This window comes from Dipodomys merriami, unplaced genomic scaffold, assembly GCF_024711535.1.
Source record: "Dipodomys merriami isolate MVZ:Mamm:240054 unplaced genomic scaffold, mDipMer1.0.p SCAF_703, whole genome shotgun sequence".
In the NCBI taxonomy this organism is placed as follows: domain Eukaryota; kingdom Metazoa; phylum Chordata; class Mammalia; order Rodentia; family Heteromyidae; genus Dipodomys; species Dipodomys merriami.
Window position 1 is genome coordinate 460,478 of NW_027206295.1, and position 69,065 is coordinate 529,542.

The window sequence follows — 69,065 nt, forward strand, 5'->3', positions numbered from 1 at the left end:
CTGCCCAGGCTGGCTTTGAACTGTGATCTTCAGATCTCAGCCTCTTGAATAGCTAGGATTAGAGGTGTGAGCTACCAGCACCTGACCTCTTTTTTTCTTTTTCTTTATCTTTTCTTTTTCCCCCCTTCTGTTCTTGTTATTGTCTTTGGACCTGGGAACTCAGACTGGTTTGATGAGGTCCACAGCAGAGGAAGATGGGAAGATTGGCTTTTACACAGGAAGCATGCGTCCTACTTCTTTTCTCCTTCCTTCCTTTCTCTTTCTTTCTTCCTTCCTTCCTTCCTCCCTCTCTTCCTCCCTCCTCCCTCCCTCACTCCCTCCCTCTCTCTTTTTCCTTTCTTTCTTTCTTTCTTTCCTTCCTCCCTCCCTCCCTCCCTTCCTTCCTTCCTTCTTTTCTTTCTTTCTTTCTTTTCTTTCTTTCTTTCTTTCTTTCTTTCTTTCTTTCTTTCTTTCTTTCTTTCTTTCTTTCTTTCTTTCTTTCTTTCTTTCTCTCTTTCTTACCTTCCCTCCCTCCCTCCCTCCCTCCCTCCCTCCCTCCCTCCCTTCCTTCTTTCCTTCCTTCCTTCCTTCCTTCCTTTCATCTGAGTCCAGGACCCCAACTCAGAACTTTACACTTTTGGTCAATGGTTATTGCTCTACCAATTGAGCCATGCCTCTAACCCCGAAGTCCTAGCTCTTATTTCCAGTGTTCCCAACTTCAGGAGGCTCTGGAATGGTAACGCTTTCTTTTCATCTCTCCTTCTATTTTGTTAGTCTGCATCTCAGAAGGTGGAGAACTTGAGATCCACAGTCTCTTTAGACCCATTTTTCTTTTAGGTTACAACAGCCACTCTTCTCTGAGAGGACCACCACCAATGGTTATCTCTTCCTTGAGGCTGGGAAGAGATAACTGAATGGGTCTAACTTTCCTATGGTCGGATAGACCAAGGACTGGGTAAGATGGGGTCAGCTGGCAGAGGCACCTCAGCAGGGCTTCTGAAGTGAAGTTGGCAGACCTTGCTCATCCTCAGAGTCTGAGTTTCTGGGCTGCGAGAGTCACTGGAATTAGCTAGGGGCATTTTGCTTTTCTAGAGCATTCTCGGGAAAGTCTTCCAAGTGTTCAGCTTTGTCCTGTATAGACCAAGACAGTAGAGTGGAAAGTTGAGCCTGAGCTTAAGGAGAAATGACCAGAACTGTCCCCAGGACTCCGGAGAGGTCTTGGTAACAGTGTGAGGCAGAGAGCCAGCGCTCTGGGGAAAGGCAGGCGGAGGATAGGATTTGAATTACCTTTTAGGGAAGCAGCCTCACCAGCAATTCCAGCCTAAAACATGACTTTGCCAGCACAGATCAGGTCTGAACTCAGTCTGTCTGGTGCACCACACAGAGCACATCTTTGGAGTCCAGCCGGGCCTGAGTCTCCAGTCACTCCTTAACCTACCACTTACAGCTCTTCTGCTGAAGGAGGTCCCAAGGCCTCCCAAGCAGAGGCCTCGGAGTTGGTATAATAAGTAATTATGAGTCACAAAACAGATGGTTCACACAATTACAGGGATGATTTCAGTGTGACTTTTGTGGTTATCTTTCTGCCAGTCTTTCCCAATTAGCAGTTTCGTATACATGGCAATGCTAGAAGGGAGCCAGTTAAGGTGAAAGGAAATCTCTACAGAAGCCTATTGAAGGTTTCTTCAGTGGAAACTGAAGATGGACCAACTCCCTGCTTCTTCCTCTAGAGCTAAACCTCCATCTACTTTTCCTTGGATCAACTCCTTTACAAGAATCCCTAAGTACGTACCTCCCTCCTTCCCTCCCTCCCTCCCTCCCTCCCTTCCCTCCCTCCCTTCCCTCTCTCCCTCCCTCCCTCCCTCCCTCCCGACCTCCCTCTCCTTCCTTCCTTCTTTCCTTCCTTCCTTCCTTCCTTCCTTCCTTCCTTCCTTCCTTCCTTCCTTCCTTCCTTCCTTCCTCCCTTCCTCCCTTCCCTCCCTCCTTCCTTCCTTCCTCTGATTCCACTATATAGCTCAGGCTGGCCTCAAACTCATGATCCTCCTGCTTCAATCTCCTGGGCCTGGGCCTCCATGTTTATTTATTTCTAGTACAGGAATTTGAACCCAGGCCTTGTCCTTGCTAAGCTGAGCCACTTGCTACCACTTGAAACACTACACCAGCACGTTTGTGTCTGCTATTTTTGGCCTAGTGTCTGGGTGGAGAAATGCCTGCATTTTTCCTGTTCGTGCTTCCCCTAGGTGTGGGATGACAGACACTGGTTAAGATAGAATCTGGTGAGCTTTTATGCCTGGGCTGGCCTTGAACTATGATCCCCTGATCTCTGCTCTCCAAGTAGACAGGGTTACAGGTTTGAGCCACTGTGTCTAGCTAAATTCACTTATTTTAAGGGTGGGGGTCTAGGGACTGCATTTAGAGCCTCACATTCACTAGGAAGGCATTCTTGATCCATGCCTCCAACTCTGAAGTGAGCTTTTAAAAGCAGACTCTGGTAGGCAGCATTCCCCCAACAGAGTCTACCATGCTTCCGAGTCCGGATCCCTTTTTGTGACCCCCTTTGTGGCTCTATGTAAACTTCCTTGGAGCCTTTGCAAGGTACGCTTTTGACCCCCTGTGTACTGTCCTGCTGGCCTCCTCTTTATCTCCTGCACATGACCCAGCGGCTCTACATGACAGTCCTTCTTCTTGAATACTCTTTCCCAATGCCCTGCCTCCCTCTACTGGCTTTCCTTCCTATAAAACTCTTGTCTTGTTCCTTCTGGCCTTTCATCATAACTGCTCAGACAGGTCTGCCCTAACCTCATGAGCTAAAGGATTTCCTGAGTAACTATCTCCATTTGACATTCTGGTAGCACTTATCAGAGCATGCAGAGGTGAAGGAATTATTATTGTTGTTTTTATTTTATATGGCACAGATTAGGGCCTTCTGCTTGCTCAGCAAGTGCTCCACCACTTGAGTCATGCCTCTAGCCCTGTTTCTTTACTTCTTTTCTGGGTAGGGTCCCCTGTTTATGACTAGGCTGGCCTAGACCGACTCACACATCCACCTAGTGGTTGATCGACGTGGTATCTTGCAAATTTTTTTTTTTTTTTGCCTGGGACTGGTCTTGAACTGCAGACCTTCTAATCTCCGACCTCTGCTTCCTAAGTAGTTAGTAGGGATTATGGGCACGAGCCACTGCAGCTGACTTCACGTAGTCATTATTTCCAGGTCCCACCCTCCCAGCTAGGACTGGGAGCGCCTTGAGACAGGCACTTGGTCCTCGGCAGGCAGCAGGGATGGAGTGTTTGTGGACATCTCCAGTGCTCCGTGGACTGCTATGCTGTAGATGCAGTGAGTGCCCTGGGGAGAAGATGGAAATGAAGCAAAAGTATTTCCCTTCCCTTAGGCTTTCGTCCAGTCCATGGCCATCTTCCCTTTCCTGTTTTTGTCCCCATTTAGCAGTGTGGGTTAGCACCAGCCCGGTAGGTGCCAGGGCAGGGGTGGGCAGGCAGGATGGGGCCAGTATGTGCCTGGAAACGCTGGCTACAGTCCCGATTGATGGCTGCAAGTCTTAATGACTTCCACTGGCTTTCATTCAACACAAGTGGCCTCATTGGAACCTTGTGGGCTGAAGTCTAATCTCTGCTCTCATTTCGGCTCTTTGCCAAGCTTCAATTAAGGGAGCAACAAAAGATCCCTGTCGAGATCTATGTGTGCTGATCTCATCCGCTAAGACAAATATTGTTGGTTTTTTTTCTGGTAATATTTATAGAGCGTTTTTGCTCGCATGGACTGCCCTGGCTGGTATGGTCTCGTTTAACTTCTTGTCATCTGCAGGTGCATGCTTGGGGACAGCCTTATTCCCCTTAGCTGCACTGGATTTTCAAGTCCTCTGTTTTTCCTCTCATAGCTTTCATCTGTGAGACACTGTTCAAGCCAAACGGTTTGTAATCTCCAGTTTCCAAGGCAATAACGCATACTGTTATAAAAAAAAAAACAATTGGCTGGAGCATTCTGTGATGATATTCCGTAGCTGTGCTTTGTGGCCTCTCACAAGGTTGGAACTTGGTATTCCTTTTCCCTTTCTTTTTGCCAGTCAAATGCTTATTTTTTCGGGGTGAGGGAGGCAGCGGTGCTGGTACTAGGACTTGAATTTGGGGCCTCAAATTCACTGAGCTTACTTGCTCATGTCTGGCACTTTACTACTTGGGCCATGCCTCCAACCCAGCCTGGCTCTTTTTGCTGGTTAATTGGAGATAGATACTCTCTGACAATTTTGCCTAGGCTCTCAGCCTCTTCAGGGTTATAGGTTATAGGTTATAGGGTTACAGGTGTCGCCAACAGCATCTGGCCAGCCACAGGCTGCTTGATTCTAGGCCTTCTCTTGACCACCATGGGGTGGGAAGTGCAGATCACCCCACAGACTTGGGTATGAAGAGGGTCTGGGCCCTGCCTAGGGTCCTACGTCAGCACCAGTGAGACCAAAGTGGGGCACCTGGTTCGGGGTCTTCTCAGGGTCCATCCTCCCAGGTGCTGTCAGGGAATGCTTCCTGTGCATTGACAGAGGGCCGAGTACAGGCCAAGTTCCTGTTCAGAAAGAGGAACACCATGGCCAACCAGAAAGAGGCATGGCCTCATGCTGTGCAAGGAGTCAGTTGTGAGCCTCTCGGCCTCTTAGATACCATATGTGTTTCAGTAGCTTCTCCACTGTACATTTTCAGGACTGATTCTTAGGAGACTGGGAAACATTATACCTTCTTTATAGACAAAGCACCGCTGTACACAGAACACACAAACCGAATTGTAGCACCGTGAAACTTTACGGGTCGAGTGATGATAGGAAGGGGTTTGAAAGTTATCTTTTTTTTTTTTTTTTGGGTCCGGTCATGGGGCCTGAACTCTGGGCCTGGGCACTGTCCCTCAGCTCTTCAGCTCAAAGCTAGCGCTCTACCACTTGAGCCACAGCGCCACTTCCGGCTTTTTTCTTTTTTGCTTATGTGGTGCTGAGGAATCGAACCCAGGGCCTCAGGCATGCAAGGCAAGCGCTTTAACCACTGAGCCACCTTCCCAGCCCTGAAAGTTATCTTTGAGAGAATGAAACAGACAGGAAGGTAACCCCTCCTTGTCCTTCCCTAGGGCAGCTGTATTCCGACTGCCACGGGGTAGGCCTTCCCTAGCATAGCCACGTGCTGTATTACGCTCTTTCCCTTGTCTCTCCTGACTGTGATTTTGCTTTCAGCCAAGAACCTGAAATACCTTCTCAGTAAGGGATAAAGTTCAAGGGATATTTTCCCACAGACAGCAACTCATGAGAGGAGGAGTGGCGCTCTCGCTGTGGCTTTGTAAGTAAAAGAAAACAAAAGGGACAGTTCTTGTTGACAAAATTGGATCCACTGATTGGTACCTTTAAGATAAAAACGTGGACACATTGTCTGCTAAAAGATCTTTTGTTACTGATGGTAGACTTGAGAGGCTACCTTTGAGCTGTGGTTTGGAAACAAATGTTTGGAAACTCAGAACAGTATTTAAAGTCCAAACAGAGCTAGGACATTCAGACTGTGATTACATAGACATGGGGCCTTTCCATGTGTGAATTCAGACAGTCAGGCTGTGATTGCATAGATACAGGGCCTTTCCATGTGTGAATTCAGTCAGTCAGGCTGTGATTGCATAGACACGGGGCCTTTCCGTGTGTGAATTCAGACAGTCAGGCTGTGATTGCATAGACACGGGGCCTTTCCGTGTGTGAATTCGGAGCTTTGGGTTTGTCCTTTGCAGAAGGCCCTTTTCAGTGATTGCTCATGTGGATGGAGATGGGCGGAGTGGGAGTAGACGGATGGCGCCTTAGAAGGTGCTTTCTATTATGGGGTGGCTCAGCCTCCCCTCGCGGTACCCCAACTCTAAGAACATGTCCTGTGCACGGGGGTGTGTCTAGGACCCGTCCTCAGCAAGCCCCAAGTGCATGAAGTCATCCTGCTTTTTTTAGCTTGAACCATAAGCTCACCAGTGACCCATATCCCGCTTTGGCTTGGTGACTAGGAACAACTGGATGTAGTCCTTATACAAAGAAATAAGAACTGCGACTGAATGCTTGGGATCTTATGCTTATAGATCTTATGCAAAGTACATTTTGGCTGCCTACCTTGGATGAGAGATGATTTATATGGGGAAGAGCGATAAACTCTTCTCCTTTTTCCCTTGTAGATGTACATGGGATATAAGTAATGCATGTGCTCGATTCATATCTCTCTGAGAAACAAAAAAAGAAACTGGACTTAATTTGCAACTGCAGAGATGTGGGGTGAGGAAGATGATAACCCCCAAATTGCTGACCCTTTGGTACCAGGTTTCGTTTACTTCTTTATCTGGAACATGTGAAAGAGCAAGGCAAAATAAAGGACAGTTTTTTCTAAAGGAGCTAGTTACATTTGTTACACAAGCCTGGCACCTGAGGTTCACACCTATACATCCTAGCCACTTGGGAGGTTGAGGTTGGAAGGGCTGTAGAGTGAAGTCAGCACTGTCTTAGAAGTTTATGAGTCTCCACTTGGTCCCTAGCTGGGTACAGTGGCATCTGCCTAACTATTAGGAGTCTGAGAGAAGGAGGAGGGTTGCAGGCCATCCTGGGAGGGAAAGCTGGTAAGACTTCATCTCAACGGAAGAACTTAGGTTACAGAGTTGTATGTCATGTTGGAAAGTGGAAAAATAAGAGGATTGTGGTTCAGGATTACCCTGGCCAGCAGCAGTGGGATCTTTTCTCAAAAATAAATAAGACAGTGGGGCTGTGGCTCAAGTGGCAAAGCACCAGCCTTGAGTAGAAAGAACTAAGGAACAGTGCCTGGGGCCTCTGTTTAAACCCTTCACACTTTTTAAAGCTTAATACTTACTACATCTTTTTTTTAGCATAATGTCACCAAGGTTCATTTTGTTGTAGCAAGTATCAGAATTTCCTTACTGTTTAAGGTTAAATGATTATTCATTGTATGTACTCCTGTCCCTCTTTAAACTTTTCTTTATGGCTCACCTCTCTCTCTCTCTCTCTCTCTCTCTCTCTCTCTCTCTCTCTCTCTCTCTCTCTCTCTCTCTCTCTCACACACACACACACACACACACACACACACACACACACACACACAAAACTGAAATGATGTGTTTTTGTTGTTGTGGTTGTTGGTTGTGGGGCTTGAACCCAGGGCCTGGGTGCTGTCCCTCAGCTCTTCAGCTCAAGGCAAGTGCTCTACCACTTGAGACACAGCACCACTTCCAGTTTTCTGAGGGTACATTGGAGATCAGAGTCTCACGGACTTTCCTGCCTGGGCTGGCTTTGAACTGTGATCCTCAGATCTCAGCGTCCTGAGTAGCTAGGATGACAGGTGCGAGTCACCAGTGCCCAGCTAAAATGATGTTTTTAAGCATATATTTCATGTAAAATATATGATTGAGATAAATGTGTCAACCCCAAATGACTCTTCCTATAGGCGAGAGACCCTCTGCACCGGGAAGCCTTCCTCCCATCCCTGCTCCCTGACACCACCTCTTGTTCTCATTTGAAAGTCGGCTCCCTTTATCCAGCACAGATGGCACCCAACCACAGCGTGAAAACAACAGCTTTCTGTTACAATCACAGTGAAAGTCCTTCCATCGTTCGAGGCCGGGGCTTTTCTCTGCTGTCTGTGGCTTGTCCTGTCCTCCCCTCTCACTGGGCCGGCCCTCAGCTCTCAGACACTCGCAGCTCATCTCTGCGTCTGACTCCCCAAGAGGTAGGTTGGCTCGCTCCCTTGCCTGGAACACTCTTTCTCTGCGCATCAGGGACGACCATTAAGTCACATTTTTGTTTGTTTGTTTTCATATTCACGGTCGTGTTCCAAGTGGCTCAGTCAATAAACAGTTAATGAGACAGTCTTCCCCCAGGCTCTCTTGGTAAGGCTCCTGAGGCAGAGCTCTGACTTGTGACTTGTGTCTGACTTGGGTTGTGTCTCCTCTCATGGCCTGGCTCGTGGCCTCCAGTATGGAGTGGTGCTGTAATAAATGAAAATGGGATTGGTAGGCGTAGTTGGTGTGTGTCTTTCCCACCGAGAGGCTCAGCGGCCTCCCAGGCAGGGCAAGAGCAGCTCTTCTCCCAGAGGGGCAGGCATTGGGCCCAGTGGGCCTGCGGCCAGCCTGGCCACCTGAAAACTCCCGGTCAACAGGCCGCACTTGACTCTGCAACGGAATGCTTCTGACCTCCTAGAACAGCAGCTGACCTGGCACCACTCACCTAATCGCAGTAGAACACTGTTCTGTGGAACTAACTCTCGATTTAGGTAATCACTTCAGATTTATTAAGAGGCGAAGACATTTCAAAGACCAGGCAGATGTTCAGGTGATAAGATTTAAACATTCCAGACTTGCCTCTCTCTTTCTCCCCTCTCTTCCTCCATCTTCTCTTTTTCCTCTCTCCCCTTTCCCCTCTCTGTTTTCTCTCCTCTCCTCTCTTCTCCCTCCCTTCCTCATGGGTAAGTATTCTCTGTCTTGTCCAAAGCCTAGTTGATCTCCATATTTGGACATCTGGAATGGGCGCTGGGGCATGGTCTCTTCTCCTGGTGTCTGTGGGGAGCTGTAGTTCCCAATTAGCCACGGCTGCCTGTATCCAGCAAGGGGCTGTATCTTCCCAGGAGGACCTTGAAAACAGGACACATGTACAGAGTGTGCACACTGGGGTGGAAGGGGTTAACAGCAGGCATGCTTTGTGTTTCCAGTTCTGGTTTTAAGCAAGGCAGAAGGCTCGGTCTTCTACCCTGTAAATTGGGAATAATTACCTCTCTTCCTAGCTGCCAGATTGTTTTTTGTTTGGGTGGGGTAATGAGCCAGTATCCATTTGGTGCTTTGAGTTTATTCCAGCAAGGAGTGCTTTATAAATACAAATTATTATCTCTAAAGAGGAAATATTAATTTTGATTGCCTAATCTCTTTCATAAACCAACTTTTTGCCTATTGCATCAAGATGTTAACTCCTCATGACTGCCACCCACCCTGCGTTTAAGTGGTTTTCCTGCCTCTCATTCTATCCTCTGTCATCATCTCTAGTGGACTAGGTTGTGGCTCCAACACTGTCCCTTCCTTCTCCACGACCTCTGTGGAAGGGGCCAGGGCCACTGCAGCAGGAGAGGGGCGTGAAGATCTCAGTGAGAATCCCCTGTCGGAGGCACAGAAATGGAGGGACAGAGGGTGCACAAATGCAGCAGTGGTCCTCACTGGACGCTATGTTGAAAATGAACTACACAGGGCTGGGAAGGTGGCTCAGTGGTAGAGTGCTCGCCTCGCATGCATGAGGCCCTGGGTTTGATTCCTCAGCACTACATGAGCAGAAAAAGCTGGAAGTGGCGCTGTGGTTCAAGTGGTAGAGTGCTAGCCTTGAGCTGAAGAGCTGAGGGACAGTGTCCAGGCCCAGAGTTCAGGCCCCATGAGAAAGAAAGAAAGAAAGAAAGAAAGAAAGAAAGAAAGAAAGAAAGAAAGAAAGAAAGAAAGAAAGAAAGAAAGAAAGAAAGAAAGAAAGAAAGAAAGAAAGAGAGAAAAGAGAGAGAGAGAAAGAAAGAAAGAGAGAAAGAGAGAAAGAGAGAAAAGAGAGAGAGAAAGAAAGAAAGAGAGAGGGAAGGAGGGAGGGAAGGAGGGAGGGAGAAAGGAAGGAAGGAAGGAGGGAGGGAAGGAGGGAGGGAGAAAGGAAGGAAGGAAGGAAGGAAGGAAGGAAGGAAGGAAGGAAGGAAGGAAGGAAGGAAGGAAGGAAATGAACTCTACAACTCATGGGTGGGGATCAGAGAGAAAAACTGGGAGAGAGCCAGGGAAAGGGTGACATCGTCCAAAAAGAAATTTGAGATCACAATCTACTGTAGGATGTGTTACAAAGTACTGCACCAAGATTAGCTGTCCTAAGAGGCAATATCATGTAGTAGTTAATAACAGGGACTTTAATAGTCAGACGCCTTAGATTGGAATTCCAACCAGATTAGCTATGAAATTTGCTCAACTTACTTAGCCTGTGTATGCTTTAGTGATATTATTCTTAAGCTGGGGTAATAAGGATCGAATGAGACAATGTAGTGATTGGACCCAGCACAGAGCCTAGTACACTCTCACTGCTCAATAAATGCAGTTATAGGTATGGCTGTCATTGCAATGTTGATTGTGTGTGTGTGTGTGTGTGTGTGTTGTGTGTGTGTGTTGTGTGTCTGTGTGTGTGTCTGTGTGTACGCGCGCGCCAGTCCTGGGGCTTGATCTCAGGGCCACTGTCCCTGAGCCTTTTTTTTTTTTTTTTTCTGAAGGCTAGCACTCTACCACTTAAGCCATAGTTCTACCTCTGTCTTTTGTAGTTAATTGGAGACAAGAGACCCTGGACTGCTAGGCACTGCTGGATCACGACTCTAAGCGTAGCTACTCAAGAGGCTGAGATCTGAGGATCACGCTTTAAAGTCAGCCTAGGCAGAAAAGTCCCTGTGAGACTCTTATCTCCAATAAACTATCCCCCCACTACCCTCCCCCACAAAAAAGCGCCGGAAGTGGCGCTGTGGCTCAAGGGGTAGAGCATTAGCCTTGAGCACAAAAAGGCTCAGGGACAGCACCCAGGCCCTGAGTTCAAGCCCCAAGACTGGCTAAAAAAAGTCACTGACAAGGTCCAACAGGTGAGAATGTTCTCACAGAATGTTCTCTTAGGTATGAAAATAGAGTTTCTGGGACCAAGGAGCAGTTGGTAAAAAATCATAATGGCAAAAGCCAAAGACAGCGCTGGGAAGGGAGGAAGAGACACGCATTTCCATTTCCCGGCTGTAATAACACGATGGTGTCAGTCCTGGGCTGTGTACACAGGACTTTCCTTGTTTGCTGTGGTAACACGGGATTCCTGTTTTTCTCCCTGTATTCTTTCTGGTTCCTTCCATTCTGGCTGTCAGAGAGGAGAATGCTGAGCTCACCCACTCATCCTTGCTGCCCAGTAGCTGCTCTTTGTCCGAAGGGTCAGGGGAAGGGTGTGGCAAGCCACTGCCCTGCCACATTTCAGAACCAGATGTACCGAACGCACTGCTCAGCAGGATGCAGACCAATCAGGAGGGGTGGTGCTTGCGTGCCTGCCGGGCGTGACAGTCTTGCCCAGAGAACTTTCCATGGGCAAGTCTGCGTGTGCTGGAGGCAGCTTCTTCCTCTGGAGGCCAGGGCCCAGTGGAGGCAGTGGATGGACAGGCTCTCTGGTACTGCTCTGTGCATCTGAGCATGTCTCCAAGAAGGACGTGGGGCGTCGGGACTTTGGCAAAGCCAATGGCACAGCCAGGCTTTTTGGTGCCAGATTCGTGTGGGAGGCCCAGGTAGGAAGATCGCTGAGGAATACCACTGTCCAGGCTGGTGAAGGAGTGGGGGAAAGGCTAGGGGTATGACTGGCAGAGCACCTGCCTAGCAAGTTCAAAACCAGTACCACCCAAAGCAAAAGCAGACAAACAAGTGAACCCGACAGTTACTGTGGCATCCCACTCTGTCCTGATCAGTTGTAAAACCACACAGCCCCGGGGTGTCATTCACTCAGACTTCATAGGTGGGCTCCAGTGGAGTCGCTCTTACCTTGGGAAGGTGATCTCTCCAGCATGCTGGCTTGCAGGGAAAGAGGGGCTTTATATAATTGGGCCTCCTATTTATGTTTCCCTCCCTCCATATCTGGGATAACAGGAACTTATTACCTTCTCAGATTGTCCTGTTGAGATGCTATCCTGAAGTTGTCCCTCACCGGCAAACTCTATCTCAGTGTCTTGAGTAGATAGCATTACAGTGACAAGCCACCTCATGTCATTCTTATTGTTCCGGAAGCAGCTGCCAAGTGGGGCCTCAGTTTTCTTAACTGTATTATAAGGCTCCTTCCAATTCCAAAATTCTTTGACTAAGAGTAACTGAGTTGATTGGATTGTTTCTTGGGAAATAAGGAAGGTCACTGCAAATCAAGTGTAGGCAGGAAGGCAGGCTGGAGTAGCAATATTAGGAAACTCTTCTAGGTGCGTCTCCTTCCCAGGGGCTAGTTGGGAGCTCAGCGTCTTTTCAACTCCCACCCATCTCGCTCAGTTCCACCTTCAGTGAGGTGCCCAAATATCGAGACTGAGTATCACCGAGCAGCTCCGCAGAGGAAACCCCTCCGCAGCGCTGGGTGCTGGCGGGCTGTACCATGCTGAACAGCACAGGATGCAGAAAGGAGCGAGACCCCCTTCTCTCCCTTTAGGAAGAGCATAGATCAATGTGGGGGCAGGGGTGACAAAATTAACCAAAGGAAACATGGACCTTGGGAAGGACCCACGGGAGAGGCAATTAAAAGCAAAGCGCACTCAGGCCTTAGAGGAAGGAGTGATCAGCTTGAATCGGGCAAGATCAGGAAAGACGTGGAGGTTGATGCCTTCTATGATAATTATCTTACTTATTGGCTTGATTATCTATTTGTGGGGTATAACTATTAGTTATCCCAAACACAGTCTCTCTGTCTGTTATTCAGTGTTTCTGGAGAGTATAGTTTTACTCACCAGCCTCTTGGCTGGTGAGAAATGGCCTTAGGAGGGACTCTCCTTATTAAAGGGAGCTCTCCAGTCACTTTCAAGGTAGATGAAGAAAAGTTATCAACGATTTTTTTTTCTGTTTTTGGCTTTGTGGTGTTGGGATCCAATAGTCCTGGGAAACCTCAGTTTTGTTTGAGTTTTGCTATTAAAACGTTTTGAGCTTGGGTAGAGTTTCTGAGCTTTATTTTCTCATAGTAAGTAGGGATAATAATAATTATTATAATTGCAAAAGCACCCTGTGGAACAAGTGGTATGTATTAGTTAACAAGACTCTGATGCTAGGATGCCCAGCTTCAAGTTCTTTCACGCTATGAACATGTGTGTGATCTCGGGCAAATTGCTTAATGATGTCTCTGTATCTCAGTTCCTTCATCTACAAAGTATGATACCAGGACCTCTGTCATAGGGTTGCTGAGGATTGAAATGAGGTAAATTCTTAGCACTTGCAGGATGATTATGGTGATGGTAATACATATAGAAGCAGAGCTCTTTGATAAAGAAGTAGAATTTGGCTGCATCTGTTTGGGGAGGAGAAAACAAGGGTGTGGATTTATGCCTTCGGCTGTGAGTCTAGGCTTTTAAGAAGAGCTACACAGCTAATAAAAGGCATAGTATATTAAAAAGACAGTAAGGAGCAGGAAGAACTGTACCTCCACCTCCAAGTTCTTGAATCTTACTTTCTGATCTCAAGTCCATGCAAAGGTCAGAGATGGCCACATTTGTGGTTAGCCTGGCCTGTCTTGCTGTCTCCATGTTGGTTTTACACTTCAGGCCAGTTAATACAGGGAGGAAAAGATGTGTTTGTGCATATTTTTATTTTATTTTATTTTTTTGGGTCCGGTCGTGGGTCCTGAACTCTGGGCCTGGGCGCTGTCCCTCAACTCTTCAGCTCAAGGCTAGCACTCTACCCCTTGAGCCACAGCGCCACTTCCAGCTTTTTTCTTTTTTGCTTATGTTGTGCTGAGGAGTCGAACCCAGGGCCTCATGCATGCAAGGCAAGCGCTCTACCACTGAGCCACCTTCCCAGCCCCTTCAGCATATTTTTAAACTGATAGTTAATTTCAAAAGTTAAATGCCATGTAAGTGACAGAGGTCTGGAGCCTGGGAGGCCTGCTCCTTGATGGTGCTTTCCACCGCAGCTACATTTATTTCTTTGGCTTTTATCTGTCCTAAGGTTCACTTGTGGAATGATCTGTTGCCTGAGGAACATTGCCACAGATGTTTTCGAACTGGGGGTTCTGGCCAGTGGGCAGGGTTTGAGAGAAGCTGTAGGTGATGTTCATTCCCCTGAAATCTGGAATCGCTGGGAGGCCTGGGGAACCATAGATAAAGACACCTTTGACATTTTCATGGAAAAGTGGGGAGTTGGACTCTAGGTCTGAAAGTAAGATTCCAGAAGCTATAGATAGACTAAGATTCTTAGTTGTTCTTCAATATATAACTAGTTATCATCCTGAGCTGAGACTTAAAAGGGTTCAGTGCTCTGTCACAGCTTTCTTCTGCCTCTCAAAGCAGCGTTGGGTATAAGTGATGACATTCGTGTCTTCAGAGAAGACTGAGGCACAGAGAACTTGGGTGGCTGTATAGCGATCACTTGACGATGACAGAAAAGGAGCCAGGATTCTAACCATTGGTCTGCTTTCCAGTCTAGGCTTCTTTTGCTATGGAAGCAGCAGTAGCAGCAGCAGCCTTCAGGTGGTATCCTGACTCCTCACCCTGCCACCTGGGAGGAGAAATACCAAGTTCCAGAGCTTGGGCTGGGTTAGGGGCTCATTTGCTTTACAATGAAACAAATCAATTAATATATTAATCAGGCTCCAGACTTATTAACTGGCAAGGCCTGACCTATTTCTACTCCTTGCTTTATCCCAAAATAAGTAGCTGAGAGGAGGGTAGGTGCTTTCTCAGCTTGCAGTCATGGATTCTGAGTTGGGAAGAAAGCTGTCTGGTTAGAAATAGGTAGTGTATAGTGTATAGTGTCTCCTCTTGCACAGGTAGAATGAAATGGCTTCAAGATCTCTTTTTCTAAGTTGTGAAGCAAATTTCTGTCAAGGTTTTGTTTTTTCCAGGGCTGTCCTGACATCTCCCGGATAAAAGTGGAATTGCAAGGGATTTGCTGGGGCTACGGCGGCCGGGTTTCTGCGGCTGCGGGTTGGTGCGGGATGGTGGTGCAGCCCCGCCCTGCCTAGGGCACCCAGGCGCATCTCCTGCTGCTCTCGGCCCTCCTGACTCTTCAAGGCAGAGTTCTAACGTCAGCTCCCATCACTATGTCAGTAACAAGCTTCACTGTACACTGCCCGAGTCAGGCTGATGGAACATTCTGGCAACCTCAGTCCAAGCCTGACTCACACTTTCCAGGCACTCTGCTTTGCTTCTGGAGTTTCCTGTGGAAAAGGGCCTAGGGTGGGGCACCTCACACGGCCGCTGGGATGCTGGGGGGGGGGGTAGGGTTGGTTTTGGTTTTGTCAGTCCTGGGGCTTGAACTCAGGGCCTGGGCTTGAGCCACGGCGCCACTTCCGGTTTTCTGGTGGTTCATTGGAGATCAGTCTCACGGGCCTTCCTGCTCGGGCTGGCTTTGAACCGCGATCCTCCGATCTCGGCCTGAGTGGCCGGGTGCCTTTCTGGGCTCTCTTCCTGACGTCCTCGTAGCCACCACTCCCGCAGAAGCGCTGAAGGGAGCCCCGCTACCGAAGCCTCCCGCGTCCCGGCCAGAACCGCGCTGTCTCAGGCCCACGGTCTCCCCGCCGCGATTTCCCACTCCAAACCTGGAGCGCCGGCGCGTTTCAACCAGGAGGTGACGGGTCATGCGCGCGGCATGCTGGGAGTTGTAGTCCGACCTGCGCCATCCCTTTCTAGAGAGCGGCGAGACCTCGGAGAGCTTGGAACTACAAATCCCAGAAGGCCCACGGTCCTGGACGCACAACTGCCCGCTGGCACGTTGAGGTTTCCCAAGGCTGTGACGGGTCTTGCGAGCGGCATGCTGGGAGCTGTAGTCCAACCAGCTCCATCGCCCTTCTAGAGAACGGCCAGCCGGAGTGCCGGGAACTGCAACTCCCAGAGGCCCCGGCGTCCGCACACCTGGCTGGGGGCGGAGGCGACTCCGCAGGTGGCACGGCCGGAGAGGGTACTCTGGGGTTGCCGGCCTCGGCGATCCCGCGGATCCAAGTGCGAACCCGGCTTCGCTTTCAGTCCGGCCCCGGGGGCGACGGGAGGCGCCGAGCTCCGGCCGGCCATGAAGAGCGACGCGTCGACCTCCGCCGCCGCCCTCAAGGGGGCCGGGGCGCCGGGGCGGAGCGGCGAGCCTCGGCGGGACGCCGCGGCCCCGGCGCCGCCGCGGCTGCTGCTGGAGGAGGCGAGCGACCTGCTGGTGGTGCACCTGGACTTCGGCGCGGCGCTGGAGGCCTGCGAGCGGGCCCTGCGCGGCCTGCCCCCCGCGGGCGGCCCGGCCCCGGCCGCGTACGTGCCGGGACCCCGCCGCCGGGCGCGCTCGGGGGTCGGGGGGAGGGCCGCGGGGCGCGGGGGCGCCGGCCGGGGCCGCGGCTCTGCCCGCTGAAGGCTTTTCTTTCCGTCTGTCTGGAGGCATCTTGGATAGATGGTTCTAGAAGCGTGGTTCCCAGCCCATTCCTTCGCGGGTGCTCACACCCCCTTCCGCCCCATTGCCTGTCAAGCCGTATTCCCCCTGCGCGTTGAGATGCACTTGGGGCCATAGCCGACGTGCATCTAAGAGGCTTCCAGGATTGGTTGATGGGTTGATTTTTATGTTTGGTCAGCCCCAGGGCTTGAACTCGGGGCCTGGGCGCTGTCCCTCGGCTCAAGGCTGGCGCTCGACCACTTGAGCCACATATATGGCACCACTTCCGGTCTTCTGGTGGTTCCTGGGAGATGAGAGTCTCACTGACTTTCCCGCCGGGGCTGGCTTTGAACCACGACCCTCAGCGCTCAGCCTCCTGAGTAGCTGGGACGACAGGCGGGAGCTTCCAGGAGTGAGCGTGGGAAAGGACAGCCTGTGGGGCACCTTTCAAGGCCACATACAGGGGGGAGGGTCGCGAAGTTAGCTGTCCCGTCATCCAGGTAGCTGGAGCACAGTCCCGGGTGGCGTGGGCATGGAGATCGGGGACCGCTTCTAAACCCGAGTTGGTCTTTCTGCTGGCAGCTCCATGGAGGTAAAATGCTCCCTGTGTGTTGTGGGAATCCAGGCCCTGGCAGAAATGGATCGGTGGCGAGAGGTGCTCTCCTGGGTCCTTCAGTATTACCTGGTTCCCGATCTACCCCCCAAAGTCTTGGAACTGTGGTAGGTCTTTATTGCTCAGTTGGGATCAGTGCAGGAGCGGAGTTGTCCTGTCTTCTCCCGAGTCAGCCTTCCTCTTTTCCTGTCCCATACCAGTTCCCTCCAAAAGCTAGTATCTCCCTGCCCCCTACCCCTCCCTATCCCACCTTTCCATGGTGAAGGGTTAGATAGGAGAAGCAAAGGGGTTATGGGAATGAGCCCACCGCGGAGCACTGACTCTTCCTTTTGGGGGATTGCATTTTATTTGGGGATGCAGCATTCTTTTATACAGCAAAATGCAAGAACCTGGAGTTGTGCTGGATGTGGTCTGTGCCTGGCTCCAGCACTCAGACAACCAAGGCCTTCCGGAATATAGAGCTGTGGCTGAGCTGCATTTGCGCCGCGTGCTGCTGCCCCTGGGCCGCATGTCGGAGGCTGAGGAATTCGTGATGGGCTCCAGAGCCTTCGGAGAGGAGCAGCAGGAAGAAGTACTCCAGGCTGTGCATGCAGCAAAGCTACAGCTCAAAGAGAAGCTCTCCGGCACCCTGGAGGCCCAGAAGCTGAACCAGGAAGGTGGGCATGTATGGCTCTGTGACAGCGTAGAGGGGACTCACCTGCTTTCCCTGCACCTTAGGTCCTTTGTAACTTTGTAAGAGCTTGAGAGTGAGCCCTTATATAGAATATAGATAACTACGTTAAAGAATAGAAACCTGATGAGCTGCTTCACAAAACCAAGCCAGACCCTCTGAAGTCAGGATGGGAGGGGAGTCTCCTGGAGACATGTTGCTGGGTCTCCTGAAAGTCACCTTCCTTTTTTTTTTTAAATCGGTTATGGGGCTTGAACTCTGGGCCTGGGCGCTGTCCCTGAGCTCTTGAGCTCAAGGCTAGCACTCTACCACTTGAGCCACAGCGCCTCAGTTTTCTGGTGATTCATTGGAGATAAGAGTCTCACGGCCTTTCCTGCCCAGGCTGGCTTCGAACCTCGATCTTCAGATCTCAGCCTCCTGAGTAGTTAGGATTACAGGTGTGAGCCACCAGCACCCAGCATATCCCTGCTTTTGTTTTTTTAAACCTTTAAGAAAAATCTGTTAGCTTATGCCAGTTGCTGGTGGCTCATGCCTGTAATCCTAGGTATTTGGTAAACTGAGATATGAGGATTGTGATTTGAAGCCAGCCTGGGCAGGAAACTCTGTGAGACTCTTACCTCCAGTAAACTACCAAAAAGCTAGAGGTGGAGCTGTAGCTTAAATGGTAGAATGCTAGTCTTGAGCACAAAACTCAAGGATAGTGCCCAGACCCTGAGTTAAGTCCTAGGACACACACACACACACACACACACACACACACACACACTGCACACACACACACACACACACACACACACACACACACACACTGAGTTAAGTCCTAGGACACACACACACACACACACTCTGTCAGCTTAATTAAAAGACTACCATCTGGTTCTCTGAAGTATCTTTCCCTGGGTGCTTAAGAGCATGAACTGGCTGAGGTAGCAGTGTTTTCTCTGCAAGCAGGTTGTTGGCGTCAAGGGTCACCAGGTCTGCCAGATCCACTGCCTTGGTCTCTTTAGTAGGGAGGATAGCACGAGGGGTTTCATGTCAAGTCCTGGTTGTTCTGTTAGGACTGGGACTCCTTGTTCTTCAGTGTGAGTGTTCACCTTGATAGCCACAAGCTAAGATATTTGAATTCTTCACCATATGTTTTTAGGCACCTGCATTCCCCTGCGTGGCTCGAAGTTACTCTCTGTGGGGGCTACGGGCCAGGATACAGAGACGGTTAAAAATAACGAGGCTTTTAAAAGGGTCACAAATATGCCAGGCCTACCCAGCCAAGTAGGTGTCTGCACGTGAAAACGTGGTGATACAACATGCCCTCATAATGTTTCTGGAGGACTAGGATGTAGATCAGTGGTAGATCAATTTCCCAGCACACATAAGGTTCCAAGTTTGATCCCCAGCACTCCCCCCTCCCCAGCTTTAGAGGTTTTGAAATTTCCCTTTGAACTACCTCATGAGCTTTGTGAGAAAATTATCCTCATTACTTTTTACTATGTGTGTTGGTATTGGGGCTTGAACTCAGCCTGGGTGCTGTCTTTTAGCTCTTTCATTCAAGGCTGGCTCTCTACCACTTCACCATCACATTTTTTGGTGGTTAACTAGTGATAGAAGTCTTACGGACTTTTCTGCTCCAGCTGGCTTAAATCCACCATCCTGAGACCTTAACCTCCTGGTGTTCTAGAGAGAGCGTTATAGGTGTGAGCCACTGGCGCCCAGCTCTTTGTGATCAGTTCTTGTAATCTGTCTCAAAGCTGAGACCCAGGAAGTCTGACTCTGCTGACCACCCTGACATTACATTCTGTGCCCTGACCAGGGTCATTCTCCCATAAGTTCCTATCACTACTGACGTTGCTTCGTCAGCTTTGGGACTCTGCAGTGAGCCGCCTCCTTTCTCTGCCCTTGAAGAAGAGCCTCCTGGCTGCCCTGATTCTCTGTCTCTTGGTGGTGAGGTTTGACCCAGGTGAGTAGTGGGGCCTGAGGAGCAGGAGCCGCCCCACACACTCACCTGCATGCTGGGGGGCTATCTCCCGTGACACTGCTTCCTGAGCCCCCCCTGGAAAGAGAGCAGTACCCAGCCAGTGCTGATGCAGTCATTTCAGTACCTGCTCTGTCCAGGCATAAAGTCTACCTAGAACTCAGGGTCAAAACATGTTCATCCAAGGGAAGCGGGGATATTGTCCACAGAGAAATGTCCTCTTCACCTGACTTACTGAACTGTAACTCCTCTGTACACCACTTAAAAAATTTTTTCATCATAATGTCTGAAAAAAAGTCCAAGTGTTAATATTTAACAAAACATGGAATTGTAAATGAAATTCTCACACATTGTAGAACATGTGGGAAACAGGGGAGTGTGAAGAAGAAAGCAGACCCCTGTGAGCAGCATAGCTGTGGCCACCTGTACGTCAGTCACCTGTAAGCCGCGTGGCTCCTGGGCCCTGAGTTCAAGTTCCATGACCAAAAAGGAAATTTAAAATTGAAAAAAAAAATATGTGGACCCTTTTCCAGTAAAATTAAGGCCTGCAATTCAAGTGGAGAAAGTATTTCCTAGAGAAAGTGAAATTCCTTATTGAAGAGGACGCAAATACCCAAAGTGTCCACGTGTGTTGTGAAAGCCCAGGGGTGGGCGGGGCACCCACTGCTGTCTCCTTTTCCCCACAGCTTCTCCTTCTTCCCTGCCCTTCCTCTACCAGCTGGCTCAGCTCTACCGCCGGATCAGGAAGCTCACCCTCGCGCATCTCCACCCACTCGCCCTCCATGACTAAGTGGTCTTCCCCAGCTGGCCTGGCCTCCTCCAGTACAGAACAGCCGGTCAGGCTCCTGGTCTGGCTCCTGTAGCCACGCGGCCCCCTGGGAATGAGCCTGGCTCATGCTGGAGAGAGCAACTGAGCCAGGAGGCCTCTCCTGTGGCTCTGAGCCCTCCTCTCCCCACCTCACAGCTGGCCTTGGGGGCAACGTGGGAATAGAGGAGCTGGAGCCCCCCACAGCACCTCTGATACCAGTGGACATCGGGAAAGGAGGGAGGGGTTTGGGAGCTGGGAGTTTGTCCCAGGAACATTCCATTTCTTTGGCAAGGGCAAGTGTTGACTTTCAAGGTCAGGGTGTTGATGGAACTGGAAGTTCAGAAAAATGACCTTTGGCCTTTCACTTCTCCGAAAAACTTATTTCTGAAATTCCCCCAAGGGCAGCACCCTAATTAGTGTAGAAGTCAGAAGAACCTTGTCTCCTACGCCTCTCTGCATAGAAGTAAGCATTTACTGTCCCATCCCCCCTCAGCGAGCCTGAGCCTCCCGCTGCTGAAGGCAGTCACCACCCACCGCTCAGAACCACCCAGGTGACCATGGGGCAAAGCCAGCCAGGCCTTTTATGATTGCAAAAGTGATCTTGGTCTTTGGCTGTTTTCCAGCCTGCTCGCAGCCTGTTGTGTGGCACTGTCTGCCACTCGGTCCGACGATACGCCTGCCTGCCCTGCAAACTTTGTTTTCCAGGTACCCTTGTCTCCTTGGTCCACACTGGAGCAGGTGTCTCCTTCCTACATCCTGTGCCCTGCTTCTGTTCTATTACTTGTATAATGTACAGGCTTTCTGTTCTTTTTTTTTTTGTCGGTCGTGGGGCTTGAACTCTGGGCCTGGGCGCTGTCCCTCAGCTCTTCAGCTCAAGGCGAGTGCTCTACCACTTGAGCTACAGCGCCACTTCTGGTTTTTCTGGTGGTTTATTGGAGATAGGAGTCTCACAGTCTTTCCTGCCCGGGCTGGCTTTGAACCGCGATCCTCAGATCTCGGCCTCCTGAGTAGCTAGGATTACAGGCGTGAGCCACCAGCGCCCAGCAGGCTTTCTGCTCTTATGGCCATGAAAAGTAGGCCAGCTTCAGAAGCCGATGAGCTGAAAATGGAACTGGGTAATCAGGTGAGCGGGCAGGGCAGTGTGGGGCCTTGAGCTCAGGGGAGAGGAGCTGGAACATGCTAGTGTTTCTCCTAGAGATGGCCACAGGATCTTCTGTGTGTCCTTACAAGTGGATGCAGAGTTCACTGTTACCAAGGTGATGGAAGGCCTCCATTCAACAGGAATCTGTCAAGGCCAAACAAGCCACCCATGCTGGGGCTGGCATGGATGCCAGGAAAGTGGGGTTGATTTCAGGGATTGGAAGTTTACTTCTATTTAGAAAAAGGAAACTACAGCATTAAGACTTACAGCTTGGTCCGACTAAATAGGAAATTTGTGTTTTTGTTTGTTTAGTTTTTAGTGGTTTTTAGTTTTTTTTTTTTTGGGGGGGGGTCCAGTTGTGGGGCCTGAACTCTGGGCCTGGGCACTGTCCTTCAGCTCTTCAGCTCAAGGCTAGCGCTCTACCACTTGAGCCATAGCGCCACTTCCGGCTTTTTTCTTTTTGCTTATGTGGTGCTGAGGAATCGAACCCAGGGCCTCAGGCATGCAAGGCAAGCGCTCTACCACTGAGCCACCTTCCCAGCCCGAGACATTCTGTAATTGTAAACTATCACTGGATTCCAAAGACTAAGACCAAAAACAGCGAGGGAGGGGAACTGGGTCGTTTTTATATTGACTTCATGTTGAAATGATACTTTGGACACATGATAAAAATCTACCCCAACTCATTTCATCTACTGTGTGTGAGGCTGCTAGGGTGTTTGAGGTATCCCCTCGTCCCTCGGTGTCCCCCTGTCCCTCGGTGTCCCTCAGTGTCCCCCTCGTCCCTCGGTGTCCCCCTGTCCCTCAGTGTCCCCCTCGTCCCTCGGTGTCCCCCTGTCCCTCAGTGTCCCCCTCGTCCCTCGGTGTCCCTCGGTGTCCCCCTGTCCCTCAGTGTCCCTCGGTGTCCCCCTGTCCCTCGGTGTCCCCCTGTCCCTCAGTGTCCCTCGGTGTCCCCCCGTCCCTCGGTGTCCCTCGGTGTCCCCCCGTCCCTCGATGTCCCCCTGTCCCTCGGTGTCCCCCCGTCCCTCGGTGTCCCCCTGTCCCTCGGTGTCCCTCGGTGTCCCCCTGTCCCTCGGTGTCCCTCGGTGTCCCCCTGTCCCTCGGTGTCCCCCTGTCCCTCGGTGTCCCTCGGTGTCCCCCTGTCCCTCCGTGTCCCCGGGCCCACCCACCCCGCCCCGCGTCGCTTCCGCCCCTCCTGCCGCGGTCACCTGGCCTGACAGCCCAGGCGCAAGAGAGAGACTGACTGCCTTCGGTTCGTCCGCCAGTCGGTCTGTCCATCTGGCGCGCGGTGCGCAGCGGGGAGCGGGGTGCCGGTGCTCGCGGCTAGGCCGGGCGATCGCGGCGCCTGCCGGAGCTCTGGTGCCTGGAGCGCGGCGGCCCCGGACCCGCGGCGGCGGCGACGACGACGACGACTCCTTCGCCACCTTCTTCAGTGAGACGGCAGCCGGAGGCGCGGGCCCCGGGCCGGCCTGGTGGGCCTGGCGGGACCCCCCCCACCCCACGGGGCCCGGCGGGACCCCCCCACCCCACGGGGCCTGGCGGGACACCCTCACCCCACGGGGCCCGGTGGGACCCCCCCCACCCCACGGGGCCCGGCGGGACACCCCCCACCCCACGGGGCCTGGCAGGACCCCCCACGGGGCCTGGCGGGGACCCCCCCACCCCACGGGGCCTGGCGGGACCCCCCCACCCCACGGGGCCTGGACTCTGGGCCTGGGCGCTGACCCCAGCTCTTCAGCTCGAGGCCAGCGCTCTGCCCCTGAGCCACCTTCCCAAGCCAAGATCTCTTGAAAGCCTCTCCACTAAGACCTGGATCCTAGCTTTACTAAAAGGCAGCGTAACCAAAGAGGACACTCCTAGCAGAGAAGCAGGAAGGAGCCGGGCCTCTGCGCCTCTTCACGCTTATCTGCAATCATAGATATGTCAAAACCACCTCCAAGATACAGACACGGGCTCTCTTCCTCTCTATTTTTTTGGTGATTCTGTCTTCTTTCCTTTATATATGGTGTGTTTTTGGGGGGTGGAGGGTGAAAAAGTACAGCCGTGGAACTCCCGGACATGGCTGAAAGTGAAGTTGTAGGTGGAGACAGTGGGAGGGACTGGGAGAGAATGGGGGAACAGAAGACTCTGACTCATGCCATTGTAATCTCTGTACATTACCTTTATAATAACAGTAAAGTTACTTAACTTTTTTAAAGTAAAGGAACTTAAAAAAATAAAATCTCACCCCAGAATATGCCTAGGAACTCAGCTGTAGGGTGTGTGCTTAGTATGTCTAATGCAGGACATGTTGACATATTGAGATGGAGATGAGGTAGGACACTAGAAGGCTTGGGATTTAGGCAGATCACCCTGAATCTCTCTCCATATATTCCTGGAACATTTGGACACAGATAAAATTGGGTTAAATTACTGGAATCCAATATAAGCTTGCAGCATGAAAGAAAAAAAAATAAAGAAAAGGAGTCACGGTACAGGGAAGGAGAGAAAATCAGCTTTGGCATTTGGTATGCTTTTGTCATCCTGAGGCTACTGGCTTTTCCATCCCCAAACTCTGGTCAGTCAGTGCTAGAGTTACTCCGGAGGTCTCTTAGCCTTTTGAAGATTTAGTCAGTGGCGTTTCAGAGTCACAAACTAGAACTATGGTCATCTCAGCGGGAGGAAAACTTCTACCCCAGAAACCAGGTGGTAAGGCCTACTAATGATGCCCTCTCTTGGTAGATGAAGTCCGAGCAGGAAGCTATCACCAGCTCTTCCATCCAGAGCAGCTGATCACAGGAAAGGAGGATGCAGCTAACAATTACGCCTGTGGCCACTACACAGTGGGCAAGGAGGGTATTGATTTGGTGCTGGACCGTATTCGGAAGCTTGTAAGTCTCAGCAAGGCTGGGGGTTGGTGGGCAAGGCTACAGTGCACAGAACTGGCCTAATCCCCCCCCCCCTTTTTTTTTTGCCAGTCCTGGGGCTTGAACTCAGGGCCTGGACACTGTTCCTGAGCTGCTTTGGCACTCTACCTACCACTTCAGCCATCACACCACTTCAGGCTTGTGTGTGTGTGTGTGTGTGTGTGTGTGTGTGTGTGTGTGTGTGTGTGTGTGTGTGTGTGTGTGTGTGTGTGTATATATGTGGCACTGAGGAATTGAACCCAGGGCTTCACGCATGCCAGGCAAGCACTCTGCCACTAAGCCACATTCCCAGCCCCAAAACCTCTTTTTTTTTTTTTAATCTTTGATTTTTGAAGTAAAACACAAGATTGGACTTGATGGTTTCTTTTTAATTATTATTATTATTTTTTCTTTTTAATTATTAAGAAAAAAATTAACCTGAGTGGTTAGGATGAAAAATGTTCTGAATATTCACTTTCTCCATTTGAGGGGATGGGGTCATCAGTCTCAAAGGTGGGATGTGTGGAATTACTGGGTTGAATGATCATGGGGTGAATTCTGTGATTCCATGAGTTCTCTTAATTCTGATAGAATCAACAGTGAGTACTCACTACACATTAGATCCTTGCTCAGGTTGTGCTGTGTCATTTAACGATCACAGTAACCTAGGAAAAGCTTTTCATCGTTCCCAGGTTAACCAAGAGAAAGCTGAAGTTTGGAGGTGTTAATAACTCGCTTTGATGTTTATAACTGGAGAGTTGATGGGTGGCATGGTTGACTGGAATGTGGTCTTTACACCACATATGTGAAAGATACTGTTAGGCCTTGCCAGAAAGCCACGCAGATATCCAGGCACAAAGAAAAGTTTATTGCCAGCCAAGGGACTGGCAAGACTCCTTCTCACAAGAGAGAAGTGCCGGCCATTGTTTGAGGAGACCTATATAACCTACGAGGCCAGGAGGCGGAGACCCTGGTGTGGACGTGAGGACAGGGGGCTTCCTCATGGCGGGCGAGGGTGGATGGCTGCTGCCCAGACTCGAAGGTCCCTCTAAGGGATCTTGTGGCCTTGTATGGCTGTAACTCCCAAAGGAGGGCCAGCTCAAGGTGAAGTGGGGAGGAGGCCTCTACCCAACGGGCCTGGTGTTGCCTGGGAGAGGAGTGTGCTAAGCTATGGGAAAGGAGCTTACCGGACTAACAAACATCGTGATCACTTTGCGCCCCGTAAACATGCACACCTTGTGATTCCCTGACTCTGTTTACATTGTTGTAACTGTACTCTGAGCCGCCTTCCAAAGTTGGCTTGAGACACATAGATCATTCATTCCCGTAGACTCTGTCACAAGGACAGGGATAACGGGTCGGAGCACCAAGTGGGTACAGTCCCTGGCTCCATCACACTGTGCTCTGAATCGTCCCGGTTTAGCAACGTTTCTAAGCTGAAACCTTCCTGCCATCCCTCTTTCAATATAAAAAAAAAATTTCCCCTTGTGTTTTCCTCATTTCGTCGAGGCTTGGAAAGGGTAATAGTGTCCTCTTGGGGGATTCTTAGAAACTCAATTTTGTGATTTTTTTTTTCTTTGTTCTTTCCAGACAGATGCTTGCTCTGGCTTGCAGGGCTTTCTGATCTTCCATAGTTTTGGGGGCGGCCCTGGCTCCGGCTTCACTTCTCTGCTGATGGAACGTCTCTCCCTTGACTATGGCAAGAAGTCTAAGCTGGAGTTTGCCATCTACCCGGCTCCTCAGGTCTCCACAGCGGTGGTGGAGCCCTACTCCATCCTGACCACCCACACCACCCTGGAGCACTCAGATGTGCTTTCATGGTGGACAATGAGGCCATCTACGACATCTGCTGCAGGAACCTGGACATCGAACAGCCCACCTACACCAACCTCAACCGGCTCATCAGCCAGATCGTCTCCTCCATCACGGCCTCGCTCCGGTTCGAAGGGGCCCTCAATGTGGACCTCACCGAGTCCCAAACAAATCTGGTGCCCTATCCCCGCATCCACTTCCTGCTGGTCACCTATGCGCCCATCATCTCGGCTGAGAAAGCCTACCACGAACAGCTTTCCGTGGCTGAAATCACCAACTCCTGCTTTGAGCCCAACAGCCAGATGGTGGAGCGCGACCCAGGCACGGAAAGTGCATGGCCTGCTGCGTGCTCACCGGCGACGTGGGCGTCGCCATCACTGTCATCAAGTGCATGGCCTGCTGCATGCTCACCGGGCAACGTGTTGCCCAAGGACGCGAACGTCACCATCGCTGCCATCAAGACCAAGAAGACCATCCAGTTTGTCGCCTGGTGTCCCACAGGCTTCAAGGTGAGCGGTGATGACCCAGGGAAGCAGAGGGTGCTGAGGACAGGGAGAATGAGATCTCAGGAGCCGCGGGCTTACCCCACACGTAATATTCTTTACTTGGCTTCAGTTGAGACACAAATGGTGTTGAAGTTTGGTTTGCTTAAACCATTTTAGGACATACATGAGTTTGTCTGGCATGGTTGACTCACACCTGTCATCCTAACTGCTCAGGAGGCTGAAATCTGAGGATCTCAGTTCAAAGCCACCCCAGCTGGACAAAAAGCTGCTTATTGATAAGTAGCCAGCAAAAAGCTAGTATTGAATGTGTGACTCAAATAGTAGAGTACCAGCTGTGAGCCGAAAAAGAGAGTGAGGAGGCCAGAGTTCAAGCCCAGTATCTGCACCAAAAACCAGAAAACAAACGAATGAAAGAGGAGATGCATGAGTTTGGTGCTGTTTCAAACTGATCAGACATTTTTGTTTGTTTTTAAACTGAAATAGTGAGGCCACATTCTTTTAGGGTTCATGATTCAGATCAATTTGCTTCGTTAGTTTTAGAGGACTCTGCATTTCCCAGAAGCACCATTTCCCAGTGGCTAACATAAATGCCCTCCTTAGATAACCTTCTGAGAGATTAATTTATTGCTCTGGAATATCCCTGACTTTCCATATTGCAACATAAGTAAGAGAAACTTGGGATGAACATATGGGAAAGAATAAACTTGAAGCGAGGCTCACGCTTGTAACCCTAGCTATTCAGAGGTGGGATCTGGGGATCATGGTTCAAAGCCAGCCTGAGCAGAAAAGTCCATGAGGTTCTTAAGTGACCACCAAAAAGCTGGTAGTGGAGCTGTGGGTGCAGGTAGTAGCATACCAGCCTTGAGCAAAGCAGCTAAAGAACAAGAAAACCAAAACCCAAAAACACAACAACACCAGCAAAACTTCATAACAACTTTAGTTCTATAAATTATTCTGTCTTTAAAAGATAAAAGCTTTTTTTTTTTCCAGTCCTGAGATTTGAACTTAGGCCCTGAGTGGCGCTCCTGAGTTTTTTGCTCAGGGCTAGCATTCTCCCACTTGAGCCACAGCTCTACTTTTGGTATTTTGCTGGTTAATTGGAGATAAGCATGCCACAGACTTTCCTTCTTGGGTTGGCTTTGAATCAGTATCCTCAGCTCTCAGACTCCTGAGTAGCTAGCAATACAGGTGTGAGCCACCAGGACCCAGCCTCAGTAACCATAATGGATACCTTCCTATTATAGGAACTTTCATTTGTCTACTTGCTGTTTTGCAGTAGCATTTCTTCTTGTCACTAGATCTTATTTTTCTGTTTTAGATTCCCCTGCCCTTCAATTTGCCCATCCCCAGCGCCATTTGCTTTTATTTTCTCCTTAGCACCGCCCTTTCTTCCAGCCACCAGATTCCCATTCTCCCATTCGACCTCACAATTCCATTCCATACCCAGCGCCAGGCCTTGCTGGCACAGGTGTTACTGAGTCCTCTGGCTGACGAGCATGTTCTTCTGTTGTGCCGACTCTTTCTCTGATCTCTAGGTGGGAATCAACTACCAGCCACCCACGGTGGTGCCAGGAGGGGACCTAGCCAGAGTCCAGAGGGCCGTGTGCACGCTAAGCACCACCACCGCCATCGCAGGAGCCCGGGCCCGCCCTGACCGTAAGTCTGACCTAAGGTACGCCAAGCGGGCTTTTGTGCATTGGTATGTGGGAGAGGGAATGGACGAAGGAGAGTTTCCTGAGGCTAGAGAAGAAGGACAAGAAGAAGTGGGGACTGATTCAAAAGTGAAGGGAGGAATTTTAAATAAACTTGACCCTTGACTGTGTCTCTTTATTTACCCCACTCCACCCCACCAGCTCCTGGCAATGATGCCCTTCTTAAAAATGAGAAACAGGCTGGCTGAGCCCGGCCCCCCTCCCCCCCAGCCCCAGCTGAGCCCGGCCCCCCTCCCCCCCAGCCCCAGCTGAACCCGGCCCCCCTCCCCCCCAGCCCCAGCTGAACCCGGCCCCCCTCCCCCTCCCCAGCCCCAGCTGAGCCCGGCCCCCCTCCCCCCCAGCCCCAGCTGAGCCCGGCCCCCCTCCCCCCCAGCCCCAGCTGAGCCCGGCCCCCCTCCCTCTCCCCAGCCCCAGCTGAGCCCGGCCCCCCTCCCCCCCAGCCCCAGCTGAGCCCGGCCCCCCTCCCTCTCCCCAGCCCCAGCTGAGCCCGGCCCCCCTCCCCCCCAGCCCCAGCTGAACCCGGCCCCCCTCCCCCCCAGCCCCAGCTGAGCCCGGCCCCCCTCCCCCCCAGCCCCAGCTGAGCCCGGCCCCCCTCCCCCCCAGCCCCAGCTGAGCCCGGCCCCCCTCCCCCCAGCCCCAGCTGAACCCGGCCCCCCTCCCCCCCAGCCCCAGCTGAACCCGGCCCCCCTCCCCCCCAGCCCCAGCTGAACCCGGCCCCCCTCCCCCCCAGCCCCAGCTGAGCCCGGCCCCCCTCCCCCTCCCCAGCCCCAGCTGAGCCCGGCCCCCCTCCCCCCCAGCCCCAGCTGAGCCCGGCCCCCCTCCCCCCCAGCCCCAGCTGAGCCCGGCCCCCCTCCCCCCCCAGCCCCAGCTGAGCCCGGCCCCCCTCCCCCCCAGCCCCAGCTGAGCCCGGCCCCCCTCCCCCCCAGCTGAGCCCGGCCCCCCTCCCCCCCAGCTGAGCCCGGCCCCCCTCCCCCCCAGCTGAGCCCGGCCCCCCTCCCCCCCAGCTGAGCCCGGCCCCCCTCCCCCCCAGCTGAGCCCGGCCCCCCTCCCCCCCAGCCCCAGCTGAGCCCAGCCCCCCTCCCCCCCAGCCCCAGCTGAGCCCGGGCCCCCTCCCCCTCCCCAGCCCCAGCTGAGCCCGGGCCCCCTCCCCCTCCCCAGCCCCAGCTGAGCCCGGCCCCCCTCCCCCCCAGCCCCAGCTGAGCCCGGGCCCCCTCCCCCCCAGCTGAGCCCGGCCCCCCTCCCCCCCAGCTGAGCCCGGCCCCCCTCCCCCCCAGCTGAGCCCGGCCCCCCTCCCCCCCAGCTGAGCCCGGCCCCCCTCCCCCCCAGCCCCAGCTGAGCCCGACCCTACTCCCTCCCACTCCCCCCCAGCTGAGCCGGAGCGCGGTCTCGGTCCTGGATCGCGGGTCCGGGAGCAGCGCCTCCAGTCCCGGCAGCGCGGCCTGCCCGGCCGGCCTCGATGACCCGGGTCCAGGGGCGCTCGCCCCCTTCCACAGGGGAGGGGCTCGGCCAGACTTCCGGGAACAGCGGCGCTGCCCGGAGCGGCCTCAGACGCGGGTCACGGCCCCGCCCTCCGTGCAGCCAGCCCCGCCCTCCGCCCCCGCCCTCCGTGCAGCCAGCCCCGCCCTCCGCCCCCGCCCTCCGTGCAGCCAGCCCCGCCCTCCGTGCAGCCAGCCCCGCCCTCCGCCCCCGCCCTCCGTGCAGCCAGCCCCGCCCCCGCCCTCCGGCCCCGCCCTCCGTGCAGCCAGCCCCGCCCTCCGCCCCCGCCCTCCGTGCAGCCAGCCCCGCCCCCGCCCTCCGCCCCGCCCTCCGTGCAGCCAGCCCCGCCCTCCGTGCAGCCAGCCCCGCCCCCGCCCTCCGGCCCCGCCCTCCGTGCAGCCAGCCCCGCCCTCCGGCCCCGCCCTCCGTGCAGCCAGCCCCGCCCCCGCCCTCCGCCCCGCCCTCCGTGCAGCCAGCCCCGCCCTCCGTGCAGCCAGCCCCGCCCCCGCCCTCCGCCCCGCCCTCCGTGCAGCCAGCCCCGCCCTCCGTGCAGCCAGCCCAGCCCCCGCCCTCCGCCCCGCCCTCCGTGCAGCCAGCCCCGCCCTCCGCCCCCGCCCTCCGTGCAGCCGGCCCCGCCCTCCGGCCCCGCCCCGCCCTCCGTGCAGCCAGCCCCGCCCCCGCCCTCCGGCCCCGCCCTCCGTGCAGCCAGCCCCGCCCCGCCCCCCGTGCGGCCCGGCCCCGCCCCCTCAATCTGGCCCCGCCCTTGCCCCGCCCCCGCCCCCCGCGCGGCCCGGCCCCGCCCCCCCGCCCAGGCGCCAGCAGGGCCCGGTCTGAGTTTCGCTTTCCTTTCAGAGGAAACCGAAAGCGTGGTGTAGGGGGCGGGGCCGGGGCCGGGGCGGGCGGGGCCGGGGCGGGGCCTGAGCCGCGGTGGGCGTGTCAGAGGCGGGGCGGGGGCGGGGCCGGGCGGGGCCTGGTCGCCGCGGAGCGCCCCCGGGACGCGCGCCCTCCGCAGACCGGCGCGGGCTCGGCGCGGGCTCAGGCGAGTGTGCGGCGGGCGGCGGGGCCGGGTCCCCACCCGGCGGGGCGGGCTCCAACCCGGGGCCGGGGCGCTGGAGCCGGCCGGCCCGCGTCCGAGCGGCCTTCCCCAGAGCCGAGCTCTCGGGTAGGGGAGCGCAGCGCGGTCCCGGGTGCGGGGCCGGGGTGCGGGGGGCCCGGAGCGGGGCGGGGGAGACCGAGGCGGGAGGAGGGAGACTGAGGCAGGAGGAGACTGAGGCAGGAGGAGACTGAGTCAGGAGGAGACCGAGGCAGGAGGAGGGAGACCGAGGCGGGAGGAGGGAGACTGAGGCGGGAGGAGGGAGACTGAGGCAGGAGGAGGGAGACTGAGGCAGGAGGAGACTGAGGCAGGAGGAGGGAGACTGAGGCAGGAGGAGACTGAGGCAGGAGGAGGGAGACCGAGGCGGGAGGAGGGAGACTGAGGCGGGAGGAGGGAGACTGAGGCAGGAGGAGACTGAGGCAGGAGGAGACTGAGGCAGGAGGAGGGAGACCGAGGCGGGAGGAGGGAGACCGAGGCGGGAGGAGGGAGACTGAGGCAGGAGGAGACTGAGGCAGGAGGAGACTGAGTCAGGAGGAGACCGAGGCAGGAGGAGGGAGACCGAGGCGGGAGGAGGGAGACTGAGGCGGGAGGAGGGAGACTGAGGCAGGAGGAGACTGAGGCAGGAGGAGACTGAGGCAGGAGGAGGGAGACCGAGGCGGGAGGAGGGAGACTGAGGCGGGAGGAGACCAAGGCGAGAGGAGGCAGACCGAGGCGGGAGGAGGGAGACTGAGGCGGGAGGAGATTGAGGCAGGAGGAGACTGAGGCAGGAGGAGGGAGACTGAGGCAGGAGGAGGGAGACTGAGGCGGGAAGAGACTGAGGCAGGAGGAGACCGAGGCAGGAGGAGACTGAGTCAGGAGGAGACTGAGGCGGGAGGAGGGAGACTGAGGCGGGAGGAGGGGGACTGAGTCAGGAGGAGACTGAGGCGGGAGGAGGGAGACCGAGGCGGGAGGAGGGAGACTGAGGCGGGAGGAAGGAGACTAAGTCAGGAGGAGACCGAGGCAGGAGGAGGGAGACTGAGGCGGGAGGAGATTGAGGCAGGAGGAGACCGAGGTGGGAGGAGGGAGACTGAGGCAGGAGGAGACCGAGGCGAGAGGAGGGAGACCGAGGTGGGAGGAGGGAGACTGAGGCAGGAGGAGATTGAGGCAGGAGGAGACTGAGGCAGGAGGAGGGAGACTGAGGCAGGAGGAGACTGAGGCAGGAGGAGATTGAGGCAGGAGGAGACTGAGGCAGGAGGAGGGAGACTGAGGCAGGAGGAGGGAGACCGAGGCGGGAGGAGACTGAGGCAGGAGGAGGGAGACTGAGGCAGGAGGAGGGAGACTGAGGCAGGAGGAGACTGAGGCAGGAGGAGACTGAGGCAGGAGGAGGGAGACCGAGGCGGGAGGAGACCGAGGCGGGAGGAGGGAGACTGAGTCAGGAGGAGACTGAGGCGGGAGGAGGGAGACCGAGGCGGGAGGAGACTGAGGCAGGAGGAGATTGAGGCAGGAGGAGACTGAGGCAGGAGGAGGGAGACTGAGGCAGGAGGAGGGAGACCGAGGCGGGAGGAGATCGAGGCGGGAGGAGGGAGACTGAGTCAGGAGGAGACTGAGGCAGGAAGAGACTGAGGCAGGAGGAGACTGAGGCAGGAGGAGACTGAGGCAGGAGGAGACTGAGGCGGGAGGAGGGAGACTGAGGCAGGAGGAGACTGAGGCGGGAGGAGACTGAGGCAGGAGGGGGGAGACCGAGGCGGGAGGGGGGAGACCGAGGCGGGAGGAGGGAGACTGGGGCAAGAGGGGAGACTGAGGCAGAAGGGTTTGTGGATGCTGGAGTGGGTCTCAGATAAGGTTCAGCCGAGAGAGAATCCAGTCCTAGCGTGGTCCCACTGCTCTGAGTTTGGAGGACGGAGCCGGCTTGGGTTGCTTGGCCGCCGTTGTGATTTGTCCTCTCGGCATTGAACCTTGACCTCCTCCAGGCTGGGGAGTTGGGGTCCCCCCCTTTGGGACAGCCCGTGTTCCCCGAGGACCCCACTGGCTCGCCGGCCGTGGGCATCTGCCCCTTACTTTAAGGGTGCCGATTTCAGGAAGGGTGGGGTGACTTTGTTCAGTACTTTGGGGTTATGTTTGGAGCTGGCGTGAGGGTGGGCCTTCAGCCAACCTCTCCTCTGGTGTGTGTGTGTGTCCGTGTGTCTGTGTATGTGTCTATGTGTGTCCATGTGTCCATGTGTGTCTATGTGTGTGTCTCTGTGTATGTGTGTGTGTCCGTGTGTGTGCGTCCATGTGTGTGTCTGTGTGTGCGTGTGTGTCTGTGTCTGTGTGTCCATGTCTATGTCTGTGTGTGTGTCTGTGTGTCCATGTCTGTGTCTGTGTGTGTGTCTGTGTGTCCATGTCTGTGTCTGTGTGTGCGTGTGTGTGTGCGTGTCCGTGTGTGTCTGTGTGTGTCCGTGTGTGTCTGTTTCTGTGTGTCCATGTCTGTGTGTGTGTATGTGCGTGTGTGTCTGTGTGTGCGTGTGTGTCTGTGTCTGTGTCCATGTCTATGTCTGTGTGTGTGTCTGTGTGTCCATGTCTGTGTCTGTGTGTGTGTCTGTGTGTCCATGTCTGTGTCTGTGTGTGCGTGTGTGTGTGCGCGTGTCCGTGTGTGTCTGTGTGTGTCCATGTGTGTCTGTTTCTGTGTGTCCATGTCTGTGTGTGTGTGTATGTGTGTGTGTGTCTGTGTGTGCGTGTGTGTCTGTGTGTTCATGTCTGTGTCTATGTGTGTGTGTCTGTGTGTCCATGTCTGTGTCTGTGTGTGTGTCTGTGTCTCATCACTCGGCCACGCCCTCTGGCCTGCTCCCCTCCCCTCACAGACAGCTCAGTTTCGCTTCCCTTCTGCCTTTGGTCCCCTGCCTTCCTGGCTGTCCTTTGCCACCTGCCTGGCCTTTCCTGTTTCTCCTGAGACCTGGCAGCCACATGTCCACACCGTACCCTTGCTTCTGCTGAGGGAATCTTCAGCTGAATTGTCCACTAGCTAAGTCCCCCAAGCTTGAGCCTTGTAAGAGGATCAGTGGTTGACAGCTGCCTTTAAAATCGATTTTTGAAAGTTTTGATTTGCACACAAAGTTGTTCTGTGGACTCTAAGATCTCAATAATTGTGTACAGTGTGGGTGTCAAGTGAAGGTAACTGGCCTTGTCCCGCCTCACATGGTTTCAGGGCCCTGGAAACATTCAAAATCCTCACTTCGCTACTTCGCTACTTTGAAGTAGACCACTTATGGTGATATGGAACGTTAGAAGCTCTGTACCTACGAGTGCCTTTTGCTAACTAATCATCTCTCCTTACCCCCCCCCCCATCCAATGTCTGGGAACCTCTGTTCTAGTCTCCTGAGATATCGCTGTTTTTTCCCCTGCATCTACATATAAATAATACTTTCAGTATTTGTCTTTTTGTGCCTGACTTATTTCACATAGTATAATGTCACCTAGAGTCACCTACATTGCCACAAATGGTAATTCAGTATTGTAATCATTTAATGATTTATTTCATTGTATATCTGAGCTACATTGTCTTGATCTGTGTCTTTGCTGAGTGACGGTTTCAGAGCCACATGTAAGGCTTTTATGCTTCAGCTGAAAGTCTTCTTGCTACCTGTAGCATGCATTTGGATGTTGTGTGACTTTCAGCTCTTCAGCTCAAGGCAAGCTCTCTTGAGAGCTTGAGCCACAGCACCACTTCCAGTTTTCTGGTGGTTTATTGGAGATAGGAGTCTCGGGGACTTTCCTTCCTGGGCTGGCTTTGAACTGAGATCCTCAGATCTCAGCCTCCTGAGTAGCTGGGATGACAGGTGTGAGCCACGGGTGCCTGGCCCAAATTTGGAGATTTATGCTCCAACTCCTCACAGAATTAACCCCTCTTAGAGCTGACTCAGAACCGAATGCAAGAACTTGGCTTTGCTCTCTCGTGTCCTTACCTCTCTCTTATATGTTTTCACAGAGGTTCTTCTGCCCCGGCTCATGGAAACGCTTCCTGGCAGTAGAATTGTGGAGTCTTGAGCACCAGCCAGGCACCCTTGGCCTGGGGATTTTAGAGTGATTACTCATGGGCAAGGTGTTTGCGTTCCTGAGGGAAAATTACCAGTCCATCCTGGCTGCGTCTCAGCATTGCCCAGGAGAACTCGATGAGACGAGAGAAGACAGCAAGATGAAGAGGAAGAAGAGGGTGCAGCTAAGAGAGCATCTTAGTGCCTGGGACCACCCTCACGGTCAGGAGAGCCTCGCTTCCCTCGTTCTCAGTGTGCAGCAACACTTAGCAATTACTCACGGTACTCTGCAGCCTCAGAGCTGTGATTATATTAGTAGGTCCTGGTCTCCTGTGCTTCAGTGTCTGCGTCTAAAATGGAGTTAACAGTTCCTAGCAGAGGGTGTTGGACGGACTGTGACATTGCTTTAAATGTTTGCGGGCAGATAGTAGCTGGCGGTCCTCCTTGGTTTCAGTCTTCCCTGTCACCTCTGTGCAAGTCCCTCTGGAGGCAAGGTGCCCTGCTGATTTGGGAGCAGGCATCTGGGGCATGTACTTCGCCCTGCTTTATTAGCATCCCCCCTTTCCAATGGCTCATCTTGTGAGCTGGGAGATTGGCTGCCAGTGTGTCAGGTTTGCGAATATTCCCTACAGTTGTTCTGGCTTTTGTCTCTGGTGATTAGAGATGTTGGAGCAGGTGACCCTTCCTCCGGGCTGTCATTTTTTTCCCTCCCCATCTGTGGTGGGGACCTGGCTCGGGACTCCTCCCCTGGAGGGTGACACAGACTGGCTGACCCTTCTCCTGTCCCAGAGCCCTCTGGACACCCATTTTTGCTCAGTTGTGCAGAGCAGTTGGGATGCAGAGTGAGAAGACCCACAGTCCCCCTCAGATAAGCTTTCAGTAATGGCTGCTTTTTAATGTTTTCTTCTAATAAGTGCTTTATACTACTAATTTTGCAGTGAATGATACTCTTGTTTTGTGACATGTCTTTTTTTCCCCTAATAGGCTGTTCAAACTTAACCTTATCATTTAGCATTCTAAAGTTTCATGCTTGATATCTTATCTCCTAATTAGTTAAAAGTTCCCTAGTGAATTCAGAGAGAATATCACATTTCATGGCCTTAGTAGATTCAAGAAAAACATCTGATTTTTATTGAATATTATGTATTTCCCTTAGCATTTTTCCTCTTTTCTTTTTAGGCCCAGTTGGTTTACACAACATTGGACAGACCTGCTGTCTTAACGCCCTGATTCAGGTATTCATTATGAACGTGGAGTTCACGAAGATATTGAAGAGGTAAGACTTACTCAGGTGATGCCACTGTGTCTTATTTTATTTTTTTGTAGTGACTTGGACTTTCAGAAGCCTTCTATCATAAATTGCCAGAAGGGGGAAATATTTTCCTGTGTATTCTGGGCTACAAATTAGAATCTCTTAAGAGTGTGTGTGTGTGTGTGTGTGTGCGCGCGCGCGCACGTGCGCGCGTGGGTGTTTGTCTGTCTGTCTGTCTGTGTGTCTGTGTGTGTCCGGGGGCTCGAACCCAGAGCCTGGGTGCTGTCCTTGAGTTTTTTGCTCAAGGCTCATGATCTACTATTTGAGCCACAGCTCCACTTGCAGCTTTTTTGGTAGTTAATTGGAGATGAGAGTCTTACTGACTTTCCTGCCTGGGGCTGGCTTTGAATCATGATTCTCCGGCCTCAGCTTCTTGAGTAGCTAGGATGTAAGCCACCTGGCAAGAATCTTTAAGAACTATACCCATGCTTGGTCCCATCTTCAGTTATTTGTGCTTAGTTGGCTTGTGGTTGGGTCAGGGCATTTCTTCCTTCCTTTCTTTTCCTTCCCCTTCCCTCTCTCCTTCCATTCCTTCTGCTTCTGTCTGCTAAGGCAAACACCTCCTATGCCCAGTGACTGGTACTTTAGAAACACTTCGTGGGTGATTTGAACGTTCAGATAGAATTTTCAGCACTGGTTTGAATAAAAGGGAGTTGGAACTAGAGCAATACTGGAGAAAGTCACTCGGACCAGTATGTTTACGCACAGACACACTTCAGCATTCATTATTGTTTTTGCCCTAAGCTACCTCCTTTTCTCCACTTGCTGAAGAAGTTAGAGATGTCCACAATGAAGTGAACCACTGCCCAGGCACAATGGTATTTTTTTCGGTTGGCCTTTCTTTCCAGGACCTAACCCAGACTTTGCTTTGTCAGTCTGAAGTGCTTCGGCTGGACCTTTTGCTGCTTGCTGTACATATGGGTCCAGAATCTTGTGAAAAATATTTTTTAACCTTTTTTGAGAGAAGGCTTTCAAAAGTCCAAGTCACTGTGAATAACTGGATATTCAAAACACAAATTTATGTATACTTTAATGACCTGATTTATTTTCTGCTCATTTTAACCTTTTTATTAGTGTTTGTTAATTGTACAAACAGCTTTCATTATATTTCCGTACATATTATACGTTGATCAAATTTATCCCTTTTATTCCTTCTTTCTTATGCCCTGCCTCATTTTAAACGATTGTGATAGTCTTCCTTATTCTCTTTTCCTACATGCACACGAGCTACTTTTCATGCTCGCCCTCCCTCCACCTGCCCTGGCCCCCTCCTGCTCACTCGGTCTGTCCCTGTTTTACACCTGAGCACACTTTATCTTCACTGTAGTGTGAATTTGGGGGTGGGGGGTTGGAGGGTTCTGTGCCAGCCCTCATGTGGCTGCCCATTGAGCTCTGGTCTAATTCACGGGAAGGGAGTGGCCTGGAGCTGGAGATTTCTCCAAGTGATGCAATGCACATGGAAAATGGTGCAGGTGAAGAGGTTCCTGGGACTGTTCTCTCTTGACAGAATATCAGTGCCAAAGGAAGCAGAAGAGCAAAAGAGAAGTGTCCCGTTCCAGCTGCTTTTACTGCTGGAGAAGATGCAGGACAGCCGGCAGAAGGCGGTGCGGCCCACGGAGCTGGCCTGCTGCCTCCAGAAGCACAACGTGCCACGTAAGATGCCCCGCTCAGCCGTGGCTCCTGCCCTTGTCTACAGTGGGCCTTAGCCAGAGAGAACTGGGGGAGGGAGAGGGGAGGGAAGGGGAGAAGGAGAGGAGAGGGGAGGGGAGAGGGGAGGGGAGAGGGACGGGAGAGGAGGTTCAAGTGGTCAGTGTTCCCTGACTTCACCGAGAATGGTCAGTTCTCATTGCTCATTCTGTCATCCTCGACCTAGTGGTCATTTTCACCCTGTGTGATTGCTGACTTTTTTGAGATGTCATATTTCTTTTTCTTTTCATACCTATGTGCTCCTATGCTAAGATTTGCTCAGCCGGGCGCTGGTGGCTCCCGCCTGTCATCCTAGCTACTCAGGAGGCTGAGATCAGAGGATCACTGATCAAAGCCACCCCAGCCAGAAAAGTCTGTGAGACTCTTATCTCCCATAAACTACTCAGAAAAAGCTGGGAAGTGGCGCTGTAGCTCAAGTGGTAGAGTGCTAGCCTTGAGCACAAAGGCTGAAGGACAGCGCCCAGGCCCTAAGTTCAAGCCCCAGGACAGGCAGGAAAAAAAAAAAAAGATTTGCTCATTTAAACCCAATTTATAGTTTGGGGTTTTAGTTGTCTGAAAAACATACATTGAAATGTTGTCTGTATTCTGACAGAAATGGGTATTAGCTGGGTTGATAATCCATTTTTTCACCACCCGCCTGGGGATATAACTCAGTACTAACAATCTCATTGAATCAGTACCTAACCAAACCAAATATTTACAGTAAGTCCAATGGGCTCATAAGAACTAGTGTTCTTATATGGCACAATAGGAGACTAGAAGAGTAAAATTTGTGTATGAGTTAAAAATCAAAGGTTAAAAATTGGGAAGGTTAGGGTTGAAAGTGTACAAAATAATGGTGTGTTTGAATATAGCTCAGTTATTGTGGAGAAAGGTGGTATCAAGAATTGCAAGGTGACAGAAAAACTGGGGATGAAAAAAGAAGGAAAGGAAGAAGGTAGAATAAACCTAGAGTACAATGCTCTGTAAGTCTAAGACGGGGAAAGTGAAAAGAAGAACTACAGAGAAAGAAATGGCAAGTAACAAAAGCGATAACTGGTAGAACGTTAAAAAAAAAAAAAAAAAAAGGCTAGGGACCTGCGGCTCACGCTAGCTACTGTGGAGGCCGAGATGTGAGGATCACAGTTTGAAACCAGCCTGGGTAAGAAAGCCCACCAGACTGTTATCTCCAATTAACCAAAAACAAGAGAAGCTGAAAGTTCAGCCATAGCTCAAGTGGTAGAGCACCAACCTTGAGGAAAAAAAGCTCAGGGACAGCGCCCAGCCCTGAGTTCAAACCCCAGGACCAGTATATAAAAAAAGTAAAGCAAAAAAGAGTCATTTTTCTATCTTTGCTGAGAAGGAATGCCGTCTGGTGCTCTGTCTTGTGGCCTGCGCCTCCCTTCAGAGTTCTGGCTTGGCCAGGTGCAAGCTGGGAACAGAGCAGCGGATGGAGTGAGGAGGTGCCGCTCCTGTGCTGTGGAGAGTCCCTGGAGCTGGTCTGTTCTACGGAATCCAGTGGGGCCAGGCGGGGCATGCCCGGCAGACGCCGGCCGACCCGTCAGCATGTGCCTGCCTCTCTGCGCCGCTCAGGGAGTTCAGCTCCTGCTCTGGCTTTTCTGTAGCAAGCCTTTTCCCCTCCACTGAGGCTGCCGGTGTACCATACCCTTCAGAGCGCGTAGAGCAGAGCCTCGTTCCCTTCCCGAGGCTTAAGTTTAAGAGGCGCTGTCAAATCTAGCACCAAGAATACTTCTCACTTCCTGAGCGCCTGACATGTGGTACCTCCTGACCTTTTTTGGGAGTTGGGAGAGAGAGTCAAAGGCAAGGTGGTGAGTGTTCATGTAGCTAGGGGTCGTGAGGACATGGGACTTCTCCGGCGACCGCACTGATGTGCTGTTACTTTTTTTTTAACCAGTGTTTGTCCAGCACGATGCTGCTCAGCTCTACCTCACATTCTGGAACCTTCTTAAGGATCAAATAGAGGATGTGGACTTGGTAAGAGCTGAAGCTGAAATCCCAGGACCTGTAGAGGTCGCTCACCATTGTGCATTTGTAGTAAGGGATCCGTGGAGACCGCTTGCCACGGTTCCTGGTGTCCTTCCCGGTACCTGCCGGAAGCGTCAGGGCTTGTCAGTCCAACAGGTCCAACTCTGGACATAGCCTCACCCGTCCTTGGCTCCTTCTTGCAGGTAGAGAGGCTGCAGGCCCTGTACACGATCCGGGTGAAGGAGTCCCTGGTTTGCCTCCTCTGTACCAGAGAGAGCAGTAGGAACAGCAGTATGCTGACCCTCTCCCTCTCTCTCTATGACGTGGACTCAAAGCCTCTGAAAACACTGGTGAGAGACTGGGTGAGAAAGGGTCGCCCCGCCATGCCAGTTCCCCCGTGTCCTTCCACCCGCGGACACTAACAATAACTCTGTTTCACGTGCATGGCTCTAGGTGGCCAATTTCTTTGAGCAGCAGCAGAAGTTCTATCCTATTTCTAATTTTCTCACACTGTCATATTAACCAGGGCTCCTCGTGTTTTCTCCCCCAGTGGGTGGAAGATCCTGACAGATGTAGCGCTGGTAGTGGGGTGCTTGGGGGACAGTGGGGGACCGGCAGCGGAGCTCAGCCCGCACCTGTGGGGTGGCCGCGTGCCCATGGAAAGGGTCTGCTGACGCGGCCTTTCCCTGTGGCCTCCACTGGCAGGAGGAGGCCCTGCGCTGTTTTTTCCACCCCAGGGAGTTAGCCAGCAAGAGCAAGTGGTTCTGCGAGGCCTGCGGGACGAAGACGCGTGGAAGCCAGGTACCCACCCTCAGGTTCAGATGCGTCTCCGGGGCGGGCTTTCCAGACACTTCCAGGCCCTTCCTGATGGCGGATGGGGTGGGATGTGGGTGAGGCTAGTTCGGACCCTCGGGCTTCTCATAGACGGGGCTGTGGATGTCGCTTCTTGACCACAGTCTTCCACCAGGAGTGCCAGGTGACTGCGTGGGGCTGGGTGGGGGCGGTGGGGTTCCCTCTTCGGTTTTAGAGATGCTCCCTACAGCAGACTCCTAGTTTCTGAGGGCCAGGCGCCTCTGCAGAGCCCTGAGCAGCTCATGGCTTTTGTCTGAGGTCCATAGTGCTGTGCCGGCCAAGCGTCACCTGAATCTCCGGGGAGAGGAACGGATTCTGCCATGGGAGCCTTCAGCTCCCCAGTGTGTCCCCCGCACCCCTCCCCCTGGGGAGGAGAACGAGCCACCAGGCCCGGCGTTTCTCAAGCGCCTCGGGGCCCCGTCTCACAGTGAGGTTTGCTTTTGCAGGTCTTGAGGATGACGCATCTGCCCCAAACCCTGACCCTTCACCTGATGCGATTCTCCATTCGGAACTCACAGACGGAGAAAGTCTGCCACTCGCTGCACTTCCCTCAGCGCTTGGATCTCAGTCAGGTTCTTCTGGCTGAGCATCAAGACTTCACTGAGGACGCAGAGCAGGTGAGGTATTCTGGATTGATCCTACCGGACGCAGTGTTCATCAGGTTCAGCGCTCTTACCCCTCGACTGCTAGATGGCACCGACTGGTGAATCCCCTGGTTCAGGCTCCCCAGGCCCGGGTTAGCAATTTGGTCTTCAGCTCACCTCCATAGCGTGAGGGCTCGGAGCAGCCCTGTGCTGGGTGTGCAGCGCCCCCAGGAGGGGAGCCAGGCGCGGTGAGCTCAGCCTCTGAGGAAGTGTGCCCTCTGCGGGCCAGGCGGGGCCAGGCGGGGCCGCACCGAGGACAGGCTGGCCTCAGGTTGCTGCGAGTCACCGAGGCAAAGGCATAGTCAAGGCAGAGGGCTTAAAAACATTTTAGATTCAATTTATTTATTTATTTTCAGCCAGTATGTTGGCACGTGCCTATCTTCTTTGCGGCTGGGAGACGTAGACCTGAGGGTCATTGGTTCAAGGCCAGTGTGAGCTACGTAGTTACGACCCTGTCTCACAAATAAAAGAAAAACTGTTTTTGTTTTGTTTTTTTTCTAAGCATTATTGATTTTAATGACCATGTGGTCCCCCGGGGTCCGTGCTGGGGTTATCATTATAACAATGTCACCACAAGCCTTTGCTGTTCCTAGTGTTAGTTTCTTTAAAGATTCAGAACAAACCTGCCTTATTTCCAATGTTGACAAATGGAAAGTATTTGTGTGTAGGGATTTCAGTGTGGTGCTCTGACGTACGCATGCCGGACGAATGGTGTCTTGTGGTCTTGGCACTGACTACTGTGTCACGCTGGGCCTGTAGCAAGCACGTCGCCATTTACCATCTGAGCCAAGCCGCTGGGCCTTTCTGCTTGAGTTCTGTTATCAGGCAGTGTCTTGTTTTTGCCCAGGCCTGGCCTTAGACTGCTCTTCTACCTCTGCCTCTCCCATGGCCGGGCTTCCAGGTGTGCACTTGTGTCTGGCTTGTCTGTTGAGATTGGAGTCTCACTAGCTTTCTGGCCAGGCTGACTTTGTCCACAGCCTTTCTGATCTCCCCCTCTGGAGAACCTGGATTATAGGTGTGCAACCGCACCCATCCTCAAATTTTGGAAAGATTAGCTCAAGCTAGACAACATACTTATCACTTCACCTGTGTCTTTGTAGTGAGCATATGTAAAAATTCTTTAAAAGCGTTTTCCAGTGTGGAACACATTATAATTACGATATTGTATGACATTGTTCTGAAACCTATTCCTCTCGTCTAACTGGAAGTTTGTGCGCTTTGATCAGCATCTTTCATTACAACCCCTAATAATCACTGTTGGGTTTCTGCTGCTATGGTTTTTTTTGAAAGAAAGAAATACTCTTGACTAACATAAAAGTCAGCCCAAACTCTCACTACTAATGTTCCCTTTTCTTTTAAACAGTTTTCTAAGATTTTGAGGGAGTGGAACACATCATGGACACATGTAGTAGAGACTTTGCGTCTGTAACATTCCTCTTCGTGTCCTACTGTCTTTGTAAGGTTTCTGTCCTACCGTTTCGCTGTCTGTTTTCGGGTTCTTTTCTCACCGTTTTGTGGATATTCTAGTTCCATTTCTTCTCCTCACCTTTTTGAATGTCACCTCATATTTCTCACAGTTTCATTAACTTCAAACTGAAGACTTTCAGACTATGTCTTCTGTTCAGATGGTGGCATGTGTCTATCAGCCCATTAATCATAGGAAGCCTGAAGCGGGGGAAATCATGTTCCAGACGTTTGCCTAGGGAAGGAAAAAACAGCACAAAACAGAGCTTGGGGCGTGATTCAATGGTAAGGCTCCTGCCTAGCATGCAGGAGGCCCCGGGTTCAAACCGCAACTTCCAAAACAAACCAACAAAAACAAAGAAGAAACCAAGGTGAAACAAAAACTTCACAATCCCTTCCCCCCCCCAAACCAAACCAAAACAAATTCCCTTCTGATAACTTGTCTGCCAATGTTAAAAAACCCTTCTGCACGGTTAACAGCGATCTCCTCAGAGTTCCCACTTGGCAAAAATTGAACATTCCCCACTTACTGGTCCGTGCGTCTGCTATAACACAGACATCACAGTCCTGGTTTGTGATGCTTCTCTTCAACTAGCTGTGAGATTCTGCAGGTCAAGGTCTTCGAGCGCCTTTGAAGTGCCAGTGCCGAATCGCTTCTCGGCCTTTTGGCTAAGATCAAGTGTTGAAGTGCCAGTGCCGGGCCTAGAGCAGGCAGTAAACAAGTGCCTGGCAAATATGCTTCCTCATTAAAGACCAGGGCTTGGAAAGGAGGGATGGGTCACTTACAGCCTTGTCCTCTTCCAGCGTGAAGCACAGTATGAACTCTTCGCTGTGATAGCCCACGTGGGGATGGCAAACTTCGGTCATTATTGTGCCTACATCCGGAATCCAGCGGATGGAAAATGGCTCTGCTTCAATGACTCCAATGTTTGTTGGGTGAGAACCATCATCTAAACTTTCCTCCTTCTCTGAATTAGCCATCTTCAATAAATTCTCAGCTCAGAGTTGAAGACGCATTATGTCTTGTAGTTTGTGTGTAGGAGCTGGGGAGTTTTGTGGTTCAAAGCCATTCTCTAGGTTTATTGCTTTGTTTATTTCTTTTTTTGCTTGTCTTGGGGCTTAGACTCAGGGTCTGGGTGCTGTTTCCCAGCCTCTTTGTGTTCAAGGTGAGTGCTCTACCCCTTCGGCCACAGCGCTACTTCCAGCTTTTTCTGTGTATGTGGTACTGAGGAATGGAACCCAGGGTTTCATGCATGCTAGGCGAGCACTCTACCACGGAGCCACCTTCCCAGCCATGGTTTATTGCTTTCTAAACATCTGTTTGTGTCAGTGTTAGGTTTCTGGTGCTCTTGGCCCTGTACCTTGAAGGTTTATGCTTTGTAGGAAACTTCTGTGAAGTGAGACGTTAGAAATATGCAAGGTGTAAAACTCTGGGATAGGTGTAAGCATTTCAAGGTGAGTGGGGACATTACAGAGGGCCTCAGGATGCACAGCGCTGTGTCACCAGATGCTTTGATGCTGTGTGGTCGCCAGGGTGGGCTTCTCCATTCTCTGCAGGAGTCTAACAGGGCACATTACAGTGTCCCCTGTTCTGTCAACACGTAATAGCAGCTGCCAACCAGCTGCTGATGTCTGTGGTGTTCTTCCAGGTGTCCTGGGAAGATGTCCAGTGTACCTACGGAAATCATCACTACCGCTGGTAAGAGAAGCACTTGGGGGAATGGAGTCCACTGGGTTCTTGGAGCTTTATGAACTCTGCATGGATGAACTATTGTCTTTATCCGAGAGTCCCCACTGACTACCATTCAGCCTCATCTTTCAGCAGTCATCAATGGCACCACACTTCCCTCAGAATTTAGACTTCAGGGCTCGGAAGGTGGCTCAGTGGTAGAGCGCTTGTCTTGCATGCCTGAGGCCCTCAGCACCACATAAGCAAAATGAAAAAAGCCGGAAGTGGCGCTGTGGCTCAAGTGGTAGAGCGCTAGCCTTGAGCTGAAGAGCTGAGGGCAGCGCCCAGGCCCAGAGTTCAGGCCCTATGACCGGACCCCAAAATTAAAAAAAAAAAAAAAAAGAATTTAGACTTCAGTAAAGCACTGGCATAAGTCCCAATTCCATGTCCATCATCTTCTGTAACTGTGTACCTGTATTTTCTGGTCTCTATTACCCTGCCCTAATTTATCTTCTGAGCAAGTGCCTAGTGGTTTTTTTTTTTGTCGGTCGTGGGGCTTGAACTCTGGGCCTGGGTGCTGTCCCTCAGCTCTTCAGCTCAAGGCAAGCGCTCTACCACTTGAGCTACAGCGCCACTTCCGGTTTTCTGGTGGTTTATTGGAGATAGGAGTCTCACAGTCTCTCCTGCCCGGGCTGGCTTTGAACCGTGATCCTCAGATCTCGGCCTCCTGAGTAGGTAGGATTACAGGCGTGAGCCACCAGCGCCCGGCGTTTTTATAATCACGGTCTTTCCTACTGTGCAAAGCCTTTATTGATGGGCCCCAGCGGATTGGCGGGGCTATCTTATCAGTACCACGCTACCGATTGCACCGCTGGAGCTCCAAAGGCAGGGCTATCTTATTTGCTTTCGTTGCCTTTTGAGCAGGCCTCCTTTATTACACTTCAAAATGTTTTTTGATTTTGCGACTTTTCCCCTCACACCAGACCATGTGCTCTTTTTTTTTTTTTTTTTTTTTTTTTTTTGGTGCTGGTTCTTGGGTTTGAAGTCTAGGCCTAGGCATTGAGCTTTTTCACTCAAGGCTAGTGCTCTACCACACGACCACAACTCCACTGCCTGCTTTTGTGTGGTTAATTTGAGATAAGAGTATCAAAGACTTTTCTGCTCTGATGGCTTTGAACCTAAATTCTCTGATCTAAGCCTCCTGAATAACAAGGGTTACAAGTGTGAGCCAGTGGTGCCCAGAAGACCAGGGGCCAGGACCACTCTTCTCTTTCTCAGTAAGCATCAGGACATGCTACTGACGTAGTAATTAACCTAGAGAGAAAAGCTGGATAAAGTTAAGGCAGAGATTTTTATATTACTGGAGGTGGAAATGGAACCGACAGTGTAGGTACTGGAGGAGGTATGGGGGTGACTGTAGGTACTGGAGGTGGTATGGGGGTGACAGTGTAGGTACTGGAGGAGGTATGGGGGTGACAGTGTAGGTACTGGAGGTGGTATGGGGGTGACAGTGTAGGTACTGGAGGAGGTATGGGGGTGACAGTGTAGGTACTGGAGGAGGTATGGGGGTGACAGTGTAGGTACTGGAGGTGGTATGGGGGTGACAGTGTAGGTACTGGAGGTGGTAGGGGGGTGACTGTAGGTACTGGAGGAGGTATGGGGTGACAGTGTAGGTACTGGAGGAGGTATGGGGTGACAGTGTAGGTACTGGAGGAGGTATGGGGGTAACAGTGTAGCTAATGGAGGTGGTATGGGGGTGACAGTGTAGGTACTGGAGGTGGTATGGGGTGACAGTGTAAGTACTAGAGGTGGTATAGGGGTGACAGTGTAGGTACTGGAGGAGGTATGGGGGTGACAGTGTAGGTACTGGAGGTGGTATGGGGGTGACAGTGTAGGTACTGGAGGTGGTATGGGGGTGACAGTGTAGATAGTGGAGGTGGTATTGGGGGTGATGGTGTTTGTACCAGGTGATATTCAGCTACACCAGTAGGCTTGATTTCATAATTAATGGATTAGGTGGAGTTTATGTTTGATATCTTCCTTTTACCTACTTTTCATGTTTTCCTTTTATTCTCAACATTTCTCTTAGGTGCCTGTTCTTAGCCAATTTTTGGTTATTCATTCCCCTGTGATTTAGAATAGGGGTTAGCAAACTTTCTCTGTACAAGTTAGAGAGAAAGTACTTAGGGTTTTGGAGCATAGCCTTTGTAGCTGTTACTCAGCTTTGCCCTTGCAACATGCAGGGTGCCACAGACAGCACGTGAATGAATGAATGTAAGTGGCCATGTTCCAATTAAGTTTATTTACAAAAAACAAGGTTGGAGTTGGCTTATAGTCCCATAATATGTCTGTCCCTGGTCCTTTCCTCCTTCCTTCCTTCCTTCCTTCCTTCCTTCCTTCCTTCCTTTCTTTCTTTCTTTCTTTCTTTCTTTCTTTCTTTCTTTCTTTCTTTCTTTCTTTCTTTCTTTCTTTCTTTCTTTCTTTCTTTCTTTCTTTCTTTCTTTCTTCTAGTCCTGGGTTTGAACTCAGGGCCTGGGTGCTATCCCTGAGCCTCTTTGTATTCAAGATTAATGCTCTACCACTGGAACCACAGTGCTACTTCCAGCTTTTTCTGAGTAGTTTATTGGAGATAAGAGTCTCACAGACTTTTCTGTCCAGGCTGCCTTTGAACCATGACCCTCAGATCTCAGCCTCCTGAGTAGCTAGGATCACAGGCCTGAGCCGTTAGCACCATGCTGTCCATGATTTGTATGTTAGCTAATAAGAACTTAGAGGTTAGTTTCCCAAGTCACTATTTTCTTTCCCTTTGATGAGACGGACAGGTTAGGTAGATGAAGGTTTGCTCCATTATCCTGGAAATTTGGTCCTATTGTGAATCAATAATATATCCCCTCAACTAGGCACTGGTAGCTCACTCCTGTCATCCTAGCTACTCAGGAGGCTGAGATCTGAGGATTGCAGTTCAAAGCCAGCCTGGGCAGGAAAATGTTTGCGACTCTTATCTCCAAGTAACTGGCTACAGAAAACTAGAAGTGGCTTTATGGCTCAAGTGGTAGAGCCCTCGCCTTGAGCTGGAACAGTGCCCAGGCCCATAGTTCAAGTCCCACAACCCACCCAAAAATACATATAGCCTTTCATTGTAAATGTTTAATTTTGCTATGCTGATAAATTTCTCTTTATAGGCAGGAAACCGCATATCTTCTGGTTTACATGAAGATTAGAGGTTAATGGATATACTCTAAACCTTCAGAGACTGACAAATTCATTTCTTTTCCTGTCATTGGATCTGCTGAGTCTTCTAGGAGATTCTACAATGAGGAAAAACATAACTGTAATAATTTAAATCTTAAGTTATAACCATGAATGGTTACTGGTGTGGTTTGGATGTGGTTTGTCTCCAAAGGTCCTGTGACAGAGGCCTGGTCCCTTGTCTAGCAATGTTGTGGGGCAGAATCTTTTGAGAGCTGAGGCTTGTGCAGGGCATCTGTGGCTCATGCTTGAAATTCTAGCTACTCAGGAGGCTTTGAGAGTTCAAATCCAGATAGGGCAGAAAAAGCCTTGAGACTTACCTTCCATTGACAACTGAAACAAAAGCTGGAAGTGGAGCCATTGCTCAAGTGGCTTGAGTGAAAAAGCTCAGGGATGGACTGCACCTAAGCCCCGAGTTCAAGGCCCAGTAGTGCCCATGAACTATTTCAGCTAGGCCCCCATCTCCCTAAGTTTCCAGAGCCCTTGAAAATGTACCACGCCTGGAGAGTAAGCATTCAACACAGGAGCCTGTGTAGGAAATTCTTATCCAAACCATAACTCTCGTGAATGAGGCACAATAAGTAAATAAAGTTATTTCTTTCAAAAGGAGTGTAGTGTGCAGCTTAATGGGGTAATTAAACACATGCTGCTAATGACTTGTGCTATAAACATATAGCTGTGAAAGCAAAGGCCACTGGATCTTTTCAAGAAGTTGCGCTCCTCAGGACCTGGGCTGCGGTGAACACTAATGCCCAGCAGAGGGCGCTCTAGGCCTGTGCACTGTCCTCATCAGGGCCCGGGGTGCGGTGAGCACATGCCCAGCAGAGGGTGCTCTAGGTCTGTGCACTGTCCTCATCAGGACCCAGGCTGCGGTGAACACTAATGCCCAGCAGAGGGCGCTCTAGGCCTGTGCACTGTCCTCATCAGGACCCAGGCTGCGGTGAACACTAATGCCCAGCAGAGGGCACTCTAGGCCTGTGCACTGTCCTCATCAGGACCCAGGCTGCGGTGAACACTAATGCCCAGCAGAGGGCGCTCTAGGCCTGTGCACTGTCCTCATCAGGGCCCGGGGTGCGGTGAGCACTGATGCCCACCAGAGGGAGCCCTAGGCATGTGCACTGTCCTCATCAGGACCCAGGCTGCGGTGAACACTAATGCCCAGCAGAGGGCGCTCTAGGCCTGTGCACTGTCCTCATCAGGACCCAGGCTGCGGTGAACACTAATGCCCAGCAGAGGGCGCTCTAGGCCTGTGCACTGTCCTCATCAGGGCCCGGGGTGCTGTGAGCACTAATGCCCACCAGAGGGAGCCCTAGGCATGTGCACTGTCCTCATCAGGACCCGGGGTGCTGTGAGCACTGATGCCCAGCAGAGGGCGCTCTAGGCCTGTGCACTGTCCTCATCAGGACCCAGGGTGCTGTGAGCACTGATGCCCACCAGAGGGCGCTCTAGGCCTGTGCACTGTCCTCATCAGGACCCGGGGTGCTGTGAGCACTAATGCCCAGCAGAGGGCGCTCTAGGCCTGTGCACTGTCCTCATCAGGACCCAGGCTGCGGTGAACACTAATGCCCACCAGAGGGCGCCCCAGGCATGTACACTGTCCTCATCAGGACCCGGGGTGCTGTGAGCACTAATGCCCACCAGAGGGCGCTCTAGGCCTGTGCACTGTCCTCATCAGGACCCAGGGTGCTGTGAACACTGATGCCCACCAGAGGGTGCTCTAGGCCTGTGCACTGTCCTCATCAGGACCCGGGGTGCTGTGAGCACTGATGCTCAGCAGAGGGCGCTCTAGGCCTGTGCACTGTCCTCATCAGGACCTAGGGTGCTGTGAACACTGATGCCCACCAGAGGGCGCTCTAGGCATGTGCACTGTCCTCATCAGGACCCGGGGTGCTGTGAGCACTGATGCCCACCAGAGGGCGCTCTAGGTCTGTGCACTGTCCTCATCAGGGCCCGGGGTGCTGTGAACACTGATGCCCAGCAGAGGGCGCTCTAGGTCTGTGCACTGTCCTCATCAGGACTCGGGGTGCAGTGGGTCCCGATTCCCACCAGAGGGCGCCCTAGGCTTGCACACTGTCCTCTCATCAGGACTCGGGGTGCAGTGGGTCCCGATTCCCACCAGAGGGCGCCCTAGGCTTGCACACTGTCCTCTCATCAGGACTCGGGGTGCAGTAGGTCCCGATTCCCACCAGAGGGCGTACTAGGCGCTGTGCACTGTCCTCCTGGCCTCAGGACCTGTGGCATAGAAGACATGCAGAGGCCATGTCCTATGGACTATGAGTCCCGGCACCCTGAAGCTGAGAAAGCGCACAGGTGAAGTGGTTCTGTCTGACTCCATTCTGGGAAAATGATTAGAGTCGGATTTAGGGTTGCTTCAAATAAAACACAAAATGAAATGAATACCATGGATGTATTACAGTAACAACTAGGACCTGAAATATATATATATATATATATATATAGTCTGGTCGTGGGGCCTGAACTCTGGGCCTGGGCGCTGTCCCTCAGCTCAAGGCTAGCGCTCTACCACTTGAGCCACAGCGCCACTTCTGTTTTTTTTCTTGTTTATGTGGTGCTGAGGAATCGAACCCAGGGCCTCAGGCATGCAAGGCAAGCGTTCTACCACTGAGCCACCTATTTTTTAATGTTAAGGGTTGTTTGGATAGGTGAGGTGAACTGAGTGTAATCATTTAGTGTGTTGAAAAGTCAGGCTGATAGGGTTAGAATGGGGTGAAGAGAAGAGAACACGTGAAAAATAAGCACTTTTCATGGTACTGAGTGAGGACGAACAGTCATTCCATACTAATTAGTAGGTGAAGAATAATTTCATATCATACAACTTTTGGGATATCAAGTTATAGAGATTTGCATGTTTGTTGGAAGAATAATTTCGGCATTGTCAGCGATTAAGGCTTTGCAGGTAACGACTGCTGATGTTGACACTATAACTGTCATCCTAGCTACTCAGGAGGCTGAGATCTGAGGATCACAGTTCAAAGCCAGCCCGGGCAGGAAAGTCCGTGAGACTCTTGTCTCCAATGACCCACCAGAAAACCGGAAGTGGCGCTGTGGCTCAAAGGGGTAGAGCGCCAGCTTGAGCTGAAGAGCTGAGGGACAGCGCCCAGGCCCAGAGTTCAAGGATTCGGTGATCGCGGGGACGGGACTGCTCTGGGTTCGGGCACTGAAGTCTGGAGCAGGTCCACACAGAGGCCAGTCCGTCTCCGGGCGCTGAGGCGCTGGGACTTCCTCAGGGCTTCAGGTGTCCCTCTGTCCTGGGCAGAAGGAGTAGTGGCAGCTTCAGGTGGGGAGGAGGAGGAGCGGAGCACTGCGGGCAGGGGCGGGGGAAAACACTATCCCAGCCATGGGCTAACCACCTAGCTAACTGCTTTCCTGAAATCTTTTTATGTTCTAAAAACCAAAGATAATTGTTTTAAACTTGTAAACATTCAGGTCACTAATAATTAGTTTTCTGGTATAAAATGAAAGCAACATAAAGAAGATAACTGCACCAATACAGTTAAAAGGTTTTACATTCTGAATTATCTTGTCTGATAAAAATATATGCCAATACACTAAATATTCAATGAAGACCCAAGATATAGCATATTAAAATATACTTTTTTTCAGACCAACACCAGAAATATCTTTAGTTTCCGTAATACTCATTTCAACAGACAAGTTAAAATTAATTCTAATTAAAAAATCACAAACTCTACAGAAATCATTGAAGATGTTTCCAAACAACTCTTGAGTACATTTGGATATCGAAGTCAGGCAATTCATTTGGAAGAATACCATGAGAACCCATGAATTTTTACAGTAAGACACTGATATCTATTTTAATTGTGAAAATATTTTGTATCTGACACAAAGGATGGACTGGTATTTTTGAAATTTAAGAAAATTAACCGAACCATTAAGACTGGAGAAGAATTTGTACAGCTTTCCACAACTTCAAAGAGGTAGTGATAAATGCTTGTCCTTCTGGCAATATCAAATGCAGTTTTTTCCAAGTTGTTCTTCAGTCCTGGTTTGATATAGCAGTTCATCAGAAGGAGAGCCAGAGTATCTTTGCTATCTCTATTCCCAGTGGCAAGATGCAAGGGGGTCAAGAGGCCTTACGTTTGGGCATTGATATCTGCATCATGCTGAAGTAAGAAGGAAGCCACTCTGGTGTTATTCCACTTACAAGCACTGTACAGGGCCGAACAGCCATCCACAGTTATTGCATGAATATCTGCTGCTTGAGCCACCAACTCACGGACAATGTCTAAGTGTCCACTGTAGGCTTCCTGATGAAGAGGGGTATACTCATTGTCATCCCTAGTATTCACATGAGCGGCCTTTTCAGAAAGTGGTCTCCGCACTGTAGTAAGCTGAGAAAGAAAGATATACACACACACACACACACACACACACACACACACACACACACACACACACACATACATGTATATAATTCAACTCAAAGCAAAAAGAAAATTAAACTAACTTGTGGCTTTTTTTTTCTGGTCATGGGGCCTGAACTCGGTGCCTGCGCGCTGTCCCTCAGCTCTTCAGCTTAAGGCTAGCACTCTACCACTTGAGCCACAGCACCATTTTCAGCTTTTTCTGCTTATGTGGTGCTGAGGAATCGAACCCAGGGCCTCATGCATGCAAGGCAAGCACTCTACCACTGAGCCACTTTCCTAGTCTGACTTGTGGCTTTAGACTCAAGTAAAAACAAACCAACCCCAAAATTTGTTATCAGATGACTTTAAAATAAAAACAATTTATGATTTCTGTATTTGGAGAAGAGGACAAGTAACTTCATAATGAACATGTGTTAGTTATTTTTGAACGTGATTATCTAATATCAAACCATATATTTATTTAAGGCTCAATTAGGGCCTATTTCCCAAAGTTTTGGCCAGAGAGAAATAATACAGACTAGGGCTGGGAAGGTGGCTCAGTGGTAGAGCGCTTGCCTTGCATGCATGAGGCCCTGGGTTTAATTCCTCAGCACCACATAAGCAAAAAAAAAAAAAAAAGAAAGAAAGAAAAAAGCCGGAAGTGGCACTGTGGCTCAAGTGGTAGAGCACTAGCCTTGAGCTGAAGATCTGAGGGACAGCGCCCAGGCCCAGAGTTCAGGCTCCATGACTGGACTCCCCCCCCAAAAAAAGAAATAATACAGACTATAACTATATTTAATAATTTTCATGTGCAAAAAAGTGATTCATGTTTTATGAAAGGATTACTATACCAATATACATGGCATAAAAAATGAAACTTCTCTTAACAGAAGAATAAAATAAGAACAAGAAAAATTCAGGGATTAAAGGGTTCAATTCCTTTTAAATACAACTTTATAAACATGTTTTTTGGAAGTGGTTTTCAGTTTGAGGGGTCCGGTCATGGGGCCTGAACTCTGGGCCTGGGCGCTGTCCCTCAGCTCTTCAGCTCAAGGCTAGTGCTCTACCACTTGAGCTACAGCGCCACTTCTGGCTTTCTTTCTTTCTTTCTTTCTTTCTTTCTTTCTTTCTTTCTTTCTTTCTTTTTTTTGCTTATGTGGTGCTGAGGAATCAAACCCAGGGCCTCAGGCATGCAAGGCAAGCGCTCTACCACTGAGCCACCTTCCTAGTCCCTGATCTATTAACCTCTAGTATATTGCAGTGCACATTGAAAAGTTCCACAAAATGTAAAATGCTTTTATAGGGATATGTGAGGACTGGTTTTTAGTGTTAACATCCTCCCTGTCTTAAATGATACTTAACTAGACGATAATGATTAGCTATAACTGATTTATAATATAAAGGATTTAAAAATACACGATAAGCACAATCAAAAAAAAAAAAAAAAGAACCTTGGGGAAAGGAGGGAGGGAGGGGATGGTAGGGGGAAAACAATGGAGGGGGTAACAATGTTCAAGAGGAAGTGGAAGTGTACTCATTACCTCACTCATGTAACTGTAACCCTCTGTATAGTATCTTTACAATAAAAAAAAATGAAAAAAAAATACACGATAAGGGTCTAGGGTTGCTCTGACACACCACTGCAGACTGGGTGGTTTAGAGATCTGTGTTCATAGCTCTGAAGTTTAGCAGCATGGAATCAGTGTCTTCTGGGCCACATTCCCTCAGGAGGTACAAGGCATGGTGTGTTCTAGGTCTTCTCTCAGCTTCTAAACCTGTGAGAGCAGAGTGACATCTCTGCAGAGGATCATCCCTGGGTGCATTTCTGGGACCCAATTTCCCCCTTGTAGGGGCACAGTAACAACAGGAACTGCAGTTGATCTTCCCAGAGCCCATTTCCATGTAAGGTCACATTCACAGGTACCGGGTGATGAGAGCATCCATATATGCCCATTACAATGTTCCTGCCTCTGCTGGCACCCTCCACCTCCGTATTTGACCTCCCTATTGATGGGGCTCCCCATCTCCTTCCTGGCACCTGGCAGATCACTGGTGGCCCTGAGTGCTGGGCCTGAGCTGATACTATGAGAATTCACTGAGAGCTGGTGTAGGGCGAAGGGTCTCCTTGACTGTTAAGGTCTCATACTCTGTGAGGAAAACTAAGCCGAGAAATTGATCCTTTACTAAAAACAAAGAGAGGCCAGGAAGGGAGACCTTAAAATGTATTTCACACAGAATTCCGCCCTATCTCATACCCTGCCCAATTAGAACAGTGCCTGCTGTGCAACGTTGTGCATCCCACCCGTGATCGATTGCCTCCTGCTTCAAGGGAGCCGATGCCTCGGTGTGCACATTGTGTATCCTCCTGTAGCTATCTCTGTAATAAAGCTCCTGTAGCTGTCTTTGTAACAGCCCCCAGCTTCAAGGATGCAGGGGCATAGGACATCATGTTTCCAGAATATACAAACCCCAAGAGTAAGAATATCCACCTGCTTTGTGTGGGGACCCCAAATTTGCCTGCCAATTCAAGCCAGAATGATAGGTTAGTCCAAACAGTTCCTAGGAGTTGGACTGTTACCCACTGGCCACGGACATAAACATGCAACCCTTATGTGGTGTTACAATCCCGTTGGCCACCTGTGCGTGGCCAGGCTGGACCATGTGGATGTTGCCTTTAAAAACCCTAGCTTGTGGGCTATTCAGGGTTGCAGTTTCAGCTCCTGAGTCTGTGCTGTGTCCCTGGCCGGTTAGCTCTCCACTTCCCCAATTAAGTCATCTTTTTACGTGAGGCTGTCTGAGCAGTGAACTCCTTTCCCTGTAACACTGGGACGAGACTGCTCTGGGGTTCGGACACTACAGTTTGCAGCAGGACCAAACAGAGGCTAGTCTGTCTCTGGCACTGAGGCTTTGGGACACTTAATCAGGGCTTCAAGTTTTACAGTGTCCTGGGCAGAAGTAGCTGCAGCTACAGGTTAGGAGGAGGAGCGGAGCACTGCAGGGGTGGGGCAGGAGCAGGAAGTGAGCGGGACTTGTGGGAGGCCAAGGGTCCTGAGGACAGTGTGCATACCTAGAGCACCATCTGGTGGGAAGCAGTGGTCACTGCACCTCTCTGGTCCTGAGATGAGGAAGATCATGTGCAGGCCTAGAGCACCATCTGGTGGGAACCATTGGTCACTGCATCCCCTGGACCTGAGAAGAGGAGGATCATGTACACAGCTAGAGCACCATCTGGTGGCGATCAGTGGTCACTACACCCCCTGGACCTGAGAAGAGGACAGTGAACACACCTAGAGCACCATCTGGTGGGGATGAGTGGTCACTGCACCCCTCTGGTCCTGAGATGAGAAGAATCATGTACACAGCTAGAGCACCATCTGGTGGGAATTAGCACTCACTGCACCCCTTGGTCTTGAGGAAAGGAGGACTGTGAGCATGCCTAGAGTACCCTCTGGTGGGAAACAGCCCCCATTGCAACCCCTGATCCCGAGAAGAGGAGCAAGGTGCTCACCTGTCTAGCGTGCCCTCCGGTTGGAATCAGCCATCACTGCATCCCAGGTCCTGAGGAGAGGACAGTGTGCAAGCCTAGAGCACCCTCTTGCGGGAATCAGTGCTCACTGCATCCTCTGGTTTTGTGGGCAGAGCAGAACAAGAAGTGAGAGGTGCAGGAGTGGGGCTTGTGGAAGAGCAGAGCACAGGAGGGGTGGAGCAAGAGCGAGGAAGTGAGCAGTGCAGGGGTGGGCTTGTGGGAGGACCTGGGGTCCTGAGGAGCACAGTATGCACACCTAGAGCACCATCTGGTGGGAATCAGTGATCACTGCACCCCTGGCCTGGAGAAGAGGAGCACAGTGTGCACACCTAGAGCACCCTCTGACCAGAATCAGTGCTCACTGCACCCTCAGGTTTTGTGGGTGGAGCAGAGCACCAGAGAGGTGGGCAAGAGCTTGGAAGTGAGCGGCCAGGGGCGGGGCTTGTGGACTGGCAGAGCACTAGAAGGGAGGGGCAAGAGCCTGGAAGTGAGGCGGAGCTTGTGGAGGGTCAAATCTTGAGAGGGATGGGGCAAGCGTGCAAAAGAGCAGATCAATGGGGGCTTGTGGAGGGGCAGAGCACGAGAAGGGAGGGGCAAGAGCTTGGAAGTGAGCAGTCCAAGGGTGGGGCTTGTGGAAGAGCAGAGCACAGGAGGGGTGTGGCAAGGGAGCAGAAGTGAGGGGTTCAGGGGAGGGGCTAGTGGGAGGCCCTGGGGTCCTAGGAGGATGGTGTACACACCTAGAGCACCATGTGGTGAGAATCAGTGCTCACTGCACCCTCTGGACCTGAGAAGAGGAGGACAGTGCACACACCCAGAGCGCCCTCTGGTGGGAATCAGTGTTCACTGCACCCTCTGGTCCTGAGAAGGATGTTGCACACACCCAGAGCGCCCTCTGGTGGGAATCAGTGTTCACTGCACCCTTTGGTCCTGAGAAGGACGGTGCACACACCCAGAGTGCCCTCTGGTGGGAATCAGTGTTCACTGCACCCTCTGGTCCTGAGAAGGACGGTGCACACACTCAGAGCGCCCTCTGGTAGGAATCAGTGTTCACTGCACCCTCTGGTCCTGAGAAGGACGGTGCACACACCCAGAGCGCCCTCCGGTGGGAATCAGTGTTCACTGCACCCTCTGGTCCTGAGAAGGACGGTGCACACACTCAGAGCGCCCTCTGGTGGGAATCAATGTTCACTGCACCCTCTGGTCCTGAGAAGGACGGTGCACACACCCAGAGCGCCCTCCGGTGGGAATCAGTGTTCACTGCACCCTCTGGTCCTGAGAAGGACGGTGCACACACCCAGAGCGCCCTCTGGTGGGAAGCAGCCTCACTGCACCCCCACCCCCCTCACCCCCAGTCTTCAGGAGAAGATAACGATGAGCCTGCCTAGACACCTTCTGGGGGTAATCAGTTCTCACTGCACCCTGGGTCCTGAGGAGAGCAGCAGGGAGCTCACCTGCCTAGTGCACCCTCTGGTGGGAATCAGCCCTTAATGTACTCCAGGTCTTGAGAGGAGGAGGACAGTATGCAAGCCTAGAGCGCCCTCTGGTGGGAATCAGTGCTCACTGCACCCTCTAGTCTTGTGGGAGGAGCAGAGCATGGAAGTGAACGGTCCAGGGGCGGGGCTTGTGGAGGGGCAGATGATAGGGGTGGGGTAAGAACGAGTCCAGAGGCGGGGCTTGTGGGGAGGCAGAGCACAGGAGGGGTGTGGCAAAGAAGTGAGCAGGCCAGGGCCGGAGATTGTGGGAGGCCCCGGGGTCCTGAGGAGGATGGTGCACACAGCTAGAGCGCCCTCTGGTGGGAAGCAGTGGTCACTGCACCCCCTGGTGGTGAGGAGGACAGTGTGCATACCTAGAGCGCCCTCTGGTGGGAAGCAGCCCTCACTGCACCCAGTGTCCTCCATGGACGGTGCACCTGCCTAGAGCACCTTCTGCCTAGAGCAGGGAAGTGTGCATCCCAGGGGCAGGGCTTGTGGAAAAGCAGAGCACTGGAGCATTTTGGGTACATGTTAGGGTGCATGTAAGGCTCACTTAGAGTACACGTTAGGGTACTTGTTAGGGTACATGTTAATGTTTACCATACATTTTAGGGTTGAGGTACATAGGGTGTTAGAGTTAGGGTACATGCTGGCGTATGGATGTCAGTCAGGGTACATGTTAGGGTGTGAGTATGGGCCAGAGTTAGGGTGTGTGATGGGATATATGTTAGGGAATATTTTAGGGTACATGTATGTGTCGGGACTAGGGCCTGTGTCAGGTTACACATTTGGAGTACACATAAGGTTACCTGTATGGTTTAGACAATGTATTAGAATTTAGAGTATTTATTAGGGGATGTGCTACGTTTAGGGTACATGTTAAGTTATAGTTTGTTAGGGTACATTCAGAGTACATGTACAGTTTATAGAATATGTGAATTGGTACTTGTTACCATATGGGTTCGTGTCCAGAGCATGTTTAGTGTATTACAGTATATTGGGAATCTGTTAGGTTTAACATACATGTTAAAGTAATGGCATGTATTAGGGTATGTGTTTGAGTCCATGTTAGGGTATGTGTTAGAGTTAGGGTACTTGATAGGGGATTTGTTAGGATTACGGTACATGTTAGAGTGTGTGTTAGGGCACATATTATGGTATGTATTAGAGTTAGCATACTTCACAGGGGATTCGTTAGGGTGAAGGTTCATGTTAAGACTATAGCACATGTTAGGCTATATGTTAGGGAACATTGAGGGTACATGTTAGGGTGCATGTAAGGATACTTGTGTGGTTTACAGTACTTGTTAGGGGATGTTAAGGTGCATGTTAGGGTACATGTTAGGGTTAAGGTACATGTTAGGATATGTTTGAGTCACGTGTTAGGGTACATTTATTTTTTAGAGTACGTGTCAAGGTATTTTGGGTATATGTAAAGGTCAGAGTTAGAGTATGTTAGGTACATTCAGGGTACGTGTAAGGCTACCTGTATGCTTTATAGAGTATGTGTTAGGGTATTTGTTAGAATATGTGTGTCTAGAGTATGTTTAATGTGTTAGAGTACTGTTGGGAAATCTGTTAGGGTTAAAAGACATGTTAAAGTTAGGGCACATATTAGGGTGTACATTGGGTTACTTTTGGGTACAAGTTTGAGTGTATTTAAGGGTATTTGCTTGGTTTTGAATAAGTGTTAGGGTCCTTGTTAGGGTATGAGTTAGTGTTTAGAGTACATGTTAGCAAACAGGGTATGTTTTGTCACATGTTCGGGTACATGTATGACTTGAAGTACATGTTAGAGTACTTGTTAGGATACATGTAAATGTTTAGAGTGTGTGTTAGAGTATGTGTTTGGGTATGTGTTAAGGTTACAGTTATGGTTTGGGTTAGGCAACATGTTAGGAAGTATGTTGGGATAAGTTTAGGGTACTTGTTAGGGTATATGTAAGCTTTACAGTACATGATAATGGTTAGGGTCTGTGTTAATCAGTAGGGTATATGTTAGAGTATTTGTTAGGGTTTGGCTTAGGGTTAAGGTTATGTATTAGGGTATGTTTGGGCATGTATTAGAGTGCATGTAAGAGTAGTTGTTACCACACATTTTAGTGTTTAGAGTATATGTTATGGCATGTGTTTGAGTGAGGATGAAGTTTATGGTATATGTCAGGGTTTGTGTTAGAGTTTGGGTATTTTTAGGGTTAAGGTATATGCTATAGTGCATATTAGGGTTATAGTTTGGGTTAAGGGCAAGTGTTAGGGTATGTGTTAAAGTGAATTCGAGGTAGATCATAGGGTGTATGTAAATGTACCTGTATGGTTTACAGTACTTGTTAGGGTACTTGATAGAATGTGACACTGTTTACTATATTTGTTATGGTACTTATTAGGGTATGTGTTACAGTTTAGGGTTTTAGAGTAAAGGTATGTGTTAGGATAACTGATAGGGTACATGTTGGAGCATGTGCTAGGGTATGGGTTAGGGTTGTGGGTTAGGGTCAGAGTCAGGGTCATTGTCAGTGTTAGGATTATGGGTTAAAGTTATCGATCTGGTGAGGTTAGGGCTAGCATTTGGATTATGGAATAGGTCAGGCTTAAGGTAAGGAAAGGGTGTAGGGAATATGGTAGACAAAGGGTGATGTTGGGGATGCACTTGAGGAAATGTTAGAGTAAGGGTCCAGGAAAGATTTAGGGTTAGGGAATGTGTGAGGAAGAACTCTGTGGGATGGGTTGGGGTTATGGATATGGTATGGATATGGAGTAGTCTTCAAAGTTGATTATGGAACAGGTGACGATTAGTGAACTTATTAGGGTAGGATTGCAGAAAGTGTTAGTTGTGCAGTTATGTATGGGTTGGGGTTAGTAGATGGCTTAGAATGAGACATAAGATTGGTGAGTAGCTTGGGGTACATATTAGGGTATGAGTTGGGTTAGGGCACATGCTAGGATGTGAGTATGGGTCAGAGTTAGGATGTATGGTGGGGTACATGTTAGGGAACACGTTAAGATAGTGTTTGGGTTTAAGGTGCATGTTAGGGTGTTAGGTTTTGGCATACATGTTAGGGCATGCATTGGGGTAGGTTTGGGGTACATGTTACAGGGCATGTAATGGTATTGCTATGATTTAGAGTACATGTTAGCGTAGAAAATGACAGGGTTAAGGTACCTGTTAGGGCTAAGGCATGTTAGAGTATTTGTTAGGGTGCATTTGGGGTACATGTTAGGGTGCATGTAAGGGTGGTTTTGAGTACTGTTAGGGTGCTTGTTAGGATACATGTTAATGTTGAAATAATATTTTGAGGTTAGAGCACATTTTAAGGTACATGGTAAGATATGTGTTAGTTATGGTACATGTCAAGGTATGGGTTATGGTTAGGTTTACAAATTAGGGAGTTAGTATGGGCCAGAGATAGGATATGTATATATGTTAGAGAACATGTCAGGATACATGTTAGGATCATGGCAAGTTATAGGCTACTGTTATGCCATACATTTGGAGTACATGTTAGGCACATGTATCATTTAGAGTATGTGTTCATAGTTAGGCTACATATCAAGATATGTGCTAATGTTAATGGTTCATGTTAGGATATGTGATGGGGTATGTGTTAGGTTTAGGACATGTTTCAGGGTATAAGGTTTATGGTTTTGTTAAAGTTAACACATGTGTTAGGGAATATGTTAGATTACATTTGGGGTTAGAGTGCTTGTAAGGGCACCTGCATGGTTTTGAGTATGTTCTAGGGAACTAATTAGGATATGGGTTTAGATGATGTGTTAGGATTAGGGTACATGGCTAGGGTATGCTTTACAGTTAGGGCATGTATTAGGGTATTACTTAGGGTTGGAGTTTCAGTTAGTGTTAAGGTTCTTTTGGGTACATATTAGGGTGCATGTGGGGGTATCCGTATGTGTAAGAGTACTTGTTATCATATGTATTAGTGGTTAAGGTACACGTTAGTATACATGTTGGCGTTTGCCTTAGGGCATGTGTAAGGGTATTAAGGTTTGGGTTAGTTTTTGTGTTAAGGTATGAGTTAGGGTACATGTAAGGGTAACTATGGTTTACAGTACATTTTGTTAATATATCTGTTATGTATTGGGGTATGTGTTAGGATATGTGTTGGGGTACATGTTAGGGTATATGTTAGAGTTAGGATAACTGATAAGGGATTTGTTGGTGTTATGGTCTGGGTTAGGGTTAGAGCACACATTAGGGTATGTTACAGAATGTGTTAGTGTTAGGGTACTCAATTGGGGTAGGGTTATGGTTACTGTTAGGGTTAGGGCACATGTTAGGATATGTGCTATGGTACATTGGCGGTACCCATTGGTGTACCTGTTTAGATTAAAATATTTGTTAGGGCATATTAGGGTGTATATTAGGGTATATCTTAGGGTTAAGGAACATGTTAGGGTATGTTGGAGGTACATGTTAGAGTACATGTATGGGCACATGTATTTATTAGAGTATGGGTTAGGATGCTTGTTAGAGCATGGGTTAGTGGCTAGGGTACATGTTAGGGTATATGTTAAGGTCAGGATTAAGGTTTTGGTTAGATTATGTTAGGGTACATTCAGGGTACATGTAAGGGTTACCTGTATGAGTTATAGAGTATATGTTAGGGTTCTTGTTACCATATGTGTTAGTGTCTAAAGCATGTTTGGTGTGTTAGAGTGAAAATACTATTGGGAATTCTGTTATGGTTAAGATACATGTTAAAGCTAGGACACATATTAGGGTGTATATTAGTTTACTCTGGGGTACATGTTATTGTGCATGTAAGGGTTCCTGTATGGTTTTGAGTATGTGCTAGAGTACTTGTTAGGATATGAATAAGTGTTTTGGGTACATACTAGGATACATGGTATGTTTGGCACATGTTAGGGTAAATATACTGTTACATGTATGACTTATAGTACATGATAGAGTACTTGTTAGGAGACATATTAATGTGTTAGATTTCAGGAACATGTTTGGGTATGTCTCAGGGTTAAGGTTATGATTTCGGTTAGGCAACATGTTAGGATGTGTGTTGGCATAAGTTTAGGGTACTTAGGGTATATGTAAGGTCTACAGTATATGATAGGGTTAGGGTACATGTTATGTCCACGGTAAATGTTAGCGTATCTTTTAATTTTTATCTTCGGTTAGGGTATACATTAGAGTGTTTGGGGTACATGCTAGGGTATGTATAAGAGTAACTGTATGGTTCAAAGTTCACATAACAGTTACTGCTATGATACATGTTAGTGTTTAGAGTGTATGTTATGGTATGTATTAGGGTAAGGTAAAATTTATAGTATGTGGCAGGGTTTGTGTTACAGTTAGGGCATGTGTTATGGTTTAGGTATGTGTTGTGGTATATATTAAGGGTACATGTTAGGGTATGCATTACGAAAGACGGTGTTTGGGTGTAGTAAGGGTGCCTCAGCACTCAGGCCTGCCATGGGGACAGTCAGCCACCACAGGGACACTCAGCATGCAGGCTCACTGTGGGGACGCTCAGCACTCAGCCACCACAGGGACACTCAGCACTCAGGCCCACTGTGGGGACACTCAGCCACCACAGGGACACTCAGCACTCAGCCACCACAGGGACACTCAGCACTCAGGCCTGCTGTGGGGACACTCAGCCACCACAGGGACACTCAGCACTCAGGCCCACTGTGGGGACACTCAGCACTCAGCCACCACAGGGACACTCAGCACTCAGGCTCACTGTGGGGATACTCAGCACTCAGGCCCACTGTGGGGACACTCAGCACTCAGCCACCACAGGGACACTCAGCACTCAGGCCCACTGTGGGGACACTCAGCACTCAGGCCCACTGTGGGGACACTCAGCACTCAGGCCCACTGTGGGGACACTCAGCACTCAGGCCCACTGTGGGGACACTCAGCACTCAGGCCCACTGTGGGGACACTCAGCACTCAGGCCCACTGTGGGGACACTAAGCCACCACAGGGACACTCAGCATGCAGGCTCACTGTGGGGACACTCAGCACTCAGCCACCACAGGGACACTCAGCACTCAGGCTCACTGTGGGGACACTCAGCATGCAGGCTCACTGGGGACACTCAGCACTCAGCCACCACAGGGACACTCAGCACTCAGGCTCACTGTGGGGACACTCAGCAGTCAGACCCTCCATGGGGACACTTAGCACCTCCCCCCCACATACCCAGCAGCTGTCACCTGGGAGGAATCCTGGGCAGCCTGAGGCACAGGGTTGGGTCCCCAGCACATGCCACATGCCAGCCACCTGCTGTGCCCACTCTCAGCCTCTGCTGCTCTTTGGGCAGACACTGACTCCAGACCTCAGGCCGCTGAAGATGACCCAGGAACATTAATGAAACTCCAGAAAGACCTTGACCTCCAGGAGACCCTGACCCCAGGCCTAGGAGACTCTGTCCCCCAGGAGACCCTGTCCTCTAGGAGACCCTGACCCCAGGAGACCTTGACCCTCAGGTCTAGGAGACCTGAACCCCAGGACACCCTGTCCCCTAAGTCTAGGAGACATCTCTGCTGCCGCTTTTGATCTCAGCCCCTGCCCGGTCCCTTGTCTTCAAGTTCTGACCACCCCACGGCCACTCATCCCTGTCCCTAAATGCCCCTGGGCTCAGAGGAGGGGATCCTGCCCTCTTCTACCATCCCCTGTCCACCTGACCCCTATCTCCTGACCCCTCCTCCTGACCCCTCCACCTGAGCCCTCCACCTGAGCTCTCCTCCACCTGATCCCTCCTCCACCTAACCTCCCTCCATCTGACCCCCTCCACCTGAACCCTCCTCCATCTGACTCCTCCACCTGAGCCCTCCTCCATCTGATCCCTCCTCTACCTGATCCCTCCTCCACCTTAGCCCTCCTCCACCTGACCTCCTTCCACCTGATCCCTCCTTCACCTGACCTCCCTCCACCTGATCCCTCCTTCACCTGACCTCCCTCCACCTGACCTCCCTCCACCTGATCCCTCCTCCACCTGACCTTCCACCTGATCCCTCCTTCACCTGACCTCCCTCCACCTGATCCCTCTACCTGATCCCTCCTCCACCTGACCTCCCTCCACCTGATCCCTCCTCCACCTGACCCTCCTCCACCTAACCTCCCTCCACCTGATCCCTCCTCCACCTTAGCCCTCCTCCACCTGACCTCCTTCCACCTGATCCCTCCTTCACCTGACCTCCCTCCACCTGATCCCTCCTTCACCTGACCTCCCTCCACCTGACCTCCCTCCACCTGACCCTCCTCCACCTAACCTCCCTCCACCTGATCCCTCCTCCACCTGATCCCTCCTCCACCTGACCTCCCTCCACCTGACTTCCCTTCACCTGATCCCTCCTCCACCTGATCCCTCCTCCACCTGACCTCCCTTCACCTGATTCCTCCTCCACCTGATTCCTCCTCCACCTGATCCCTCCTCCACCTGATCCCTCCTCCACCTGACCTCCCTCCACCTGACCTCCCTCCACCTGATCCCTCCTCCACCTGACCCTCCTCCACCTAACCTCCCTCCACCTGACTTCCCTTCACCTGATTCCTCCTCCACCTGATCCCTCCTCCACCTGACTTCCCTCCACCTGACCTCCCTTCATCTGACCCTCCTCCACCTGACCCTCCTCCACCTGACCTCCCTCCACCTGATCCCTCCTCCACCTGACCCCCCTCCACCTGACCCTCCTCCATCTGACCTCCCTCCACCTGATCCCTCTTCCACCTGACCCTCCTCCACCTGACCTCCCTCCACCTGATCCCTCTTCCACCTGACCCTCCTCCACCTGACCTCCCTCCACCTGATCCCTCCTCCACCTGACCCTCCTCCACCTGATCCCTCCTCCATCTGAGCCCTCCTCCACCTGAGCCCTCCTCCTGACCCCAGTACCCCTCCCTTCACCCCTGCACAGACGCGGACTCCTCCCCCCCCCCCCCCCCCCGCACGGGTGTGCTGAGTTCCAGTACGGGGTCGAATCACGCGGGTTCGGGACTTATTTGTGCTTTTCTTTTTTCCTGTAGGGTCTCGAAAGCAGGCGGTGCCGGCCTGTCCAGCGCTCCGCCCGTGGGCCCTGGCTCCTCTGACTTCCCGCCACTGCCGCTGCACTGCCCGGGCCACCGCGCCCGGGAACTCCTAGCCCCGCCCCTCCCCACAAGCCCCTCCCCCGCGGCCCCGCCCCTCAGCCCCTCCCCTCCCTGGCCCCGCCCCACAGGAAATCCAGGCCCTGCCCGCGTGCCACACCCTGCGCCTCCAAGCCTCACAAGCACAGGGCCACCGAGAGGGGCTTGGCGGGAAATCCCAGCCCCGCCCACCACACCCTGCGCCTCCAAGCCTCACAAGCACCACCACCTTGGCGGGAAATCCCGGCCCCGCCCTGCAGCCCACCCTGCTGGCCCCGCCCACGGGCGCTGGCTTTAACCCCGCCTCCTTCCCCTCTGCCACTCCTCCTCCGAGATTGGCCATGGACCCCGCGGCTGCGGACTCCCACGACCACCACCAGAGCACCCTGCAGCGCTGGCCCGCCACCACTGGTTGGCTGCCTGCTGCTGGGTCGCCTCTCAGCGCAGGGTGGGCGGGGCCTCTGCGGGGACCAGGGCGGGGCCTGCGGGGCGGGGTCTTCCGGCTGTGCAGGACCAGGGCGGGGCCGGAAGCAGGGCGGGGCCTGCTGGGCTTTCCCGGACCAAGCGGGGCCTGTGGGGAGTGGAGTGGAGCCAGGGGCGCTTTGCAGGGGCAGGGGGGGCCGGGAGCAGGGCTGGGCCTGTGGGGAGGGGGCGGAGCCAGCGGCGCTTTGCAGGGGCAGGGGGGGCCAGGAGCAGGGCAGGGCCTGTGGGGAGGGGGCGGAGCCAGCGGCGCTTTGCAGGAGCAGGGGGTCCAGGAGCAGGGTAGGGCCTGTGGGGAGGGGGCGGAGCCAGCGGTGCTTTGCAGGAGCAGGGGGGGGCTGGGAGCAGGGCGGGGCCTGTGGGGAGGGGGCAGAGCCAGCGAGCTTTGCAGGAGCAGGGGGGGCGGGAGCAGGGCGGGGCCTGTGGGGAGGGGGCGGAGCCAGCGGCGCTTTGCAGGAGCAGGGGGGGCGGGAGCAGGGCGGGGCCTGTGGGGAGGGGGCGGAGCCAGCGGCGCTTTGCAGGAGCAGGGGGGGCGGGAGCAGGGCGGGGCCTGCGGGGCTCTGCCGGACCAGATGAGGTCTGTGGGGAGCTGGACGGAGCCAGCGGCGCTTTGGGCTATGGCTGGGCCTGTGGGGAGCGGGGCGGAGCCAGCGGCGCTTTGCAGGAGCAGGGCGGGGCCTGTCGGGAGCAGGGCGGAGCTTGTGCGGGAGGGGGGAAGGGCGGGACTAGAGAGAGGAAGTGAGTGGTCCAGGGGCGGGACTTCGGGGGACAGAGCATGGGAAGGGCAGAACTAGATTGGGAGTGAGCAGGATATGGGCGGGGCTTGTGGGGCAGAGCGCGTGAGGGGCGGGGCAGGAGAGAGGAAGTGAGCGGGGCGGGGGCGAGGGCTGGACTAGTCTGGTTCGGTTCTTTCTGAGGCCGCGGGCAGCTCCTTCCTCCGAGCGCGCGGTGGCGTGCGGGCCTGCGGAGCTGTGGTCTTGTGGCGGGCTGGGCTTCCGACCCGGTCCTGTCAGGCGCCAGCGGCTTTTCTACGGGGAAAGCGCCTGGAAGAACGCGGGCTCTGGGCGGTCAGCTTGTCTGTGGAGAAGGCGGGACGCGGGGCCTGAGCGGACCGTGAGGCGACTGCGGAGGACGAGCGGAGCTGAGCGGACCGTGAGGCGGCTGCGGAGGACGAGCGGAGCTGAGCGGACCCTGAGGCGGCTGCGGAGGATGAGCGGAGCTGAGCGGACCGTGAGGTGACTGCGGGGGACGAGCGGAGCTGAGCGGCCCGTGAGGCGGCTGCGGAGGACGAGCGGAGCTGAGCGGCCCGTGAGGCGGCTGCGGGGGACGAGCGGAGCTGAGCGGACCCTGAGGCGGCTGCGGAGGACGAGCGGCCTCCGGCCAGGTGCGGACGGGGCCTGGGGTGGTGCTGGTGGGGCACAGGGTGGAGCAGTGCGGCCTGCCTCTCCCGGTGTGTCATTAGTGTCCTTCCTGAGGTGACTTCGGTGCGTTTAGGCCCTGAGCCAGGCGTCCGGAGCTGTCTAGGCCCAGGCCTGGGTGCGGGTGTCTGTGGAAGGGTGTGAAGTGCGGCCTGCCTCTCCCGGTGTGTCATTTGAGCACTTCCTGAGGTGACTTCGGTGTTTAGGCACTGAGCCAGGTGTCCGGAGCTGTTTTCCATGATTTTCAGACTTTGATGCATGTTGTCTTTCTCTGACTATAGGCATTTTGAGAAGAAAACACGCAGAGTGTCAGGATAAAATGGGGAGATCCTGGAAGCTTGGAATCACGAATATAGGTTCATGGTGTATAGACTAATGTGGGATGGTCTGGACGGATCGGATCCCATCAGAACTTGCTCTTGCCGCTGGCATTTCTCGGAGTCTGCATCAAGTTTTCATCTATACTTTCATGTCTACACTTGGGCCTGGAGAACGAGGTGAAGCCTCTCCCTTCCTGCTTGGTAAGTTGATACCTGTCAGAACAAATTTGACCACATTAGGCTCATCCCAGGCCTGTATCCATGTCACCAAGTCTTTACTGAGCTTTCAGCTATGTCCTGCATAAGGTATGGTGGTTAGGGGGTGAGAGGATGTGTGACACGTTTGTTTTCATTACATACACCTTACAGACATTTTGTCAGGCATTCCAAGGTATTTCAGTTTGCTTTGTTGAATTCTGGTGATACTATGTTCAGGGCTCTTCACAGGCTAGGGCAACATCTCAACACTAAGCTCTCCATTTTATGCATTAGAAGCCAGTCAGTTTCTGTAGACTGGAGTCATGTCCACATTCTGATAAGGATTTTTTGAGGGAAGCAGAAGGCATAACCTAGCCTTTTTCTTTTCCTTGTCAGACATACCAGGTCCCCCTTGTCTGTGACAGGGCTCCTGGATGCCTATCCTTTGTTGCTGGTTGCCTGCCTCTGCCTGTAGGCACTTTGAGGAGAAAATGTACTGAGTGTCAGGAGAAGCTGGGGAGAGTTCACACACTTTGAATTATGCATGTAGAATCTTGCTCTGCAACTCAATGTATGCTTTGGCAGACTGAGACCCAACTTAGGTCTGCATCCTCATCTCTACCGTGCTTTCATTTGTGCTTATGTTACCTGGAGAAGGGGTGAAGGCATTTGTGAGGAAGGGAGGCCTACTCCTTCCTGCTTGTAAGTTGTTACTTGTCAGAACAACTTTGATGACTCTAAGTCCCAACCCTGCCCTCTGTCCTATGCTGTGAGCTAATTCAAATCCATTCACAAAGTGTGTACCTAACACATTCAGGAGCTTTGACCAACTTCCCAAAGCTATGAGAGGCATAAGGTTATGAAAGAATTGTTGAGGAATTGGTTATAGGTGTAGGGTTGTTGATGCTAAGGGCAGGGTTAAGTTTGGGTGTTTTAGGGCTACTCAGGGTGGAAGTTAGAATTTTTTGTTATGGATCAGAACTAGGTTAGATCAGGTGCTGGGTTTTCAATTAGCCAAACAGAGCAGGTTTGTATGAAGAACTAAGTTAGTGTTAGGGTCAATGTTACCATATGATAATGGATTAGTTAGAGAATGGGTTAGGGATCTGGTGAAGTTAGGAGTTATGGAAGGGATTAACATTTGGATTATGGAATGGGTCAGGCTAAGGTTAGGTTTATAGAGTACATGTTTGGGTACTTAAACATTTGGGGTATATGTAAGGTTACCTGTGTTGTACACACTTCAGGGTACATGTAATACTTGAAGTACATGTTAGAGTACTTGTAGGATACATGTAAGTGTTTAGAGCTTGTATTAGAGTATATGTTTGGATGTGTGTTAGGGTTACAGTTTTTTAGAGTGCTTGTTAGAGTACATGTTAGGGTATATGTTAAGGTCGGGGTTAGAGAATTCTAGGGTACATTCAGGGTACATGTAAGGTTACATGTATGGTTTACAGAGTATGTGTTAGGCTATTTTTAACCATATGTGTTAGGGTCTAGAGTATGTGTAATGTATTAGAGTGCTATTG

At 51.8% G+C, this 69,065-nt stretch overlaps 3 protein-coding genes across 8 annotated transcripts; all 3 read left to right on the plus strand.

The window, feature by feature from the left end:
* The first annotated feature begins 15,541 nt into the window (after positions 1–15,541).
* On the plus strand, positions 15,542–22,096 carry LOC138817914 (peroxisome assembly protein 26-like). 2 transcript variants are annotated; one of them, XM_070008692.1, is made up of 5 exons: positions 15,551–15,972; positions 16,670–16,807; positions 17,061–17,356; positions 19,178–19,324; positions 20,026–22,096. In XM_070008692.1, exons 1-5 carry the CDS (start codon positions 15,749–15,751, stop codon positions 20,127–20,129), a joined length of 909 nt encoding a protein of 302 aa, XP_069864793.1. In that variant the 5' UTR covers positions 15,551–15,748; the 3' UTR covers positions 20,130–22,096. The 2 variants fall into 2 exon arrangements, with proteins under 2 accessions (XP_069864795.1, XP_069864793.1); XM_070008694.1 differs by lacking the exon at positions 19,178–19,324 and having other exon boundaries at positions 15,542–15,972.
* On the plus strand, positions 21,214–30,554 carry LOC138817913 (tubulin alpha-8 chain-like). The gene is given in 8 exon segments (XM_070008691.1): positions 21,214–21,270; positions 22,585–22,760; positions 24,005–24,158; positions 25,764–25,977; positions 25,980–26,494; positions 28,027–28,272; positions 29,572–29,809; positions 30,532–30,554. Coding segments are annotated over 8 exon segments (1,623 nt in total).
* An 87-nt stretch (positions 30,555–30,641) lies between these two features.
* LOC138817901 (ubl carboxyl-terminal hydrolase 18-like) lies at positions 30,642–48,224 on the plus strand. 5 transcript variants are annotated; one of them, XM_070008665.1, is made up of 11 exons: positions 30,642–30,718; positions 34,717–35,044; positions 35,942–36,038; positions 37,582–37,727; positions 39,676–39,755; positions 39,950–40,108; positions 40,452–40,547; positions 41,045–41,215; positions 43,511–43,642; positions 44,356–44,405; positions 47,558–48,224. In XM_070008665.1, the coding sequence occupies exons 2-11, from the start codon at positions 34,822–34,824 to the stop codon at positions 47,601–47,603; spliced, it is 1,200 nt and encodes a 399-aa protein (XP_069864766.1). In that variant the 5' UTR covers positions 30,642–30,718; positions 34,717–34,821; the 3' UTR covers positions 47,604–48,224. The 5 variants fall into 5 exon arrangements, with proteins under 5 accessions (XP_069864766.1, XP_069864768.1, XP_069864770.1 ...); XM_070008667.1 differs by having other exon boundaries at positions 39,950–40,096; XM_070008669.1 differs by having other exon boundaries at positions 34,717–34,984.
* Positions 48,225–69,065: the final 20,841 nt, after the last annotated feature.

What these genes read in the sequence shown, in the direction of transcription:
- LOC138817901 (XM_070008665.1), top strand. Translation starts at nt 34,822, where the DNA reads ATGGGCAAGGTGTTTGCGTTCCTGAGGGAAAATTACCAGTCCATCCTG. An exon ending in TTCACGAAGATATTGAAGAG is followed by an intron (nt 36,039 to 37,581) that starts GTAAGACTTACT and finishes CTCTCTTGACAG; the next exon opens with AATATCAGTGCCAAAGGAAG. An exon ending in CGAAGACGCGTGGAAGCCAG is followed by an intron (nt 40,548 to 41,044) that starts GTACCCACCCTC and finishes TTGCTTTTGCAG; the next exon opens with GTCTTGAGGATGACGCATCT.
- LOC138817914 (XM_070008692.1), top strand. Translation starts at nt 15,749, where the DNA reads ATGAAGAGCGACGCGTCGACCTCCGCCGCCGCCCTCAAGGGGGCCGGG. An exon ending in CCCAAAGTCTTGGAACTGTG is followed by an intron (nt 16,808 to 17,060) that starts GTAGGTCTTTAT and finishes TTGGGGATGCAG; the next exon opens with CATTCTTTTATACAGCAAAA. An exon ending in CCAGAAGCTGAACCAGGAAG is followed by an intron (nt 17,357 to 19,177) that starts GTGGGCATGTAT and finishes TGCCCTGACCAG; the next exon opens with GGTCATTCTCCCATAAGTTC.